Genomic DNA, 71372 nt, shown 5'->3' with positions numbered 1-71372 from the left:
CTCTAGCAAGGACTGATCTCTACATATGGTTCCACAGACCCACTGAGCAGGCACCGCACAGGACAGTGTGCATCCAGAGTGGGGAACAAGTCCCCTGAAACGAAGCCCACAGCAGTCCTCGGTGTGTGTTGTCCCATGGCCTTGCTGTTAGGCAGCTGCTCCAAGCTCCTGGAGAGGCTGTGTTCTATGTAGAGCTTCACAGCCTTGCTCCAGGGTCTGCCAGGATGTATGCCAAAAGAGAGGCCCAGCAGGAGGGTGGAGACATCTCTACAGCAAAACTTACCTAGAAACCTGTGCTGAGCGGCCAGTGATTGAAATGGCCAGTGAGAAATGGCCAGTGGCTGAGTGGTGACAAAGGCCCCTGGGCTACCTTCCTAGTCTGTCTGTGCCACCAAGGGCACAGACCAGTCTCCTCTCTCCTGTACCTGCATGGCTTTGAGCCCTGCCATAAGCCCTGGCTCTGCACCTCAACCCCCCTGGTGTCAGTCTTCCCCCTGCATGGTCACGCAGCACGAGTTATGCACTGATGGTGCATAACTCGTGACTCTGCTAAGCAGCATGCTAGCTTTGTGGAATTATCACCTAGCACCCACATCTGCGCAAATCTGCAAGAAAGACAACAGCTCTGCTCTGTGTGTGTATTGGCGTACTGTGCACTGGGTAAATGACCACACTTTTGGGAGAACAATCTGAGGTCTAACATTTACACTCTTTTATTGTTGATCCCCTTGGGAGGTCAGACCCCCCTATTTCATGGTCACGACAGTCAAGACTGACACTGGTTTTGACATCCATGATTAGCTCTCCCTTCTTTGTGTGCAGCAGATGCATGTCAACAGCACCATTGTTGAGCGATCTGTAAGTTGACCTATAAAGACCTGTGTCCCAAGCTGGGTCTTGAGCAAGAGCCTCCAGAAACGTCTTGGACTGATTGCACGCTGTTGTGGTCCCCTTCCAGGGAATGCCAAGGTGATTAAAGTCAGCAAAGGGACAATAATTCATTCTCTATCTCCCACCACATGTCACCCTTACCAGTCTCTTCTCTGACCCGGACCCGTAAGGGCTCACACAGCTTGTTCATGCCATAGAGGAGCTCCACACATCTGAGCAGCTCCTTCACACTCAAGACAGCTCCCTCCTGATCATTCTGGCTTGTCTCCTCATCCTGTACCCACCCATCACAGTACCCCAATCATGTCAGCTGTCCCTACATGCCTCAGCTGTTCTTCCCTCTAAGTGGCATGAAGGGATGCCCTGGGGGACTCCAGCTCCTCCTCTCTGTGCCCCAGGCTGAGGCCATTGGTGCATGTCTGGGCTGCAGCACCTCAGCTGTGGCCAGTCTGGGCTGAGAGCAGACTGGCAAAAAGAAACCTGCTACCAAGTGCCCAAGGCCTTGTGTGTGCAAAGGCTTTGCTTCAGAGCAGAGACATGCTGAAGAGGGTGGCAGGTGGCAATGTAAAGGAGAAATGAGGTGCCCACCAAGACAGCAAGACAACTTTCGTCAAGGCCAGGAGAGGGTTTTGCTGTCTGCTGTGTCTCTGCAGCCCTGAAGGCCTGAGGTGGAGTGGAAGCCGATCTGAGGAAGGAAGAGGTGATGTTGAAAATGTCCTTGGGTGTGGACATCTTGTGATCCAGGCACACTGAGAAAATCATTGACCTGATCCATGACTGTATGATCAAGCAAATAGTTAAATAATGGGGGGGAGAAGAACCAGCACAGTTTAAGAGGGAATGCCCTCAAGAGGAGACCCTGCTGTGATATGCTTGGTATTCACGCTCTGCCCTGTGTTCACTGGGTAGAGAAGGGACAACTTGGCGTCCCTGCAGTGATGGGATTCCGTCACTGCCCAAAGGCACCGAAGCTGTGTGAGATGCCCTGGGTGGTGCCTGTCACACAACGAGTCTGAGTGGGGATGGGGTTCCTGTACAGGACCTGTGCTGTCCATGTCAGGTGCACGCAGTTGTCCTGGAGATCCCTGGCACCTTCCTATAGTCATAGATGTCTGTAAATGTAAAACAAATGAAGATTCAGCTGCCCTGAATGAGGTTAGGCAATGAAGGGATGCGCAGGAGACAAATGCCGTCATAGTGTTAAGGCCATGTGGACAATACAGCTGATGGAGCACAGAAAGCGAGAGACGTAGCTCTTCCTGTGCCACAGGACTCAATTTGGTCAGGATGATTACATCCACCAGCAGCCCTGAACATAAGGAATAGTTACAGGATCAGTTGTCTTAAATGTGGGCATTTTCTGTCATTTCAGTCTGTCAAAAGCATTTCCCACCAGCCTCCAGGAAGGTGCCCTCAGACACTGCCCTGTCTCTATGAACTGCTCCGTTAGAGCTTGCAGTGACCAGCAAGCATCTTGGTCACCTCTGGAACCAAACCTGTCACCAGGTGTCTGTGTCTGAACATCTTCCTGCCCTCCACCTCGTATAATTAGCAAGGGAGCTGAGACAAGCAGCTTCCATGCAGAAGAATTCTTTGGTGCCCATCTGAACTGAGGCAAGAGGAATCCCACCTCCAGTGTGTTTTATGGTGTGCATGAGAGAGGCCTGAGTCCTCAGGACTTCAAACTCAGAATGAGATGCCTCGAATGACTAGGCTGAATACCTTCCCTCAGCAGGGGCAAAGGAGATTTCTCCCTGTAGCTTTCTGGTTGTCCTGTCTTGTGATGGGGCAAGGAAAGGTGATTTTTGTTTCTAACTCTTTCTCTGAGAGGAGAATTGACGCTGTTGAAACTGAGTGTCTCTCCCCAGCTAAGGGAGGCAACATCAGAGATTGCTTCAGCCTGTTTCACAGCAAGTTGTCCTGCAGACCAAAGGATCCCCAGAGGCGACTGACAAAGAGCTGCCTTGTGCTGGTCCTCTGCTGCTGAGCTGGGCTGGGCTGGGCTCCTCGGAGGCAGGGAGCTGAGAGCAACCAGGCAGCGCTGCAGAGACAGCTGTGCCCAGGAGCAGCTCCTCTGCAAAGCCCAGCAGGGCTGAGGGCACTGCCTGCAGGCAGCGAGGGGAGAGGAGCAAGGCAGAGAGAGGTTAAAGGCAGCATGGGGTGGGAGGATGCCGAAAGCTCACTACAGGAGAAATGCTCACGACCCATGAAATGGTCAGTCCCTGTAGGCAGGGCAGTAAATCGGCAGCTGCTGGAGGGATCTCCAAAAGAGGATTGTCACAGCTTCTCAAGCCTAGAGGAGGAAGTCTGGTTCCAGAGAAGTTTTTTCCCTGCCGTACCATCAGAGGAGCAGGGCATGCTGACTGCTTTCTCTGGTAATTCCTGGTAGGACTTTAAGCCAGGTGTGCAGTCAGTGGTGCCCAGAGCTATCCTTCAGAGCAGGTCCCTTTACTGCAGGAGTCTGTGTGCCGGGGTCAGTGCTCAGCCTTCCCAGGGAGCTCCTGATGGTGCTGTGGGGAGAATCTGTGGGTGGAAGAAGCCATATGCCTCACCAGTGTCCCTCTCTTCTCCCTGAGTGCAGCAGAAATGCTGAAGGTGTCTGAACTCCAAGAAAACTCCCTAGGTAAGCTGGGGGAGCTTTATTAACCCTAAACCTCTCCAACTTTTCTCTGTTATTGCTGTTCCTTAGCACTGAGAGTGCAGAGGCTGGCAAGGTGATTTTCTGTGAGGAACGGTTTCATCTGACCAAGTCGGACACCATGACCGACCCCGGACACCACTGCTCCCATGAGCTCCTTGCTGCATAGCAGGGCAGACTCCTCGAGAGGCAGAGGACAAAGGTTCTGCTCCTTACAGTACCTTCAGCCAGCACCAACCAGACCTTGAACAAGGAAGCTGAAGAATGTTCTCATTGACAATGAATGGAAAATGCTCTGAAGTTTAGCAGGGTTAAAGTTCTAGGAGTATGGCTTTGCATTTCCAATGAGAATTCTCCCCTAACACTTTATTGATTCTTCCTCTAAGGACAGGATCCCATGCCCACAGGAAAAATCTGTCCAACGGCAGATCCATCATCTGCTTCCTCCTCCTGGCATTTGCAGACACCCGGGAGCTGCAGCTCTTGACCTTCTGGCTCTTCCTGGCCATCTACCTGGCTGCCCTCCTCAGCAATGGCCTCATCATCACCGCCATAGCCTGCAACCACCGCCTCCACACCCCCATGTACTTCTTCCTTCTCAACCTCTCTGTCCTCGACCTTACCTATATCTCCACCACTGTCCCCAAATCCATGGCCAATTCCCTCTGGGACAACAGGGACATCTCCTATGCAGGATGCGCTGCCCAGCTCTTTCTGTTTTCCTTCTTGGTAGTAGCAGAGTGTTGTCTTCTGACTGTCATGGCCTATGACTGCTACGTTGCCATCTGCAGACCCCTGCACTACGGGACCCTCCTGGGCAGCAGAGTTTGTGTCCACATGGCAGCAGCTGCCTGGGGCAATGCTTTTATCAATTCTCTCCTGCACAGTGCCAATACATTTTCCATACCCCTCTGCCACGGCAATGCTGTGGACCACTTCTTCTGTGAAATCCCCCAGATTCTCAAGCTCTCCTGCTCACATTCCTACCTCAGGGAAGTTGGGCTTCTTGGGGTTAGTGTTTCTTTAGCTTCAGGGTGTTTTGTTTTCATTGTGCTGTCCTATGTGCAGATCTTCAGGGCTGTGCTGAGGATCCCCTCTGAGCAGGGACAGCACAAATCCTTTTCCACGTGCCTCCCTCACCTGGTCGTGGTCTCCCAGTTTCTCAGCACTGTCATGATTTGCTATCTGAAGCCCTCATCCTTCTCTTCCCCATCCTTGGACATGTTGTTGGCCGTTCTGTACTCGGAGGTTCCATCAATATTGAACCCTCTCATCTATAGCATGAGGAATCAAGAGCTCAAAGATGCACTGAAGAAACTTATTCAGTCAGTAGTCTTTCAGCAACAATAAGCTGCCCATGTCTATTTATAACTGGTTTTCTTTGTATCTGGGAGTCTCTGTGGTCCTGCCACCACCCAGATCACTAGGACACAGGAGATTAAGATCCATTGTGTAGTTATATTATATACAAGTGCTGTGATGAGAGTATCAGGCACTCTTTGGTCACACCTAGATCATCTGCTGTTTGAATGACACACCAGGAGAAGTTCTGAGTGCTCTGGAAACAACTGCCACTGTGTTGTTATCTTGGTCACTAGAGCAGTAGCCTGGAGATGGGGTGGCCAGACACCCCCTGGTCACACTTTGGCCATCCGCTGCCTCATCTCTCTGCCAGAATGACTCAGCACGAATTCTGGCCAGAATGGCGAGTATTGACCAAAGAAAATCATCTCAAGATCCTGTAAACAGATATCCAAAGGTGAGACCCTTTGAGCTCTCTGGGTCCACAGCAGGCTGTGACCCAGTATCTCCCCATGAGCTGGGACATCTCTCAGGGTAGATTTAACAAGGATTAAATGATTGTCCGTCGATGATTTCACAAGGACTCAAAGGCCTGATTTGGCACACTTCACTGACTGTCCTGTGACGAATGCCAGCACATAAATTGGAGTATATCCATGAAAGTCACAAGAAGGGCAGTTTTAACCACAGGTTAACCTCTCGCTCTGCGTGTGGAACTGTGTACGTGATTTGGTTCAGAACCATTTCCCTGTCTGTGTGCAATATGGTTCAGAATTCTTTGTCTGCTCATAAGCGTGATTTAACTTTCATGTGTGTGTACAACCCTAAATCACTATTACAGCTGTGCTTTCATTGGATCACTCTGTTAATTTGGCTGATGATTAAGTGTTGTTAATAATTCTAGAATGTAATCTTGTGATCTACCTCAAAAATATGAATAAATCCTAAATTGCTGCTAAATCAAAGCGGTGTAACAAATTCCTATTCATAACAAACACCTGTGGATTGTTATTCAATCTTTGGTAATTCTGTTTATTTCAGGAATGTCAGCATGCACTCAGCTTTTCCAGAGGCATGAACACCGTCTGTTTGACTCAAAGGTCTTTGCCCATGTGTCTGGCACCACGGTACAGCTGGCCTTCCGTGTCACCTCTCTTTGATAAAAGGGCACATCCTCATTGCTGATGTCCAGAAGCTGGGCTATTCTGAAGCTGAGGTCAGGAACAGGCTGAAGAAATTGACCCCATGAAGCCTTACTTGGGTTCTCCATGGGATGAGGAGGGCATGGGACAATATGGTAAAGAATGGGACCGGAGTGAGCTTTCACTGGTGGCCTCCCTATTCGGCCAATTCCAGCACTGGCCACTCACCACCACAGGTTTTTGGGTGAGTTTTGCTGCGTGGCCATTTCCCTCCTCCTGCTACTGTGCCTCATGCCTGCAGGAAGGGAATGGCCATCCATGCTCAGCCTCTCTCTTTGTCCAGTCGCTGGTAGACCCCAAACAGGGATGTGTTAGAAACACCACATGGGATGCCGATAGAGCTGGGTAGGTTGCAGGACTAAGTGGAGGCTGTCTCCTGTAGGAGGAACAGCAAGGGCACAAAGCACAGAGGGTTGTCTTGGGGATCATGCAAGAGAAACTGTTCCGCTTACTGAATGCACATTTTCCCATACTGTGCCTGAACAGCGGGACTGGGGAACTGTGTGTTGTACAGAGGGCTGGGCTGGAACAGGCCAGGGCAGTGACAGGGATCACAAAGAAGCTCCCATGGAGTGGTCACCTGGAGTTATTGGCTGCAAGACAGGTAAAGAGCAAAGAGAAGAGCTTAAATTGCCGTGTTAGAAACCAAGGCTGAATAAGGGAAATGCAGGGCTCCTGCTGGATGGGGACGGGAAGTTAGTAACAGAAGACAACAATGGGGCTGATGGACTCAATGCCTTCTTTGCCTGAGTCTTTCCTGAAAAGGTCTCCCAGGCCTCTATGCTCACGGAAGGAGCTGAAGGACAAGAGAACCTATTGGCATGAAGCTCAGGAAATGCCAGCAGGATAAATGCCAGTTTCTGCCCCTGCAGGGGATTCACCTCAGCAATGCAATAGGCTGGGGGCTGCGTGGCTGGGGGCAGCCCTCTGGGAAATTTTGTGGTGGTCAGGGAGCTGGACAGGAAGCAGTCATGTGGCCTGGCAGCAAGGGAGGCCACCCAGATCCTGGGTTGCACAACCAGGAGCGTGGCCAGGAGATCCAGGGAAGGGATACTCTGCAATGCTCCATCCAGATTTCAGATCTCCAATTCAGGAGCAATTTTTGCAAGGTGGAGGGCCCTTAGGAGAGCTAGGGACTGGAGAACTTTGCCTTTGAGGAGGGTAGGCTGAGGGAACTGGGCTTGTCCAAAAGACATTGGGTGGAAGGTGAAAGAGGAGAGGTACAGCCAGGACAGAAGGAGAACTTTTTTCCCCACGATCTCAGCCCAGTACTGGAACAGGTCACCCAGAGAGGTCGGGCAGTCACCCTCCTTGGCGCTTTTCAAACCCAGGCTGAATCAAGCCTTGAATAAGTTGGTCTGACTGTGCTTCTGACAGGTTGCACTGCAGACTTCCTGAGGGCCCTTCAACCTCGGTTCCCTTGTGATCCTATGATGCTGAGCCCTGGGCATAGAGGATATTTGTGGGGCATGAATCCTCCTGTGCTGTAAGTGACCATCTAAACCAATATCTAATCGAGTGAAGTGGCAAGAAAGGAAAAGTAGTGCCTTGGGGTCTATGTGGACAACCTTACTCCTCACCTCCCCAAGCCCACCAGTTCCCTCATAAGTCTCCTGGGACTTGCATCACTTCTCCTCACATCAGACTTCTCCACTGAGCTCTGCAGCTGCATGGTACAGCTCCTTTGCACCAGCTGCCACCCGCTTTCCTTCAAGAACTGGGCTGCACACAGGCACAGAAAGGTTTCTCTTCCTTTCCAACAAACAAAAGTGAAACAGGATACAATTTAATCAACTTTAAAACTCTCTCCTCAGCTCTATGCTAAGTCCAAGCAGCATCTAATGTTGTCCATGTTTCACAAGGGATTTCCATGAAAGAACAGTTTTAGACAGAGACATAAGAAAGGAGAGATACAAAGGCAATGAAGGTCTTGACTGTTCATTAGCCTTAAGAAAGATGAGGCAACTGTCTCTCTGCCTGAACCTTGAAGCAGAAACCAGATAGTGGAGAGGCATCTGAGTGACCAAAGAACAAGCACAGGAGGAAACCTGAGTGTAATGGGTAGGGATATGTCCATTGGAGAGTGCTGGTACCCTTTCTCAATAGACTGAAAAAACAGCAAAAATACCCTTAAGAAGCAAACCTAGTTTTTTATTAAGTACTCATCGTACTCTTTTTCTTTACTTACCTCAAAGGCAGCTTAAATTAGCTGTACAAGGCGTGAAGTCTTGAAAATAGTGTAGGAAGAGAAAGGCACATGAGGGCTTTCTGCATTGTAAGGTCTCCCAAGGTGCATTCTGTGCTGAGTCCATGAATCTGAAATTCGAAGAGGATTTTTGCACAAACTTTTCCACAAGTCAAAATGAGAAGAAAAACCCAAGGTACCTTGAAGCCTCAATGTGTTCCACTGAGGGCCATTACTGACACAGGCTCTTCTTGGACATGTTAGAGCAGATAATTGGAAGTCATGATTCCACAGAGGGAAAGGCAAGTTTCAGGCGACCCGTACACTGAGATAACCCTTTGGCTTTTCAATGAAGGAAGATGGCCAAGCCCTGACACCGAGCTCAAAGGAAGGGAGATCCTGTCCCTCACTCGTGGCTCCAGGCTTTTCTTGGAGTTGTGGGGAGTGTGATGACAAGTGAAGGACAATGCTATGACACCTCCTGCTTTCCCCAGGGTGGATGCAAGGAGGCAATTAGGTCCCATTGCCATGAGGACCATTTCTCTCCTTCTAGACCTCGGCTGCAGAGAAACCTGCCAGAGTCAAGGAGACAAAGACCCCGGCTCTCTCATGGCCTTTCAGCCCTGCCAGTGCCATTGGCCATCTCCACTACATGTTGTTCTACACTGTCCCATTCCTGTACCTGTTTCTCTGAAGGCTGCAGACATACAATGCCCTTCCCCAGCTTGTTCTCACCTCACTGTGTCCCTGCCTGTACTAGTGTCTCTCCTTCCTTGCCAGAAGGTCCTTGAAACTTGAAAATCATGGGCTGATCCAAACTGCCTCTAAGTGACCTTTTGCACCACAGCACTGCCCTCAGAATGACATCTCTTTATCCTCAGGTCCTCTCGGGACCTCCAAAGCTGCACTTTCTAATGGCTGTCCATTCTCACACCGTTTCCCACTACCCATCAAAAAGTGCCATCATCTTGGGCAGAAATTTTCAATCTCTCTCGAACTCCTAGTATTTTTCCCTCAGCCTCCACTTTACCACAATAGAAAGCCCAGTTCTGTCAGCCTCTACACACAAGCCCTAACCCTGTCTTGGCAGACTTTCTCTGGCCATGTGACATGCTTCCTCCATGCTCAGGATCGGTGCATCCCTTCGAGAAAGAGTTCTAGCAAAGGAGGCAGGAGACCCACATGGATGAGCAAGGAGCTTCTAGCAGAGCTCAGGTGCGAGAGAAAGGTTTATGGAATGTGGAAAGAGAGACAGGCCACTTGGGAGGAGTACAGGAATGTTGTCAGAGTATGCAGGGATGCAATGAGGAAGGCTAAGGTTCGTCTGGAATTGAATCTGACAAGGGATGTCAAAGACAATAAGACGGGCTTCTTGAAGTACGTCAGCAGCAAACGGAAGACTAGGGACAATGTGGAGCCGTTGCTGAAAGAGGTGGGTGCCCTGGTGACGGAGGATGCGGAGAAGGCAGGGTGACTGAATGCCTTCTTTGCTTCAGTCTTCAGTGCCAAGGCAGGCCCTCAAGAATCCCAGGCCCTGGAGGTAAGAGAAGAAGCCTATAGAGAGGATGACTTTCCCTTGGTCAAGGAGGACTGTGTGAGGAATTGCTTAAGTGATCTGGACACTCAAAAATCCATGGGCCCCGATGGAATGCACCCACAAGTGCTGAGGGAGCTGGCGGATGTCATTGCTGAGTCACTCCCCACCATCTTTGAGAGGTCCTGGAGGAGAGGAGAGATGCCCGAGGACTGGAGAAAGGCCAATGTCACTCCAATCTTCCAAAAGGCAAGAAGGAGGACCCAGGGAACTACAGGCTGGTCAGCCTCACCTCCATCCTGGAAAGATGATGGAGCAGCTCATTCTAGAGGTCATCTTCAAGCAAGTGGAGGAAAAGAAGGTTATCAGGAGTAGTCAGCATGGATTCACCAAGGGGAAATCATGCCTGACCAATCTGATAGCTTTCTACGCTGGCATGACTGGCTGGGTAGATGAGGGGGAGAGCCGTGGATGTTGCCTACCTCGACTTCAGCAAGGTTTTCGACACCGTCTCCCATAACACCCTCCTAGGGAAGCTCAGGAAGTGTGGGCTGGATGAGTGGTTGGTGAGGTGGATTGAGAACTGGTTGAATGGCAGAACTCAGAGGGTTGTCGTCAGCGGCACTGAGTCTTGTTGGAGGCTGGCAACTAGTGGTGGTTCCCAGGGGTCAGTACTCAGGGCAGGTTTGTTCAGCTTATTCATCAATGACCTCTATGAATGAACAAAGCGTACCCTCAGCAAGTTTGCTGATGACATAAAACTTGGAGGAGCGGTGGGTACACCAGCAGGCTGTGCTGCCATTCAGCGAGACCTGGACAGGCTGGAGAGTTAGGCATAGAGAAACCTGATGAACTTCAACAAGGGCAAGTGCAGGGTCCTGCACCTGGGCCGGAACAACCCAATACACCAGTACAGGCTCAGGGCTGACCTGCTGGAGAGCAGCTCTGTGGAGACGGACCTGGATGTCCTGGTGGATGACAAGTTGACCATGAGCCAGCAGTGTGCCCGGGTTGCCAAGAAGGCTGATGGTGTCCTTGGGTGCCTTAAGAAGAGTTGTGGCCAGCAGGTCAAGGGAGGTTCTCCTCCCCCTCTACTCTGCCCAAGTGATGTCCCATTTGCAGTACTATGTCAAGTTCTAGGTTCCCCAGTTCAAGAAAGATGAGCAGCTACTGGAGAGAGTCCAGCACAGGACTACGATGATGACGAGGGGACCAGAGTACCTGTCCTATGAGGAGAGGCTGAAGGAGCTGGGCTTGTTCAGCCTGGAGAAGGCTGCGAGGGGACATTATAAATATCTTAAGGGTGTGTGTCAGCAGGGTGGAGCCGAACTCTTTTCAGTGGTGCCCAGCAACAGGACAAGGGGCAACGGGAACAAATTGAAGCACAGGAAGTTCCGTCTGAACATGAGGAAGAACTTCTTCCCTCTGAGGCAGACGGAGCCCTGGAACAGTTTGCCAGAGGGGTTGTGAATTCTCCTTGTCTGGAGATATTCAAGACCCGCCTAGACGAGGTCCTGTGCAGCCTGCTGTAGGTGACCCTGCTTCGGCAGGGGGGGTTGGACTAGATGATCCCCAGAGGTCCCTTCCAGGCTTTACTGTTCTGTGATTATGATTCTGGGTGTGGATCCAAATTGAGAATAATTGCAAGTTTGGGACTGGGACCTCTTAGGTGATTGAGGACCATTAGCAAAGCTATGAAAGAAGCTGGATGGGTTGTGGGGAACTCACAGGCAATGCCAAATCCTCAGAAGACCATAGCTTTGTGGTTACAGCAACACCACTTCGTACCAAATCCCCACCCTGAAACACAAACACACTCACACACACCATAGACAGAGCCCTGAGATACAGTTGAGAGAAAGGTTCTCCTTTACCAGGCTCTGGTACAGGAGTGGAGGGTCAGGGCTTGGCCATTCTGGTGATAAACAAACACCAAGGGCTTCCATGGCATCAGAGTCACCTCCACGTTGCCTTTGCCACCTGCAGCCAGTGTCTCCAAGTTTTTGCTTCAGCAGCCTCCAGGGACAGGCACCTCGACGGGTTGTTTGCTTCACAGCTTTGTGAGTGATGGCCCTTCGTGGAGTCTCAAACATCCTCAGAAACTTGGGGTTTGCTTCTGCTTTTCACTTCATTGGAGGTTTGTTTCATCTTTCAGTGTCTGCAGTTCAGGAACTCTGTCGCGGAAGATGAACCGGACTCGACATGAAGATCAACATGATCAGGTACAAGCCATTTATTAGTCCCAGATAGCTCACATTTATATTCCCCATTACATACGCGGCGATCTCCCATTGGCAATAATCAAATTAAGTCACACAGCAACCTGATTATGATTGGTGTACATTACTTGTTCACGCGCTGTGCTCGTGGCCTTCTTGCAGGTGGCAGGTTCCTGTTCAGAATCCGGGAGTTGTTTTTCTCTGCATTTTATTTCCTTGTTTCCACCGTTTTTCCTCTAGATGCCCTTGCGGCCTTATGCTAAGGCTCTGCGGCCTTATGCTAAGGCTTCATGGCCTCATAGAGAAATGCTGGATTGCTCACATGTCCCCAGTTCTTTAACGCTTCATCCTCCGCGAATCCCCCTTCTTTGTTTTGAGCAATCCAGGCCTGGTTGAGGACCTTAAGCATCAATTTCTTTATGCAGCTTAAAGCACAACCTACAATTCCTAAACACACAATAATTGTTACCAAAATAACAATACCTTGTTTAACTAATTCCTTTATCCACCCTGACAGACCCCAAGAAGACAGCCAACTGTCAAACGGTGATGTATTGTACGTAATATGCTCTGTTCTTTCCGGCAAGACAGCTAGCTGTTGGTGAATACTCTGAGAATGATCAGACAGATTCATGCAACACATCCCCTCAAACTCTTGGCACCCATGACCTTGCGCAAGAAATCAGAAATCAATAGCCGCTCAATTTTGTAAGACTGCATGGCGAACGCTATCTACATCCATTAATAACTGCGTTAATATCTCTGAAGTGGTATTAGACTGCTTCAAGCTCCAACAAGCTAATTTTTTAAGAATATTCCAATTCCTGGCGGCAGCGCCTCCAGGGAGGAAAAAGGATAACGCTACTGTTCCAGCTACAGATCCTAGCTGTACATTATTATCACACCCTGGATTAAAATGTCTAAGACTTCGCTTACTACGAGTTTTATTGAGACTCAAGAAATCTCTGATACGTGGGGTGAACAATGTTAGCTTTCCTATGTAGCACGGACCTCCTACCGGGTGAACGGGAATCCCTCCCCACGCACGATCTCCACAGATGAGGAAATATCCTGATGGCAACAGGAATCCCCCTGAGGTGTTAACCGAAAACCTTCCCATGTTGTTTAGCGAAAAATACCAATGCCTTGAATTCCCACTTACATTTTGATAACCTGTAGTATACTGCCTTTCACCTTGGCTATGCAACCAAAGACGCCACGGATTTCCAAACTCAATCACTCCTGTGCCATTCCACGGCAACCACTGCGACTGCTGATGCAAATCGCTGCAATTTGGCTGGTTAGACACATTTGCCCATTGAGCGGGTGCCATGGAGCCTAGCAGCTCTAGCTCTTGCAGAGGAAGTGAACTAGAGTGATTTAAATGTGTCACAATCCACTGCTGTAAAAAGGCACTCTGCATCACTGGCACATCACTACTTCACGCACACTCACCTTTCTCTGACCCACTTTGCCTGGATTTGTTATACAACTCGTTCAAATCATTTATACTCTCATTCACAAAGTCCCCATTCATGATAGGATAGCCAATCAGGCATGTGCGAAAAGGATCTCCTGGAGTAGCTAAAGAAAGACAAAAATCCATCTGACCTGTTTGATTGGCCCAGGTTACCCACATATTCTGTCTCACATCAATGCGATGAATGGCTCCTGCATTCTCAACAAATAGGCAAAGGCATATCGTTATCCCTAGCGCCATGGCTGCTGGCATCCTCGTCTCTTTCACTGATCACACCAGCGTTGTACACGTGCTACTCTACACCACCACTGTTTCCCACAGACATAACAATTACATAAAATCCATGGATTACACGCCTCACAATAGTTACACTTAATTGTTCCAGTATGTGCTTCCACACCAGCGTCCATTAATCTTCCTTTTCTGAATCCTGGACATCTGCGCCGCTGTTATCTCTATCGGGACCTTTCCATGGACGGACCCACCGAGCAGGAACCCACCTTACTCCGTTTTCTGTAAGCAAGCACATACAACCTCTACCAGTTAATTTCACTTCGGCTGGTCCTTCCCATTGTCCTGTTTGCAAATTCTTGAACGGGACCAACACCTTTTCCTGCTTATGTTCCCCTTCCATCAACGCTCTGTGATGTATTAATGCTGGAGGTTCCTTTCTGTCCCCTGTCAAACGTAAAAAATTCAAGACGTACAATACTTTGTTCAGTCGTTCCTGTGGCATACTCCCAGTTTCCCCCCTTTTTTGTTTATGCAATAATTGTTTCAATGTGTGGTGTGCTCTTTCTATCATGGCTTGTCCTGTGGGACATATGTGGGATACGTGTGGTATGGTGGATGCCCCAGAGTACACAAAACTGAGCAAATTTTGTTGAGGTGTATGCCGGACCACTGTCTGCTTTTATCTCTGTGGGAATCCCTAGCACCGCAAAACTAGCATACAGATGCTTTGTTACATGCTGTGTGGTCTCTCCTGACTGTGCAGTTGCCCAAATGGCAATGGAAAATGTGTCAATCACTACAAGTACGTACTTTTGACGCCCAAACTCTGGTACATGAGTGACATCCATTTGCCATAGCTGTAAGGATCGTAGTCCTTTGGGGTTGACACCCACTCCGAGACCTGGACTTATATTTTGGCAGTCTGGACAAGACTTCACAATTCCTTGAGCATCATGCAAGGGAAAGTGAAATTGTCTCATTAATACCTTCGCGGACTGATGGAAAAATTCACGGGAGTTGCGCACCTGAGCAAAGCTATCTGTGGGTGGACCCATCCATGTCGGCATAACAAGCTGATCTGCACGTCGGTTTCCTTCTGCAAGGCCCCCTGTCATCAAATGGCTACGAATATGGGTTATTAAATACGGCACTGTTCTATTATTTAGCATAAATAACAACTGCTGTAACATTCTATACAAATGTCTATTGGATACTTCTTTGAGCATAGCGCGCTCTAAACGCGTCACTACTCCTACTACATACAAAGAATCAGAAACAATATTGACTGGCTGCATATTCCACTGTGCAAGAGCCCAAACAACCGCTTTGAGCTCTAACGTTTGTAACGAATCCTGCAAGTCTCCTTCGATTACCTGATGGTGCCGTATACCTGGAGGTCTCTCCCAGGTACACGCCGCCTTCTTGGAGCTTTTCCCTGCATCAGTAAATACTGTTATCCCTTCCAATGGTATATTGGACTGTATTGGCCATTCCTCGAAAATCATCCCTGACAACAATGGCATTAATTTGTGAGAAGGGTAATTATCGTCAACTGTCCCTGGGAAATTACTAATAAGAATCTGAAATTCTATAGACGTCCTTATCAGCCACTCCATATATTCCTGCATCAGAGGTACCAGGATGGTTTGTGGTTCACATCCTGCAATTTCTACACATCGGTTTCTCCCTCGGATTATCAACTGACTGAGCAGTTCCATCCGTGTGGTCACCATCTTTTTTGGCCTGATAGAAAGAAAAATCCATTCAAGAATCCTTAACGGATTTTCTCCAGGCACCCACTGCATTAATATAGCAAACGGATGTTGATGCGTATGAGCAGAGTTGATTAACATCAACGTTAAAGGCTGTTCTGACCTTATTCTGGATGCATGAGAACTAATGATTTTGTTCTGAATAACCTCTAAGGCTTGCTTTTGTCGGGGTCCCATGGTTCTTCTATCGTCGGCTCTCGATGTAGTGCCGAGAAGCTCAACCAAGGGTGCTAAATCATCGCTGGTTATGCCACATAATGCTCTGACCCATTGAATGTCACCCACCAATTTCTGCACATCATTCAATGTCTTAATTTCGGGATTTACCTGTATTTTTTGGGCTTTAATCGTACCTTGTAAAATTATCCACCCCAGATAATTCCAGGGCTCCTGTTTCTGTGTTTTTTCTGGAGCAATTTTTAATCCTCTGTACTCTACCTCTCTAACAATTTCTTGAAGCACGAATTCCCTGTTCATATCTTTTCCTGCAATTAAGATATCATCCATATAATGATATATTAACAACTGTGGCATCTTTTTACGAATTGGTTGCAAAGCCCATGCTACAAAAATTTGGCACATGGTTGGTGAATTTTTCATACCCTGAGGTAGGACTATCCAATGAAATCTACGGGCAGGTTCTGCCTTGTTTATTGATGGTACAGAAAAAGCAAACCTTTCAGCATCTTCGGGGTGCAAAGGAATAGTAAAAAAACAATCCTTCAAATCTATAACTAGGACTGTCCATTTCTCTGGGATCAAGACCAGTGATGGCAGACCTGGCTGTAGCGCCCCCATGTCTTCCATGACATTGTTAACTGCTCTCGAATCATGTAGTAGATGCCATTCCCCACTCTTTTTCGGAATAGTAAATATTAGTGTGTTCCAAGGGCTAGTAGATGGCTGAATATGTCCAGCTTGTAACTGTTCTTCTACCAGCTCATTGACTTTTTGCAGCCGTTCGGCAGTAAGTGGCCATTGATCAACCCAAACTGGGTTATTCGTTTTCCATTTTATCTTCAAAACCGGCTGCTGTTCAATGGCCGCCCCGAAAAGGCTGGGTAACGATAGTAGTATGCAATTGACCGAGTACATCTCTTCCTATTAACATGATTGGATTTGCATAATATAAGGTCGTGTTGACACTACCGCACCGTCTGAAAAATGAAAAGCCACGAGATCCCGACTAATGCGTGTGGATTGTGCCCCTCCGACACCGTACACTCCCGTGAATGATTCAACCGTTGGCCAATGTGAAGGCCAATGCCGAGCAGATATGATAGTTACATCTGCTCCAGTATCAATCATCATTTTTAATTTTATCATCTCCTGGTGTTTTGATTTCACCATAACTTCAATTTCTGGCTTGTTTTTCATGATGTCTAATGCTAGGTATACATACGGTTGTCCTGAGGACCCAAAGCCCTCATCTCCACGGTGGTGTGGTGTGGCATGTGGTACACAAGCTCGAAACGGTACCAGCTGGGCAATCCTGCTGCCGGCGGGAATGGACAACGGAGGAGCCAAGGTATACACCATTACCTTTACCACTCCAGTAAAATCAGCGTCGATGACCCCTGGTAAAACAAAAATGCCTTGTTTAGATGTTGACAATCGTCCTAATAATAGGGCACTCAGCCCGTGGCCTAAAGGCCCTTTTACACTGGTGTCAATACACACCACTTCCGTTGTTACCAGGGTTTTATCTACTGCTGTTTCCACGTCCACTCTGGCACTCCCACAAGTGGCGGCCCAGAGGAAGTCGAGGGCTCTGGTGCCACTGTCCATGCCCCCTGCACTTGTGTCGTAGCGCGCGGGACCCTCGCGCTCCCCCCCCGGTTTTCCGACTTACGACATTCGGAGGTGTTACGATTATCTCTACAACAAGTGACACACCACTTGTTTGGGGGGCGCGATCCTGAGTCCCCCAACCCTTGGGATGATCTTGTCTGCATCTTACATTGCGCCTTAGAATGCCCTATTTTCCCGCATTTAAAATACCGCTTTTCCGAATTTCTCTTTTCCCGATTTTCGTGTAGCAATGGTGCAATAGCCCCTTGTACCGCTGCAGCAACACACGCAGTGTACTTGGTCTGTTGGGTTCATTCCATCAACTCAACCATGTCCGCTACTTGCGCAGATTGCGGCAACGAGCCTAGTATTTGTTTACTCCTTTCATTGGCATTGTCAAAAGCTAGTAACTGAAACATTTCGGTCTTCATATCCCCTGTTAGGTCCGGGTGCGTCTCGATAGCTTTGTAAAGTCGGTCAACAAACTGCGTAAACTGCTCATTTTGTCCCTGCTTAATATGTGCAAAAGCATGAGGTTGACCCGGCTCCTGCACGGAAAAAATTGCTTGCAATGCAAGATGCTGCGACAACTGTATCACCTGCGGTATAAAACCTAATTGCATATCTCCATCCGCAAAAGGACCCTGTCCAGTAAGCGTTTGTGGTTGGATGCCATACAATGGATCATTTTGATCCCGAGGCTGTGCAGCCTCTTGATCACACAGTCACGACCACGCCCTGTGGAATAAAAGTTGTTGTGAGGGAGTTAGCACAATCTCAGCAATTTCTAAAATATCCATAGGAAGTAACTGATCAGCAGTAAAAATATACTTTAGCATTTGTTGGGTTACCGGTGATCTTAACCCATTCTGCATTACGGAAGTCTTAACTTTCTCCAATAACTTCCAATCAAATGCCTCCCATTTCGACCCCCCGCCCACTTGTGTCACCACCGGGTACGCTGCAACCAACGTGATGATTTGTCCCTCCACCACCGCATCTCGAAAGACTCCTTTCCATCGCTCTCCAGGATGCATCTCTCCAGCAGGTGGCAGCACAGGATTAAGTAAGTGGCTGGGTAAGGGTGCAGCAGGCGGCAACTGTAAGGGTGGTGCTGGCGGTAACAATGGAACCGGGGGGGGGTGGCAGCTCAGGATTCCAGTCCGACCGGAATGGATTCCCCTTCGTCGGCTCTGCCTGCACCGATGGTCCAAGCGCTTCACCAGTCCCCGGCGAAGGTGACCGCAACGACAAATCTTTTAACTGCTGGCTGATCTCCTTCAATACCTGTTTAAGCAAACCGTCCTCCCCCGCCCCCGACTCCTATTCCCCATCTGGGGACCCTGGTCGGGTCGGCGATAGTTGTGGGTATATTTTTTCAGGCGGAATTTCCTTCCTAGCCCTTTCAGCTAAGTCCCCATCACGTGTCTCTGCCACCGTTGTTTCTTTGACCGCCCATAGAGGTGGCATCCGTATGCTATTCTCAAACAAATTCCGCGCTTCGTTGGAAAGCATCATAGCATTTCCCGACACTGGCAGCGTTGCAGGGGTCAGGGCAACAAAAGCAGACATGGCGGCAGCTCTTTCGCTTTTCATCTCTCTCAAAGTCTCTTTTACTAACCGCCACAGCGTAGAATAACAGCCTGCGGTCTTATCCTCGCTACTGAACTCGTCCCATAGGCTTTGTCCTATGGCTTCCCAGGTGGGTAACTCAAACGTGGCTCCAACCCCGGAGATTAAGTTACGCTCTCGTGCCCACATCAGTAGCTCTTTCAGTACTTTTGCATCGTAAGAGACCGCTCTCTTAGAAAGCATATGATGGAGGAGCTTCACCACTGCACTTTCTTCCTTTGTCAGTGTGGACCCCATCTCCTCCCCAGCCGCTCACCTGTTCCTGGTGAGATCCCCACGGGGATAACCGTCCCACCTCAATCAGCACGCGTGTCTTCTTCCCAGTCCGATGGGCACTTCGAACCAAAGCCGCCGGGGCAGCAGCTGCTTTTGCAGGCTTCTCCGCCTTTGGTCGCCTCCTTCTACCTCCAGACGGATTCCATCGTCTGAAGTCTTCGGGGCACACAAGGGTCCCTGTTCGGGCGCCAGATGTCACGGAGGAATCCCACCTCTTGTGGGTTTGTGTTGTACATGAGAGGGAGCTGAGTCCTCTTCTAACCCCAGGACTTCAAACCCAGGATGAGATGTCTCGAATGACTAGGCTGAATCCCTTCCTTCATTAGGGATAAAGGAGATGCCTCCCTGCCACTTACTGGTTTTCCTGTCTAATGATGGGACAAGCAAAGTGGTTTTTTCTTTCTCACTCTTTGTCTGAGAAGAGAAATGACACTAAAGAAAAGAGGAGTTTCTCCCCAGCGGAGGAATCATCAGTGATGACTTCATCCTGTTTCACAGCCGGTTCCCCTGGAGACAAAAAGACACCTTAAGTGAGCCCAGAGGGAGAAGAATCAGAGACACATTGAGCTTGTCCTCTGCTGCTGAGCTGAGGCTGAGCTTCTGGGACAAATGGACGTCATGGCAAGTGGGCAGCACTGCAGAGAGACAGCTGTGCCCAGGAGCAGCTCCTCTGCAAAGCACAGCAGGGCTGAGGGCACTGCCTGCAGGCAGCGAGGGGAGAGGAGAGAGGCAGAGAGAGGTTAACGGCAGTCTGGGGTTGGAGGATGCTGAGAGCTCACTGGGGGAGAAATTTTTTCAGCCATTGACACGGTAAGTCTCTGCATGAAGGACAATGTCTTTGAATTTTGTGAAAAGATCTACTAAAGCTGGCACACCGCACAACCTAAAGGATGGACCATGAGCAGTATCACAGTTTCTCTTTTGTAGAAGGTGAGGACGTGCTGCAAAGCAGGGACTGCCTGCTGCACCCTCAGAGGGACAGGCCATGACAGCTGCCTTCTCCCAGGGACGGCTGAAGGGTTGGGAAGGTGGATGTGCAGCCCGGGCTGCCCCAAGCTGTCCTTCAGAGCAGGGTCTGTGCACCCCAGGGGCTGTGTGCTGGGGCAGGAACTCTGCTGCCTGCCAGGGTCAGCACTCTGCCTGGCCAAGGAGCTCACCATGACGCTAGAGGGAGAAGCTGTAGGTGGAAGGAACCACCCTTGGCAGGACAGGGTGCTTCTGCTGCATGGGTCAGGGCTGCTCACAGCTCCCTATCACCCCCATGGCATTTCCAAGGGAATTATTCAAGATGGAGCTTTATGAAAGGGAAGCTGACTGTCTGCTGAGGTTTCTCGTCTTTGTGTGCTGCATGGGCAGTGGGAGATTTCCAAAGGAACTTTTCATTTGGAAAGTTGAAGGAGGGATGACTGTAGAGAGGAGAAGCTTTCCTGAGTCTGCATTTTCCCTTTCCAGCTCTGGGGACTACAGGCAGCACCAGCATCCCCTGGCCACTTTCATCAGGGTTTGTGTGAGCTGCCCTTTAGTCCCTGCACACACAGAGAGGCTGCAGGGCAGAGCTGGGCACACAGGGGCTGGGCTGGGGTCTGTGAGCACTGGCAGGGAGGAGATGTGGGTCCAGAGCAAGAGCTCCTGGCAGGGACAGCTCCAGGCAGTCGAGATGGGCAGGAAGGGAGGGAACTGCTCATGGAAACCCTGTTGCAGAGGAGATATGGGCACCTCCTGGCCATGGCCTGCAGTGCAGATGCCTTCCCTGAGCAGCCCCCTTCCTCTCTTCTCTGCCTCTCCCCTTGCCTCTCTCAGCCAAATCCTCACTATATTCTTCCTTGTTTCTCCTCTTTTCTCCTTTGAATTTATCTTTTTGTTGCTGTCACTCTCTGGGGATGGGAGTCTGAGCTGCAGACTCAAACTGTGATCTTGTTTGTCCGTTCATGCAGATGTGACCACGGCAACAAGTGTCCCACCTTCCCTCTAACCTGTGGGGCTGTGGCCAATGCAGCCTGTGGGGCTGGAGACTGAGTCAATTTTCACTCAATGAGATGACATCATTAGGACAATTGGTTAGCTCCTTGGGGTGTCCTTCTAAGCTGTCAGCTGCCCTCCAGGAAGCAAACGTGACCCATAGCAACTCTGTTTTATCTTAGAGCTGCATGGAGAAGTGCAGAGAAGCTACAACCGAGGACATGCTCTTGGGCTGGTGAAATGAGCCATGTGTATTCTTGGCTAGAAGTGGCGTGCTGAGACCCACAGAATGTGTGAGACCTTTAGTGGTCTCTGTTGTCGGTAGTATCTCCATCTCTTCATCAGTCCATCAGTCCATCAGGGTGTAAGCCCAGGGCATTTCAGAAATAGAAGGATGGACAGGCCAGCTGCCATATCTCTGCATTAAACCACAGTCATTCCTCTTGCCTCACAGGACTTGCCCTGTTCACCCTGCAGTCAACAGAAACATGGAGAGTTTCCATCATCTAATGACAACAACCGCAAGGGGAAATCAGGGAAGCTGTGAAAACCCAAAATTTCTAAGTCTGACCTCTGCAGTTTTGATGCTGAAAATTCCTACTGTGACAGGAGGAGGTTCGTCTGACAAAGTTGTACAACGGGTCTGGACCTTGCCCCACCATGCCCATGCACCCACTGTCCGCAGAGCAGAGCTGGCTTTTTAGCAGCCGGAAGGAAGAGGTCCTGCTGCTCCCGGTACACTCAGGAACAACCAACCAGAGCTGCAGCCACAGAGCTGAAGGAAGGGCTCCTGGAAAACGAATGATGAATGTGTGTAACAGGGTGAGGGTCTTGGAGAGAGGCTTTGATTTTGCTCTGAGAAGTCTGCCCTAAATCTTCATTGGTTCTTCCTCTAAGAACAGAATCCCTTGCCCAGATGAAGCAAATGACCAACAGCAGCTCCATCATCCAGTTCCTCCTCCTGGCATTTGCAGACACACGGGAGCTGCAGCTCTTGCACTTCTGGCTCTTCCTGGGCATCTACCTGGCTGCCCTCCTGGGAAATGCCCTCATCATCACTGCCATAGCCTGTGACCACCGCCTCCGCAGCCCCATGTACTTTTTCCTCCTCAACCTCTCTTTTCTTGACCTGGGCTCCGTCTCCACCACTCTCTCCAAAGCCATGGCCAATTCCCTCTGGAATACTAGGGCCATCTCCTATGCAGGGTGTGCTGTCCAGCTCTTTTTCTTTGTCTTCTTGATTGTGGGGGAGTATTGTCTTCTCATCGTCATGGCCTATGACCGTTACATGGCCATCTGCAAACCTCTGCACTATGAACTGATGATGGGCAGCAGAGGTTGTGTCCACATGGCAGCAGCTGCTTGGGGTAGTGCTTTGCTCAATTCTCTCCTGCACACTGTCAATACATTTTCAATTCCTCTCTGCCAAGGCAGTGCCCTGGACCACTTCTTCTGTGAAATACCCCAGATCCTCAAGCTCTCCTGCTCACATTCCTACCTCAGGGAAGTTGGGCTTCTTGGGGTTAGTGTTTCTTTGGCTTTTGGGTGTTTTGGTTTCATTGTCGTGTCCTATGTGCAGATCATCAGGGCTGTGCTGAGGATCCCCTCTGAGCAGGGAGAGCACAAAGCCTTTTCCACATGCCTCCCTCATCTGATTGTTTTGTCTGTTTTTATCAGCACTGGCATGATTTCTTATATGAAGCCCCTCTCCATCTCCTCCCCATACCTGGATCTGGTTTTGTCATTTCTCTACTCGGTGGTTCCTCCAGCAGTGAACCCCCTCATTTACAGCATGAGGAACCAGGAGCTCAAAGATGCATTGAAGCAGCTCATTCTGTTATTAGTCTTTCAGCAGCTATAATGTGCCCATTTCTTTTCACAAGTGATTTCTACTGCTTATGGGGAACCTCCTGTGCTCTGGTCATTTTATCTGTGATAATTCTGTTTCTCCAGGAATGTCTGTATGAACTCCACTTCTCCAGAGTCATAAATTGAGCCTGTCTAACCCTGAGGTCTTTACACATGTGTCTGTCACAAGGTTACAGCTGGCCTCCAGTGTAAAATCTCTCTAATAAAAGTGGATTTCCTCAGTGGCATTGGCTAGAGGTTGGGCTTTCCTTGCATGGCTGAGGTCAGGAGCAGGCTGAAGAAATTGACCCTGTGAGTACAGTTTTCTGTGCTGGGGTTCTCCATGGAATGGGGGGAGGAAGACATGGGGTGATGTATTAGGGAATGGGACTCCAGTGAACTTTCACTGGTGGCCTCGCTTTTTGGCCTCTTCCAGCACTGACCTCTCACCACAGGTTTATGTGTGAGCTTTGTTGCATGGCCACTTCCCTCTTCCTGCTGGGCTCAGTGACTGCACAGGTGGAAAGGCAAGCCCTGCTCCACTTCTCTCCTTGTCCAAACCCTGGCAAAACCCAGAGTGAGGACATCTGCGAAACCCCACATGGGGTGTGGATAAGACTGCCTAGTTATCAGGACTTATGGGAGGTTGTCTCAGGTACGAGAAACTGAAGGGGGACAGGGCACAAAGGAATGTCTTGGGGATCACCTACGAGAAACTGTTCCTCACACCACATACACCCTTTCCAGTGCTGAGCTGGAACAGTGGGTCCATCTGTGGGACAGTGTGGCTGGGCTGGGCACAGGCCGGGGCACTGGCAGCGGTCACAAAGGAACTGCCATGGGGTGACCACCTGGATTTGGTGGCTGCAAGAAAAGTTAAGAGTAAAGAGAAGGGATCCAAAATTCAGATGCCCAGTTTAGGAATGATATTGGCAAGCTGTCGTGGGTTTAGCAAAGGGCTGCAGGACAGCAAGGGACTGGAGCACTTGGCCTGTGAGGAGAGGCTGAGGGAGCTGGGCTTGTCCAGTCTTGAGAAGGGAAGGCTGAGCAGGACATCATCCCAGCCTGCCAGCACCCACAAGAAGGTTATGGAGAACAGAGAGCACGTCTCTTCACCCTATTGCATGGCAGGAGGACAAAAGACCATGGGAGGAAAGTGAACGAAAAATGTTTCAGCCAGGAGAGAAGGACAACATTTTTCCCCAGGAGCTCAACCAAGTGCTGGAACAGGTCACCCATGGAGGCTGGGTAGTCTCTGTCCTTGGGAAGTCTCAAACTCAAACGGAATCAAGCCTTGAACCATTTGGTCTGACCCTGTTTTGGACAGGTTGCACTGCAGACTTCCGGATGTCTCATCCAGGCACTGTTCCTTTAAGATCCTGTTGCGCCCTTTTTGTAACTGGAGCAGAGCAGATGTTTGTGGGGCTTGAATCCTCCTGTGCTGTAAGGGACTGTTTAAACAAACATTTAAAACCATGAAGAGAGGTTGACACCTCAATGTGACTTGCTCTGGGTATCGACTAAAGAGCCCTGGTCAGGGAAGCTTTTAGGGAGTGAGGTTCTGTGCAAGACACCAAAAGATCCTGTTCTAATGCCTGTAGGCCTGTCAGACGTCATTTAAATAGCAATGAAAATGGAAGTAAGAAGAGCTGAAGACAAAGACCCAAAGCAAAGACACATCTCAATGGACTTTTCAGGTTTTTCTAAGACTTTCAAGGATATCCTTTTTTGAGAAGTGTTGTCCAGAATAGGGAATGGATGTAGGACACACGTATCTTCAGCTACATTGACACAGAAACCTGGTGCCAGTGGAGATGATCTAGCAAACCCTCCCCAGCCTCCTCCTGCAGCTTCCAAGGAGCTCTGGTCTCCCACAGGTCCTCTGAGATAGAAGCCAGTCCCAGCACAGCACTCCAGGTACACTGCGGCCCCTAACAGTGGCATTGCCTGTTTATGGTCAGATACCTGATGTCTGTTTTAAAAAGTATACAATTTTATTATTTCTTATATTTTAGAAAAATCTACAAGCACATTTACATCAGCTGAATCACTGGAGTCCTTTCTTAGAAATGGAAATGTCCCTTTGGTCATCTGCACTCAGCTGTCCAAGATTTGTTCTGTCCTATCTTCTGGGGCACCCCCAGCCTACTTGCTCATAGGGCAGCATTAGGAGCCAAAAAGTTCTTGATGCTGCACAAACATTGCTCAGCTGTAACTAAAACATAGATGCATTCCCAGGTGTCTCTTGAGTCCCTGGAGCCATTGCAGTGACAAGGAGAGAGCCCTACCTGACTTAGGGCTGGGGCTGGTATGGGGTAATGGGGTATGGGATGATGTTTCTGGGGCAGTTTCTTCTGTCTGTTTGTCACTGTTTAGAGCAGGGCAGCAATAAATGAGTGGTAGATGCGTGATATTAGCACACACCCCCCCCACCCCCTACTAGGGGAAGGGAAAAAGGAGGAAAAGGGAGAGGGACTTACAAACTGGAAATTAAAATAACTTTACTAATAACACCAAAAATAGAGCAATAACGCAAAATACATAAATTCTATTGAGTTTCCCAGAGTTGTGGGGGCTGATGTTGTTCCAGTGGCTGCTGGGCAGACACTAGGAAGTCCTGTCACACCCAGCCACATCCTGGGAAGCAAGGATTCAGGACACGTAGTGGTTCCTTAGGAAGACAAATGTCTGACTAAGCAATATCATCTCTTTGCATCCCTCCTTTACCTCAGTATCAATGCTGAGCATGATGTCATAACGTACGGAATATCCCATTGTTCAATTCAGGTAAGCTGTCACATCTATGTCACCTCCCAACCACTGGACCACCCTGAGCCAGCCAGCTTTGGGGGGGTTGGAGAGACAGCCTTCATGTGGTCTGAGCACTGCTCAGTAATAGCCAAAACACTGGTGCGTGATCAACACCGTTCCAGCCATGAGTCTGAAGCACAGCAACATGTGCGCTGCTCTGGCAAAAGTGACCCAGTACCAGCCAGACCCAGTACCGTGGTGCTCAGGGGTCTTTTCCAGCCTGTGTTATTCTGTGATTCAATGAATATTTTCCTTGGAGAGCTCTTGGAAGACAGAATCAGAGAATCACAGAATCACAGAATGCTTGGGGATGGAAGGGACCTCTGTGGGTCACCCAGTCCAACCCTCTTGCCGAAGCAGGGTCACCCAGAGCAGGCTGCACAGCACCGCGTCCAGGCGGGTCTTGAATATCTCCAGAGAAGGAGACTCCACAACCTCCCTGGGCAGCCTGTTCCAGTGCTCCGTCACCCTCAGAGGGAAGAAGTTCTTCCTCACGTTCAGACGGAACTTCCTGTGCTTCAGTTTGTGCCCATTGCCCCTTGTGCCCATTGCTGGGCACTACTGAAAAGAACTTGGCGCCATCCTCCTGACACCCACCCTGCAGAAATTATAGGCATTTATTAGGTCCTCTTTCAGCCTTCTCTTCTTCAGGCTGAACAAGCCCAGCTCCCTCAGCCTCTCCTCATAGGAGAGATGCTCCAGTCCCCTCACCATCCTTGTAGCCCTCCGCTGGACTCTCTCCAGTAGCTCCTCATCTTTCTTGAAGTGGGGAGCCCAGAACTGCACACAGTACTCCAGATGAGGCCTCACCAGGGCACTCTAGACGGGAAGGAGAACCTCCCTCATCCTGCTGGCCACACTCCTCCCAATGCACCCCAGAATGCCATTGGCCTTCTTGGCAGCCAGGGCACACTGCTGGCTTATGGGTCCACCAGGTCACCCAGGTCCCTCTCTGCAGAGCTGCTCTCCAGCAGGTCTGCCCCAAGCCTGTACTGATGCATGGGCTTGTTCCTCCCCACGTGCAGGACGCTGCATTTGCCCTTGTTGAACCTCATCGGGTTCCTCTCTGCCCAACTTCCCTGCCTGTCCAGGTCACGCTGAATGGCAGCACAGCCTGCTGGTGCATCTATCACTCCTCCCAGAACAGAAAGAGAAACAAGAAAAAGCACAAAGGAAGCAGTAGAGACATAAAATTCACAAGTACAAATACAGCAGTTCCTCCAAGGAACATTCCTCCACTCAAACCATTAGCAAGGAATCTATTAGATAAATTTAATGAAACAGGCTAAATTTTATCTGCTCAGGTGCTGGGCCCCAAAGAGGGTAATTGTTGGTTATGGTACCATGTGCTCAGTTGCATGTCGGCAACTTACAATCCTGTACAAAGTCAGAGGCTGTGAAGGGGGCTGTGAGATCACTTCTGGCTCTGGAGGTCATTTGTCAACTGCAGTTACGCACCTGAGAAAGGGACCATAAAGTCACTTTTCTCTGAAGCCGCTGACAGGGCAGCCTTTGACTCATAGTGGGGATATGTGCTTTTCAGCTCCCCTCTGCCAGTGTCTGTGACAGGCCAGCAGCAGGCACCTGACTGGCACAGACACTGGGAGATCCCCTCTGCCGAAGGACCCAGGCTCACTGCAGGAAGGGGGCTGGTATTTTGGGTGCCGTGTCTCTTGCGCCCGAGCACATGATGGGACAGCAGTGACCGAGAGGCTTTGTGTAAATGTGGGGTATCTTATTGTATCTATGTGAAATCAATGAAACTGGAGAAATATTTGTGTCTGAGATGCACCCTCAGAGTATAAGAAATGAATGGGAAACGAAACACCTTGCTGGCTGCCCCAGCTCTTGGAAGGCTGGTCTGTGCCTGGAGCAGTCAGAGCTCTTGAGAACCAGAATAGCCAGGGCTTTTGTGCTGGTCTGGCGAGACAGGATGGCATGGAGGGGCTGCAAAGCTCTCAGGATCTCCGGGGAGCAGAGCAGGGGACACAGGGTGCCTCCTTTGCTTTCTGCCATGCATGATCCCTCATCTCTGGGGCTGACTCCTCTCTGTCCCCCAGCAGCTGCTGTGCCCTTGAGAGGGGCTGAGGCTGTGGAGCGACTGCCCAGAGCACCCTGCGGTGGGCACAGCTGTTAGGCCAACCCAGACTGAGCTGTGCTGGGGAGAGGGCATTGTCAGTGGAAAGAGGGCAGGGGAGGTGGGAGAGCTTGGAGGGGAGATGGACTGGACTGGGAGATACCTGGGAGAGAAAAACATCAGTGTATAACTCATGAAGGGTGAAGGGTGAAGACTCACACCAGGCGGTTTGTTGTGCAGAGCCATGGCTGACAGAAGGGCTTGATGACATGTAGGTATAGGAGAAGGAGGCTGGTCTGTGCCCTTGGTGGCATGGATAGACCAGGAAGCTGGCCCAGGGCCTTTGTCACCACTCCGCCGTTGGCCATTTCTCATCGGCCTTTTCCAGACCCTGGTATTTTGGCCCAGACCCTGGCAGACCCTGGAGCAGGGCTGTCTGTGAAGCCCCATATGTGACATGGCCTCTCCAGGACCTTGGAGCAGCTGCCTGACAGGAAGGCCATGAGATCACAAAGCACTAAGAAATGCTGTGGGCACCATGTCAGAGTAACCATTCCTCACTCTGAACACACCCTGTCCTGTGCTGTGCCCTCGCAGCAGGGCCATGGGAACATACTTGAGGCAGTGGGGCTGTGACAATGCAGGAGAGGGCACAGATATGAAGCAGCTGCCAGGGGGTGACAGCAAGGACAGGCACAGACAAGGAATTTATGTACATTGCCTCTGTTGAGCAAGGAAGAAGGAAGGATTCTGTGAAATACTCTGTGATTCAAGAAAAAGGATTCTGTGAAACATTCTGTCCAGATTTCAGATACTCACGTTAAAGATAAAGGCAAGCTGGTGTGGTCTTAGCAAAGGGCCCTCAGGACAGCCAGGCACTGGACCGCTTTTCCTGTGAGGAGAGGCTGAGGGAGCTGGGCTTGTCCAGACTCGAGAAGGGAAGGCCGAAGGGGACCTCATCCGAGCCTGCCAGTACCAATGAAGACATCATGGAGAATGCAGTCAGTCTCTTCATCCCGATGCATGGCAGGAGGACAAAAGACAATGGGAGAAAGGTGAAATGGGAGAGGTTCAACCAAAAAATAAAGACAACTTTTTCCCTGAGGAGCTCAGCCAAGTGCTGGAACAGCTCACACAGAGAGGTTGGGCAGTCTCTGTCCTTGGGACTGTGTAAGGCAAAACAGGCAGGATGCAGAAACAACAACAAAACCACACATGAAATGTAAAGAGTAGATTTATTTTCATTATCTCACAAAGCAGGGGATCTCTGATACAGCACCTGGGCAGAGGCACCGAAGCCAAGCAGGAGTGCAGACACCACAGAGCTTAGTCCCTGCTAGACAAAGAGTGCCAGCTACTGAACTTGTTTCTTTCACATTGGTATATCAGGGATTCACTCAGACAGAACTTTCCACTGTGCCTGGATCCTTCCTGCAGCAGGGCAGGAATCTCAAGCATGTTCGACAGATTGCCTTGGAGTAAATCACAGGCCTATGTTATCTAAACACAGATGTCGTACTTCTTCAGCACACAAGACTAATCATTGTTTAGTATGCTACATGTGTTTTCCGACACCCCAGCTGCAAGTCACTTGAGTGTGTTGACAATCCTCCTTGCCAATCTTCCATTGTCATCCCACATGCCGCAGGTGACAATCCAACAGCACACACCGTCTCTCCTGCCTGAAAGATTGTTATGGACGGATGGAGAACAAAGTCATGGGCTAAGTGAACTCAATGCACATTTTAGAGGGATGGCCCATATGGTAAGGAAGACAGGAAAAGAAGAGGTAATTTATGGGGAAGTGTGGGATCTGAGTGTGATGTAGATGGTATAAAATAAGGGGTGGGCACTGTCCTGGTTTCAGCTGTGTCTCACTCATGATATCTTCCCCTTGACCATCCTTGTACCCTCCCATGCAAACAGCCCATCTCTCTTTACCTTTCCTCCCTGTTCCTAGTTTGGCTTCCTTTGCACCTTCATTCGGCATTTCCAAGCTTGTCACCATGGCAGTTCCTCCCTTGGTCAGCAATTCCATTGAACAGGTACCTCCTTCTTCTACCATTAGTGTCCCGCAATTCCTCATGCTGCTGTCTTGTCAGAGACACCACAGATCTCGTATGCACACATCAAAAGCTGTCAAAACAGAGCTTCACTCCAGGGGGAACTCTGAGAATCTTTTAGATTTGGCAGTGGAAGCCTGATGAAGCTTGACAAGAAGTTACAAGTCATTCAGTAGGGGAGAATAACTCAAAATACTGTGGGCAGGCTGGGACCTGAACAGCTCAGGAGTGACCCTGAGGAGACGAGCCTGGGCGTTCCAAAGGATGCCATATAATAAGGCCAACAGCATACAGGTCTGCATTAGGAGGAGTGTGGCCAGCCAGACCAGAGAGTTATCACCCCCTTGACTCAGCAGTGGTGTAGCCGCATCTGGACCAGTGTGTCTGTGAGGCATGTGAGGCTCCCCAGTCTGGAAGAACGAGGAGGAACCAGGAAGGTTCTAGAGGAGATCTGCCAGGATGGGTTATACGGCGTGTGTGGAGAGGCTGAGGGACCTGGGCTTCTTTAATCGTGTGGAGGCTGAGGGCACTGAAGTAGTAGCCTGCATCTGCCTGAAGGGTTGTTTCAGAGATGATGGAGCTTTTCTTGGTAGTGAGAAGGCAAGGAAACCTTCACAAAGTGCTGCTTGGAAGGTGCAGACTAGAGGTGAAGAAAAAGAAGACTCACTCAAAGGGTATCCTTGTTGTGTAAGAGGTCACCCAGAGGGACTCTGGATCAGCCCATAGATTTGAATGTCAAGGAAAAGTCAGTGAGGGTGGAGAGACATCAATTAATGTACGGAAATGCTGGGGTGAGCGCTGGGTAGGAAGTAAAGATGTGTGACTACAGGCTGAAGGGAAAGAAGTGCAGGCATGGGACAGTGTAGGACAGCCTGCAGTACAAATTGCAAAGGACTCTGGCAGAGCTGAAAGATTCAACAGGACTGAGGGCTTTGTCCCCTTGGCTATGGCAGCTGCCTCTAACACCGACTCCTACCAGGAGAAACTTACTTTTGAGGCTCTAGACTTTGTTTCATCCTCGCATCTTCTTTGGGAGGCTGGGAGGTATCACAGAATTTACACTTGTCATTGCTCACCCTCACATCCAGCTGTCCCCAAGAAGAGCCCTGAGCCATGTGTGAGGGACAGAATCTGCCTTCCCAGGGCCTGGGGCTCAGCCCTTGGCCTTGCTGCTACATAAAGCAGACCAAGGGTTTTCTCAGCATTGCAGCCACCTGCACAGTGCCTCTGCCTACCTGCAATCGTGGCCTCCAATTGTCTGCTCTAAGGAGTCCCTGGGGAGGCTTTGTCAGTAATGTCCCTCAGTGGGGCCAATCAATGCTTCCAGGTACTTTGAATTTTCCTTCTGCCTTCTTGAGCAGTTTTTTCTGTCTCCTCTCAGTATCTGAGGTTCATGGACTCAGCACCAAATACCCCATGGGGCTCATTAAAATGCAGCAAGTGCTAAGCTAACAAGCTCCTGTAAATTTCTTCAGTTCTTCAAGACTTGTACAGCTAATTGGAGAATTTTCATAGTGTAGACAAGGAGTAAGATATTATACTGTGCCTAATAAAATGTATTTTTTTTATTTTTAGGAATATTTTAAATTGCTTTTCAGCTTACAGCAGAAGTGGTAGAATCATTCTTAAAGTGATCCAGATCCAGGGTGTCTCCTCAGGAGGGCTGGACAGGTAGGAAAAGCAGTCCCTCTTGGTCTGACACTCTATGGATATCTTTGCTCCTCACCTCCCCAACCTCAACATTTCTCTCATCGGCCAGCTGGGACTTGTGTCACTGTTCCTTGCATCAGACTTCTCCACTGATCTCTGCAGCTGGATGTTACAGCTCCATTGCACCGTCTCCCACCTCCTCTCCACAGAGAGCTGCCTGCACACAGGCACAGAAGGAGTTTTCCTATTTGTAAGAAAGGAGTAATTAAAGCACAAAAAAGTTCCATAAATAAAACACACTGTGCCAACATACAGTAATTACAACCTACCTCTAATGAGGCTGCCTTCTTTTAAGGCATAAATTATGAGAAATATTGTAGCTAGGTAGAGGAAAAAAAATAGTTACAAACATAGTTAAAGAGTTGGCTAAGGAGACGATTAGACTACTGAAAGGGAAGCAAACCTTTAACTCCCTGATGTCAAAACAGCAGTCCGGTAGGTGACAGGAATCTGAATGAACAAAGAGTAAAGGGAGGAGAAAACTGGACAATGATGCAAAGGGCCTCTGTCTAGGCAGCCTGCATCTTTAAAAAATTACTTTGGAAATAGTCAAGACAGCTGAAAATATATGAAAAATTAGAGATATTCAATATACTGTTTAACAGGCAGGATAGCACTGGAACAAGCTGCCCAGGGAGGTTGTGGAGTCTCCTTCTCCGGAGATATTCAAGACCCCCCTGGACAAGGTCCTGTGCAGCCTACTCTGGGTGACCCTGCTTCGGCAGGGAGGTTGGACTGGGTGACCCACAGAGGTGCCTTGCAAACCCAACCATTCTGTGATTCAGTTTTGAAGTTATAGGGAGAGATCCATATTTCTTTGGAATATCCCTTTCAAAATTTCATGGCATTGGTCGAGGGCTCTTGTGAGTGAGGACAAGGCAAGGTTGCGCCTGTTGTTGAAAAAGGTCAGAAAGACAACCCAGGGAACCCCAGGCTGTACAAGGTCACTTTGGCATTTCTGTGCACCTACGTAAGAAGAACATGTCTGATAGCGGTCAGCATGGATTGATGATGGGTCAGTCATGCCTCTCAAACGTGCTTGCCGCCATGACGAAGTATCAGCATTTGTGGATGAGTAAAGAACAGTGGATGCCATTTTTGACCCTTCTGACATGGTCTCCCTCAATGTCCTTTTTCCCAGGTTAGGCCATTACTGTCTGTATGAGCTGACAAAGAAATGGATAAAAAAACAGTTGGACCATCAGGCTGAGAGAGCAGTGGTGAAGGAGTCATGTCCTACCTGGAGGTAACTGGGACATACTGGGGCATTGTGGGGCAGTAGAAAAATAGAAAATTCAAAAAGTAGAAAATTCAATGCTTGGAACACACCAGTGTCTTGGCTATTGTTTATCCATGTTTGCCCAGTGTCAAGGCCTGCTCTGTTTCTTATTCTGCTCCTGCCCAGTGAGTAAGTGGGCGGTGGGAAAGAAGCCGAGAGGGGACAATGCCAGGACATCTGATCCAAACTCCCCAGAGGGATATTCCATACCAAAGGACCTCATGCTCAGGAATAAAAGCATGTGACAGAGGAAGAAGGATGTGGACATATTTATTGTCCAATTTATCTGCTGCTTGGAAAGTGACTGGGCATCAGACTGCTTGTGGGAGGTGGTGAAGGATGGTCTTTGTTTCACTCGGTGAGACCTTATTAGTCTCTTTTCTTCACCTATTAATCTGTTATTATCTTGAGCTGAAACTTTTCACACTTTATTTCTCCCTGTGTTCTGCCCTGTCCCACTGGGGAAGGGGAGGAATGAGTGCCTGGCTGCTGGACTAGTGGCCAGATTTAACCCAACACAGCAGGGAAGTTCTTGATAACTGGGAGTGAGTTCAGTGCAGGGCTGCCAAGATGCTCAGGGGCTGAAGCACTTGCCTGGCAGGAGAAACAGAGGGCAAGGGTCTTGTTTAGCCTGGAGAGTGGAAGATCTCAAGAACCTCATAGCAGCCTGTCTGTCCCTATGGGGAATTTTTCATGAAGATGGAGCCATTCTTGTCACCGTGGTGCCTGGGAGGAGGGTAATAAACAGCAGCAAGATGTGGAAATAAGAATGATTCAGAACAGAGAGAAGGAAAATCTTTCCCTCCATGAGGGCATCCAAGCATTGCAGCAGGTCTTCCAGAGATGTTGTGCCATCTCTGTCCCTGGAAGCTTTCCAGCCACCACTAGAGCAAGACTTGAGCAACGTGGTCAGGCTGTACAGATATTCCTGATGTGAATGTGAGGCCAGAGCAGAGACCTCCTCAAGTCCAATTAAAGATACAGGAAACTCAAGTGTTGCTGGGGTTTCTTCCCCTCTTGGTCTTCCCTTGAGCACAGCAGGAAAAATTCTCAGGTTCCCGTGACCATGGAACTAAGTCAGATGTTAGGGTAGTCAGACCAGCTGCAGATTTCCTGTCCTGCTCCAGGCAGCGTTACTTAGATGGCAGGCTGCTTGGCAAGCATCCCCAAACAGTCCCCATCATTTTCTTTGCATCCCCTTTCATTCCCTTTTCACTCTTCCCTCCTCTCCAGTCCTACGCTTTAACAATCCTTGTGACCTCCTATGCTAAAAAAAAGCCAAGTCTTCTTCACCATTTCCCCACTGGGCCTGCGTTTGCTCTCTTTGTACCCTTCTTTCTTAGACGATTGCCACGGTGCTTTCTACCTTGATTGGAAACTCCATGAACATGAGTAATCTTTTCTTATCTTAATTGATGGTTGTATTAGAAGCACCATGGCACAGGATGACCATGAGCACACGTACTTTAAAAGCTGGACACTTGGAGGTTTTGTTCATGGGGACCTTGAGACACGTGTGGATTTCACCAGCAGAAGCCTGAAGATATAAAAGGAAAAGTTGCAGAACAACTCCATGCAGCAGCATGGGAAGGGATCTGACCAGCGAAGCGGTGCCCTGAGGAGATGGGCCTGGGCATCATAATGGCAGATGCCATAGGAGCCAGTGGGCCTCCCATTTCAAAAGGAAAGTGAAGAAAGTGGAGAGGGTCCAGAGGAGGTCTGCCAAGAGTCTGCAGCAATGTGGAAGTCTTGCGGAAGGGAGCTGGAGGCGCCTGAGGTATCAGGTGCCAACAAGAAAATACCCATGAAACACCTCAAGGGAAAAAAGGGGTGCTCTGCTATGAAGGTAACAAGGCCGACAGCTCAGATGAAATGCCTCTATACAAACGCACGCAGCATGGGAAACAAACGGGAGGAGCTGGAAGCAATCGTGCTGCTGGAAATCTACGACCTGATTGCCATCACGGAAACTTGGTGGGATGAATCCCACGACTGGAATGTCTCTCTTGATGGCTACAGACTGTTCAGAAGGGACAGGCGAGGAAGGAGGGCCGCGGGCGTTGCCCTTTACATCAAGAAAACACTACAGAGTGAAGAGCTGTCCCTTAAGAATAACCACGAGCAGGTCGAAAGCTTATGGGTAAGAATCAGAGAGAGAGGCAACAAAGGGAACCTAGTGGTTGGTGTCTACTACAGGCCGCCAGATCAAGAGAAGCTGATAGACAAAGTGTTCTTCCTCCAACTCCAGGAGGCTTCGCGCTCGCAGGCTCTCATCCTACTCGGGGACTTCAACTACCCCGACATCTGCTGGAAAAGCAACATGGCAAGCTGTAGGCAATCCAGCAGGTTCCTAGAATGCGTTGAGGACAACTTCTTAAGCCAGGTAATAAGCACCCCTACCCGAGGGGATGCGATACTAGACCTGGTGGTCACCAATGCGAGTGAGCTCGTTGGGGATGTCAAGATCGGAGGTAGCCTGGGCTGCAGTGACCACGCGCTGGTGGAACTAACGCTACTGAGGGAAATGGGAATAATGAAGAGCATAGTCAGGACCCTAAATTTTAGGAGGGCAAATTTCCAGCTCTTCAAGGAGATAGTCAGAAGGACTCCCTGGGAAACGGTCCTCAGGGACAGGGGAACAGAACAGTGCTGGCAGGTCTTTAAGGATGTATTCCAGAGAGCGCAAGAGCTCTCGATCCCCAAGTGTAAGAAGTCGGGCAGAGAAGGGAAGAGACCAGCATGGCTGAGGCAAGAGATGCTGGTCAAACTAAGGAACAAGAGGGAACTGCACAGGCAGTGGAAGCAGGGACTGGCTTCCTGGGAAGAGTATAGGGAAGCTGCCCGGTTGTGTAGGGATGAGGTCAGGAAGGCCAAGGCACAGCTAGAGCTGAGCTTGGCAAGGGATGCAAAAAATAACAAGAAGGGCTCCTACAGGTATGTCAGCCGGAAAAAGATGGTCAAAGAAAGCGTACCCCCGCTCATGAGCGAGACCGGCGAACTGGCAACAGCAGATGAGGAGAAAGCTGAGGTACTCAACAACTTTTTTGCCTCAGTCTTCACTGGCAACCTCTCTCCTCACCCCTTCTGAGTCGATGAATGGCATGAAGGAGACCAGGAGGGTAAAATCCTTGCAGCTGTAAGTGAAGACCAGGTTCGGGACCTCCCGAAGAACCTAAACGTACAGAAGTCCATGGGACCTGATGAGATGCATCCCACAGTCCTGAGGGAACTGGCTGATGTAGTTGCCAAGCCACTCTCCATGATATTTGAAAAGTCATGGCAGTCAGGGGAAGTCCCCGGTGACTGGAAAAAGGGAAACATTGTGTCCCTTTTCAGAAAGGGTAGAAAGGAAGACCCTGGGAACTACTGACCTGTCAGCCTCACCTCTGTGCCTGGGAAGATCATGGAACAGATCCTCCTAGAAGATATGCTAAGGCACATGGAGGCCAGGGAGGGGATTCGAGACAGCCAGCATGGCTTCACCAAGGGCAAGTCCTGCCTCACCAACCTAGTGGCTTTCTATGATGGTGTAACAACAAGGGTGGACAAGGGAAAACCAATGGATGTCATCCATCTGGATTTTTGTAAAGCCTTTGACACGGTCCCCCACAACATCCTTCTTTATAAATTGGAGAGCCATGGATTTGATGGGTAGACCGTTTGGTGGATAAGGAATTGGTTGGATGGTCACAGCCAAAGGGTAGTGGTCAACGACTCAATGTCTGGATGGAGACCAGTGGCGAGTGGAGTCCCTCAGGGGTCTGTACTGGGACCGGTGTTGTTCAATATATTTATCAATGACATGGGCAGCGACATTGAGTGTACCCTCAGCAAGTTTGCAGATGACAGCAAACTGAGTGGTACGGTCGAGACACCAGAAGGACGGGATGCCATCCAGAGGGACCTGGACAAGCTGGACAGGTGGGCCTGTGTGAACCTCATGAGGTTCAACAAGGCCAAGTGCAAGGTCCTACACCTGGGTCGGGGTAATCCCCGCTATCAATACAGGCTGGGGGATGAAAGGATCGAGAGTAGCTCTGCTGAGAGGGACTTGGGGGTACTGATAGACCAAAGGCTGGACATGAGCCAGCAATGTGCGCTGGCAGCCCAGAGGGCCAACCGTGTCCTGGGCTGCATCAAGAGAAGCGTGGCCAGCAGGTCGAGAGAGGTGATTCTGCCCCTCTCCTCTGCTCTGGTGAGACCTCACCTGGAATACTGCATTCAGCTCTAGTGCCCTCAGCACAAGAAGGACATGGAACTGTTGGAGCGGGTCCAAAGGAGGGCTACAAAAATGATGCGAGGGCTGGAGCACCTCTCCTATGAGGACAGGCTGAGAGAGTTGGGCTTGTTCAGCCTGGAGAAGAGAAGGCTGCGGGGAGACCTGATTGCAGCCTTTCAGTACTTAAAGGGAGCCTATAGGAAAGATGGGGACAATCTTTTTAGTAGAGACAGCAGTGACAGGACGAGGGGTAATGGTTTTAAACTAAAACAGGGTAGGTGTAGGGTAGATATAAGGAAGAAATTCTTTACAGTGAGTGTGGTGAAACACTGGAACGGGTTGCCCAGAGAGGTAGTGGAGGCCCCGTCCCTGGAAACATTCAAGACCAGGTTGGACAGGGCTCTGAGCAACCTGATCTAGTTAGTGGTGTCCCTGCTTGCTGCAGGGGGGTTGGACTAGATGACATCTAGGGGTCCCTTCCAACCCTAAACTTTCTATGATTCTAAGATGGAGTGAGGGGGCCTGAAGTGTGAACTGTGAGGAGAGTGTGAGGGAACTGGGCCTTCCTGGCCTGCTGAAGGGAATGTGCGGATAGGGTCGTGTCTGAGTACATGTTGGGACAGCAGCAGGCACACAGCTTGGGCATGTCTATCCAAGAAGCTGAAAGGCTAGCAGACTTGCGAGATGATGGGGAGGCTGCTTCTCAGTGGTCTGGTGAAAGGCTTCAAGAAGGCTGGTGGGTGGGAGATTTCCCTGGAGGTAGGAAACAGCAGGATATAGCAACACCGTCACGGAGAACAGCTTGGCAGGCGGAGAATGAACTTGAGGCCGAAGAAATGTCATGCAAAGGGTAGTGCTGTGGTGCAAGAAGTCATCCAGAAGGAGGATGAGACCAGCCCATCTCTTTGTGTTTCAAGGAACAGAAGTTTGAGTGGAGATATGTTCTTTGGAGGAACTCTGTATTTATGCTTCCGCATTTTATATCTCTAATTTTGCCTTTTTTTTTTAATTCCTTTTTCTGTGCAGTGTCAGGACCCGGAGAGCATCCATAGGCCTTCATGGCCCTGACCAGCCATGCCTGGGGCCTCCACCCACACCTCTGTTCCTTGGGCCCAGGAGACCCTTTTAGCCCAGGCCTGAGCTGCAGCCCCAGCTTCATCTTTGCTGTACACGTACTGGTCTCCAAACACAGCTGTAGACACAGCTTTGCCTGTTCATGGACTTTGATGACTTGGGCATTCAGACTCACTTCCCATCTTCATCTTTGTCAGATATACAAGGAAATGACACTGTGGACCTCCAAGTGCCAGACTCCAGCTGACTCACAGAGGCCACAGGCCTTTCTGCTTCCTTTCTTTCCGCCACTTGTTGAGGTTTTGGGAGGAGAGGAACAGGTGACGTTTGTGGGGGCCAAGGATTGGATGTCAGGAGCAGAGTCGTCACATGTGGAGTGATCTGAAGGCTGTCCTAGTTCCAAACTGTTATCTTCAGCTCCTTCCTCAAAGGCCTGAAATCTCCTACAAGAGCCCCTTCCACCTTGGTCTCTTTTAGCAATTAATTTGAGAGTACCCAAGTCAGAGCCTTGCTTTCAGTTCTGTTTACAGCCTAAAGCACCCCATGGTGGGAAGACATCCCAGGAAGCTTGTAGAAGGTGAATGTTCCCAGGAATCTCAGGAGGCCTGGCATACCAATAGCTGTCGTCAGGCAGCTGGCCAAATGCACTGTCTCCATTTGTGTAATCGGGGCTTAGATGCCTGGTTTATGTGTAAACTCTCTCTGTGGATGCTGACATTTGCTGCACAACCTGGTCTGACCTCAGGGCTGGCCTTGCTTTGAGCTGGGCATTGGACTTGAGACCTTCTGAGCTCCGTTCCACTCTGAGTTGTTCTATGATGTAGAGGACCTCACCTCCAGCTTAATCTCTTCTTGTAGAACATGTAGGGAAGCACAGGCTCATAGAAGTGTTGGTGGGGAAGAGACTGTTGGGGGTGTCTCGTCCAGCCTCCAGAATGGCTGTGATGTTTTGGAGCTGAAATGTGAAGAGCTCCAGAGGTAGATATGACAGCAGTCACCTCCTAGTCCATTTTATTTTCCATAAGGCTCAGCTGCAAGCTCCTAAGAGGCACTTTGTGGCTGTTACCTCTATCATATCACTAGCCACTGCAGAGGAGAGCTTGGCTCTGTCATATCTCCAGGTAGCAGTAGGCTTTTACTAGGGCAATCCATGCCTCTCCTTCAGGAGGCCAGATAGACCCAGTTTCCTCGGAATCTCCTCACATTTCATGCTTTAGGCCGCTCCCTCTATTTTGGAAGACCTCCTCTGGACACTGTCACTTTCCTATTGAAATATGAGGCCCACTGGCTCCTATGGCATCTGCCGTCATGATGCCCTGGTCCTCCTTATCAAGGCACTCCTTTGCTAGTCAGATCCCTTCCCATGCTGCTGTTTGGACTTATTCTGCAGCTTTTCCTTCTCAACATTCAGGTTCCTGTTGGCCAAATCCCCAGGTGTCTCAAGGTCCCCATGGTCAGAACCTCCAACCATCCAGCTTGGAAAGTATGTGTACTTATTGTCATCCTGTGCCATGGTGCTAATATGACCATGAATTAGGTAGTTACAGATAAGCAAAGAGTGCCAGTATTCATCAAGTTGCTAAGCGAGGTAGTAAGCACCTTGGCAATCATCTAAGAAATGTGTGTACAAAGTGAGCAAACGCAGGTCCAGTGGGGAAATGGAAAAGAAGACTTGGCTTTTTTTTTTTTTTTTTTTTTGCATAGCAGTGGATAAGGACGGTTAAAGAACAGGATTGGAGAGGTGGGAAGAGTGAAAACACAAATAGAAGGGGAAGCAAAGGAAATGTCTGAGATGAGTGTTTTGAGGATACCTGTCAAGCAGCCTTGCATCTGAGCAATGCTGCCTGGAGCAGGACAAGAAAGCTGCAGCTGTTCTGACTGTACTAACATCTGACTTAGTTCCATGCTTGTGGGGAACCTGAGAACTTTCCCTACTGTCCTCAAGGGAAGACCAAGAGGGGAAAGGAACCCCAGCATCATTTAAGTTTCCCATCTCCTTAATGGCACTTGAGGAGGTCTCTGCTCTTACCTCGTGCTCATGTTAGGACCAGCTTTGGAGCCAGACCACATTGCTCAAGGTGTAATCCAGTGGTGGCTGGAGAGCTGCCAAGAACAGAGATGGCACAACATCTCTAGAAGACCTGCTGCAATGCTTGGATGTCCTCATGGAGAAAAATATTTTTTTCCTTATCTCTGTCCTGATCCTTCCTTATTTCAACATCTCACTATTGTCTATTGTCCTCCTGCCAGGCACCACGCTGACAAGACTGGCTCCATCTTCATGAAAACTTCTCCGTAGGGAATGACAGGTTGCTACAAGGTTCTTGAGACCTTCCACTCTCCTGGCTAAACAAGGCCCTTGCCCTCAGTTTCTCCTGCCAGAAAAGTGCTTCAGCCTCTGAGCAGGCGGGCCTGCACTGAACTCACTCCCAGTTATCAAGAGCTTCCTTGCTGTTGTGTGTTGACTCTGGCCAGTAGCCCACCTGCTACTCACTCTTTCCTCCCCTTCCCCAGTGGGACAGGGAAGAGAACAAGAAGAAATGAAGTGTGAAAAGTTTCTGCTCTAGATAATAATAAGAGTTTAATAGATGAAGAAAAGAGATTAAAAAAAGACCTCACCAAGTGAAACAAAGACCATCCTTCACCAACTCCCACAAGCAGACTGATGCTCTGCCACTTTCCAGCCTTCAAATTCCTTAAATGATAAAATCCTCCACATCCTTTTCCTCTGTCCCAAGCTTTTATTTCTTAGCATGAGTTCATATGGTACGGAATATTCCTGTGGTCAGTTTGGATCAGCTGTCTTGGCTGTGTCCTCTCACAACTTCTTTCCCACTGCCCACTTACTCACTGGAAGGGAGTAAGTGGAAACAGAGCAGGCCTTGACGCTGGTCAGACATGGATGAGCAGTAGCCAAGACACTGGTCTGTTACAAGCATTGAGTTTTCTTGACTCCCACAGGCACAGGAAACACCTACCCTGCAGGATGTCTGGTGGTCTAGTCCAGAAGAGAAGCCGTGCAGGGCTGTCGTTTCTCCCTTAGGACAGTGAGACCCGCAGCCCATGGAAGACCGTTGTGGAGCAGGCTCCTGGCAGGAACTGCTGCCCATGGAGAGAACCGACACAGGAGCAGGTTTTCTGGCAGGACCTGTGGCCTGTGGGGGTGGACCCATGCTGGAGCAGTCCACTCCTGAAGGAATATACCCCAATTGGTTGCTACTAATACATGTGAGAGTTGCTTCCTCTGTACAAAGGATACAGGTCTTACATTGCTTTGGGCCCAGGAGAGTTCCCAGCACTGCCCCACTATGCCCCAGTATGTCCCAGTCACCTCCAGGTAGTGTATGACCCCTTCACCACTGTCCTCTGAGCCTCATCTTCCGACTCGTGTTTTGCCCGTCTGTCTCCCCATCCAGACTGTAATGGCCTATCCTGGGTACAAGGATATGGAGGGAGACCACTTCGAATATCTCGCTGAAGCAGAGAGAAACAACAGACACTGCTCTCCCCTCATTCACAAATGCTGTTATTCCATCATGAAGGCAATCAGGTCAGTGAGGCATGATTGACCCTTGGTAAGTACATGCTGATGATTCTTGGACACAGTCTTCTATTTCAGCTGCCCAGAAATGTCACCCCAGAGGACCCTACTTGAGGGCTCGCTCCTCACCAATGTGACCTTGTACAGCCTGGGGTTCCCTGGGTTGCCGTTTCAACCTCTTTCAACGATGGGCACAACATTGGTCTGTCCTCACTCACAAGAGCCCTCTGCAATCCCATGACCTTTGAAAAGGGATATTGCAAAGAAACTTCGATCTTCCCCTATAAGATGAGTACCACTATTCTGCCTCTTCTGCAGTGTATTTAGTTTCTCTACTCTTTCATATATTCTCACCTGTCCTGAAACAATGACCTTTTCTAACGTCATCTTGTCAAACACAGACTGCCTAGACAAAGGCCATTTCCATTGCTCTCCAATTTCATCTTCCTACTTCTTTTTCGTTCAGATACCTCTCACTTATACCGCTGTTTTGAGCTTCAGGTAGTTGAAAGCTCATCTATATTTCAGTAGTCTAATTGTCTCTTTTGGCACCTCTTTATGTTCACTTCTATCTTCTTTTATCTATTATCTCCAACATTTCTGAGAATTTTATCCCTTACAGAGAAGCAACCTCACTAGAGGCAGCTTCTAGTTAGCATATGGTTACAGAGTGTATTTTGTTCCTTATGAAAATTGGTCATGCTTTAATTTTCCTTCCTTACAAATAGGAAAACTCATTTTGTGTCTGTGAGCAGGCAGTTCTCTAAGGACAGTAGATGGGAGATGGTGCAATGGAGTTGTAGCATCCAGCTGCAGAGATCACTGGAGAAGTCTGATGCAAGGAACAGTGACACAAGCTCCAGGTGGCCGATGAGAGAAACATTGGGGTTGGGGAGGTGAGGAGCAAAGTTGTCGGACCTGAAGGGACTGTTTTTCCTGTCTGCCCAGACATCGTGAGGAGACACACTGGACTACTAGCACTTGGAGAATGCTTCTACCACTTCTTCTGTAAGCTGAAAAGCAATTAAAAATATCCCTTAAACTGAAAAAAAAAAAAAATTTATTAGGTGCAGTAGGACATCTTCCTCCTTAACTACACTATGAAAAAACTCCAATTAGCTGCATAAGTTGCAGACTCAAAGAAAATTACACATTAGCTTGTTAGCGCTTCCTGTATTTTAATGAGCCCCATGGGGTATTTGGTGTTGAGTCCCTGAAGCTCAGATACTGAGAGGGGATAGAAAAAACTGTTCAAGAAGTCAGCAGGAAAACTGAAAGTACCTGGAAGCATTGATTGGCCCCACTGAGGGCCATTACTGACAAAGCCTCCCCAGGGACTCCTTAGAGCAGAGAATTGGAGGCCACGATTGCAGGTAGGCAGAGGCACTGTGCAGGTGGCTGCAATGCTGAGAAAACCCTTGGCCTGCTTTATGTAGCAGCAAGGCCAAGGGCTGAGCCCCAGGCCCTGGGAATCTAGACCCTGTCCCTCACGTGTGGCTCAGGGCTCTTCTTGGGAGTAGTGGGGTGTTAGGGTGCTCTGTCCCACTCAGTGGGTTAAGGACAGGGTTTTATTTATTTCTCTTTGCGATACCCAGAAGTCATAACAATGATCAAGAGGCTTGACTAAAACCGATGCTTTACTTGAAATTCAGTAAGATTACAAAGTATGATTACTTAGTAACTTCATAACATTCATTTGAGCACTGTGGGATTAGAACAGATATTGACTTGGCAAGGCTTACCACAACACTATGTCTGATTTTATGAAACCACAGAACACAGCAGACTGACAAACCTACAACAACATTACCTTTATGTGCCTAGAATGTCAGAGGTAGAGAAAGAGAGGAAAACAAAAGGAAGAAATAAATGAAAAGGTCTCATCACCATTGGATCCAGTGGCAGTCTCTACTGGTGGTCAGTGTCCTCCGGTAGTGGGTGTGTGTCACAAAGACCTGGCCTCCTCTGCTTTTATAGCCTTCATTTACCTGTTTCACAGCTTCCTGAAAGTTTTCAAAAATAAATCTGTGTGCGTGGGGAGGGGTGCCTTGGCGTTTTCACAGCCCCCCCCCCGCAAGACTCGTTGTTGCCATGCACAAGTGCTTAACACTTTGCCTGCCTGACGTCTCAGAGGGAGGTGGGTTTCACAAGCCAGCTGTCGTGAATGACTTCATGGACCCCAATCTTGTGCTCAATCAGAGTCATTTTATTGCTCAAGTGAATACCATATATACTAATACAATAGTTACTGGAGCCAATCATCTTTGGATTTGTGGCTTTGCGAAGTTCACGGTTGCTATTTTCCAGGATCTTTTGCAGCTGGATGTGTGAAAACAGCTGATCTCCTGAGAACAGCAAAGGGAGGCACAGGATGCGCTGCTCCTTCAGGGTCATGAGACAGTGCTGTTCTGTCTCAAGTTGTACGGTTTCCCACAGCCAGCACCCTGCCTCCACAGGGTTTCCCTTGTATTCCACACTCACTTATCAAGTTGACGATGTTCTCAAAGCACAAAGCCTGATTTAGGAGTTTGCTTAATTTGTGCATCTTGGTGTCGGTGTCTCATGATGGATGTTTGTGAGAATTGCTAACTTTGGCCTGGGGCTGTACAGAGGGTGAGCAATGCCCAGTGTAGTAAAATTCCACGAAGCCTCCCAGCCTCCAAAAGAAGGGATGAGGATGAAACAAAGTCCAGAGCCTCAAATAATGTTTCTTCTGGTAGGCCTTGATGGCAGAGGCAACTGCCATAGCCAAGGCGACAAAGCCCTCGGTCCTGTTGAGCCTTTCTGCCCTGCCGCAGTACTTAGCCATCTCCACTGCAGGCTGTCCTACACCATCCCATGCCTGCATCTCTTTACCTTCAGCCTGTAGACACCCATCTTTATTTCCTACCTAACTCTCACCCTGGCATTTCTATGCCTTCCATTGACGTCTCCGTACACTCACTGGCTGTTCCTTGAAACACAAAGCCGTGGGTTGATCCAGGTTCCATCTGAGATGTCACTGAAAGAGTAGCAAGGTCACTCTTGTACCACAATGCTACTCTTTCAGTGACATCTCTTTTTCTGCACATGCCATTGGAACCTTCCAAACAGCATTTTATTGAGCTTTCCTTCTCTTCTGACTACCAAGAAATGCTTCATCATCAGTTAAACTACCCTTCAAGCAGGGGCATGCTACTACTATAGTTGCCTGAGCTTCCACTTCATCAGGCTAAAGCAGCCCAGGTCCCCCAGCCTCTCCACAGAGACCCCAAACCTCACCCTGGCAGATTTCCTCTGCACCCTCTCCAGTTCTTCCCGCTCCTGCAGGCCGCAAAGCCCCACACTCAGACACAGTTGTCCAGATGCAGCCACACCAGTGCTGAGTCAAGGGGGATGGTAACCCCCTTGTTTGGGTGGCCACGCTCATCCTACTGCAGCCCTGTACGTAGCTGCCGTCTTCACTCTTGGTTGGTAGTGTTTGCTCTGTCAAATGGCCTTTGAAATGATACTTCACAGAGTCTATGCACCTTTCTTCATGGGCACATAACAATCCAGAACCTCTAGGTACAAAACTACAACCCAGTAACGTGCCTGCTTCTGGCTGTCAGGTTCTCAGGCAGAAGTGATGTCATAGTCAGCACCCCAGCCATGTGTCTGCTGGTGGCTAGTCACCTAAGAAGATTGGAGACTGAAGTGACCTCTCACTCACCTTCATGATCATGTGTTTCCTACTCATCTATGAGCTTCTCAGACACAGTTGATGTCATAATGATATTGCAACCCGTCAGCCTTCTTGCGGCCTATAAACTGACCAGAGGAAAGCAAACACCATAATCTTCCAAGCCAGCTTCTCAGGCAGACACAACCAAGCCATGGGCCTGCTGCTGTCCCATGAGGTACCCAGGTGGAAGGGCTGTGACAACCCATATGCAAGTCTTCTTCCTGGATGGCCCTACCAGGTACCCAAGGAAAGGGATTCACACAATTCCCTTGACAACCCCAGGCCTTCTGCTGGCCTGTTTGGGGTGCTGGCAGATGTGAGCCAAAAAGCTCATAACCCAGCCATGAGTCAAGGGCTGACCGACCAGCTACTGCAGAGAGAGGTGACCTCACCAGCCCTTTCCCAGCCATGCTCCTGCTGCTGCCTTTTCAACTCTAAAGATAGAAGTGACCTCACAGCCACCTTCACAGCCATGTGCCTCCTGCTGGACTGTGAGAACCTGAGACACAGCTGACCTCACCATAACATTCCTATCCATCTCCTCTTGTGACCTATGAGCTGATCAGACACAGGTCACCTCACAGTCCTCTTTCAACGCCATGTGACTCTTCTGGGGCCTCATGATCCCTGCCCTAGCCCAAGAGGCCAAAGAGCATAAGTTAGGATTAAGAAGGCGTCTGACACCATATATTAAGACAGTTGCCTCAAAGCTCTGTTGCAAAGCTTGCTGCAGGACCTCCTGGCAGGCCAGTAAATCTTGTTTGCAGCCCAGCTGAACCTCCTGGTGGGCCAGCCAAATAGAAATCAGCCACCCGAAACCAGCTTTGAAGGGAGTTGGAGGACAGGTACCTCGTTGTGGAAAATGTGTCTAGGCACCGACCCCCTCCCCGACCTGCTGGAGCCAGGACTGAGAAAAAAGCACATGCACGGGACTGGGGGAAGGTAGGGTATGCGCCATCGCCTAGGGAACAATTTCCCCAAACACATTGGAAAAGGTCGTGTGACCAAACAACAGGGGGACCCTCACCACTGATACAAAAGGAAATTATGGACCAACGGGACGCCACTGGATCCATGGTGGTGACTGTCTCTTGCAATTCTGTCATCCCGACTGCTTGCTAGGTTTCTTTCTTTCTTGTCTTTTCCTCTCTTTCCTGTCACTGGTTCCTCGTGTCTTCATTTTAATAGTTGATCAATAAACCTCTTTAACTGGTGGCATTTGACCTCGTTTGTGTCTTAATCTCACTCTGGGAATAAGAAAGAAACTTTATGTCTCGGGTCTTCCCGGACCGTAAGAGAAGGGTTGAAGGGGAGCGAGTTAGAGCTGAGGAATGAGGGCTTTGGAGAGTTGGATGTTCAGCTGAGGTCTCGGGGATCAGAGCTCACCTTTCAGCGTTGCGGGTTAGGCAAAGGCATCAGGGGAGGGGTTGGTGTTCTTCTGAGGGTGCCTGCTTAGTGTTAAGGCTGTGGGCTATCTTGGTGGTTTAGGGTTTGGTTTAGGGCTGGGGTGAGGGCAACAATTAATGCTCGCAATTAAAGCTAAGGATAGAGGCTAGGGGTTAGGGTCAGCAATAAGGTAAGAGTAAGGGTAAGGAGCTGAGGGTTTGGGATATGTCTTTGATGTAAGGTCTGAGGTCAGTGATAGGCTAAGCTCAGCTAGGTTAGTAACTGTGGATTACTGCCAGGATGAGGAGTAGCATTTAGGGTAGGGTTAAGGATTGAGGTTACTGGTTACTGATAGCGTAAGGGCTAAACATGAATGTTTTCACTGTCTGGGTTTTCACAGCAACATCACCATAACACCTTTCACATTTTCTTTAGTGTTTGTTGGCCAAGCCTCCCTTCCTTCCCACAGATCTAGTGACAGGACAAGAGGCAATGGCCTCAAGTTGTGTCAGGGGAGATTCAGATTGGATATTAGGAAAAATTTCTTTACTGAAAGAGTGGTCAGGCATTGGAACAGGCTGCCCGGTGCAGTGGTGGAGTCACCATCCCTGGAGGTGTTCAAAAATCCTGTAGATGTGACACTTCGGGATATGGTTCAGTAGGCCTGGTGGCTTTGGGTTGACAGTTGGACAATGATCTTAGAGGTCTTTTCCAACCTGAATGGCTCTATGATTGAGGCCATTTCCTCTTGTCCTATCGCTAGTTGCTTGGGAGAAGAGACCAACACCTGCCTCACTACAACCTCCTTTCAGGTAGTTGTGATAAGGTCTCCCCTCAGCCTCCTCTTCTCCAGAGTAAACAACCCCAGTTCCCTCAGCAGAGGTGACCTCTGTGCGAACAACTGAATCAAGCCCAGAATCTAAATTTAAAAAAAATTTGAAACCTATGCAGAAAAAGAACTTTAGAGAGCAGCTGAAAAAAGTCTTGATATCCAGCATTGCTAGGTTATTAATGTTTTTTAATGAAATTTTGCTGATCACTGAGGGGTGCTGAAAGTATCTGGTCCCTCAGAGAACTTTGTACCACAGATGGCATTTTTTCGTGATCACCCAGCCATCTTCCCACCCAAACGCATCATCCACTTTTTCAGCCCAGATATAAATAATTTGCTCTAAGGACACTATATCCCAGAACTTGCAAAAGTCCAGGAACACAACACGCCCTTCTTTCCCCTCCCACATGGGAGAAATCCCTTTCTTGTCCTCCAAGTGCCTGGGGATGCTTGCAAGAGCATTTGCCTCATCACCTTCCCAGGGACTAAGGTGAAGCTGACCAGCCTCTAACTCTCCCAGTCCTCCTTCTTGCCCTTCTTGAAGCTGGGTTTTCTATTTGCCTTTTCTGAGGACCCTGGAACTTCCCTGATCTCTCTGGATTCTCCAAGGTGTTGAAGAGAGGTCTCCCAATGACACCAACTAACTCTGACATCACCTCTCTGCCCCTTCCCACACCAAAAGCCTTCTCCATACTACACACTTCCAGGGGAGTGCCTGGGACACAGCAAACACCTCTTCAAGTCCTCAAGGGCTTTTCAGAAGAACAACAGAAGTAATTTCTTCCATCAGGGCCAAGACTCCGGTGGGATCTCTGTACAGCTCACAGCTTTCCTGGGCATTTTTTCAGCATCTGCCTCTCTGCAACCTTTCTGGTCCTCGGGTTGTGGATGAGGGGATGGTGCAGGAGAGTGAGGATAAAGTAAAAAAAGAGTTTTGTCATACTATTTCAGGAAGGCTGTTCTAGGCATCACACAGACAGGAAAGAGGGTGTCATAGAAAGCAGTGCCACCAGTGAGTTGAGAAGAGGAGCTGGAAAAGGCCTTCTCCCTGCCCACACAGATATGATGCCCACAGAATATAACCACACAAACAGGAAAAAGAGGATGCGTTCTAAAATGCAAGTTAGGAAAGGAAAGAGTATGAGTGTCATGGTGTCATGGCGCGAGAGCTCCAGCAACGAGGTGAAATCATAGAAGAAGCGGTCCTCTCCACTGGGGCCACAGCACTGTATCTGAGTCACCACCAAAACCATTTCTGTAGATGACAGAAATCCCCCTAGATAGAGTGCAGCTGCCCTCTGGAGACAGATGCCCCAGTTCATGGGTCTCGCAGATGGCAGGGTGTGGCACACAGCGTGCTACTGGTCACCAGTAATAAATGCTCTGTACAAGCAATAGGTGCAGGAAACAGTGGTAACACCATGATGAGCAGAGATGGTGCTGTTCCCAACCACAAAGCTGGCCATAGACTGGGTCAGGGTGATGGGTATGCAGGTCTCCAGGGAGAATAAATGTCCTAAAAGAAGCCCGTGGGGATGTGCAAATGCTGGTTTGCCACCACCTGCACAATGATGAGGATTTTCCCAAGCGCAAACACCATTCAGGTCATGAGAGAGAGGAGGGAGAGATTTGTCTAACATTCTGAGTCCCTAGTAGGGGGAAGTTCATGACCACACCATTGCCTTTTCTCCATGGAAGGCTCTACGGTCTGCTTTTCTCCTCTAACATGGCAGGGAACTTACGAGTAAGAACACTGGTTCATTTTTAGCTGCTTGGGGGTCAGACAGACAAATCACTGCAAGCACATTTATTTCCTTTAAAGATGGTATATAGCTCCTTGTTCACACAGTCAGTTGTGAGGTCACACTACTGAGGCAGAAAATAAAATAGAACTGAGGTGTCCACATTTCTTTGTGGCAATGATATTACAAGAAGAAAAAGAAAAAACAAGAAAAATCCCAGCCAACAGCAAGGACAACAAAAACAGCCAAATAAAGACAGACTGGGCCTGTAAGGAGTTACATTATGAGTCATACGTTGAAGATGATAGGCACTCTATACCTTTCGGAAAGCATTCAGTCACCAGTTTCCACACTGCATTCCTGAGCTCCTGGTTCCTCACGCTGTAAATAAGGGGGTTCACTGCTGGAGGCAACACCAAGTACAGCCCAGCCACCACTAGATTCAGGGATGGCAAGGAGATGGAGGGGGGCTTCAGGCAAGCAAATATGGCGGTGATCAAAAACAGAGAGACCACTGCCAGGTGAGGAAGGCACGTGGAAAAGGCTTTGTGCCGTCGCTGCTGAGAGGGGATCTGCAGTACGGCCCTGAAGATCTGCACATAGGACAGCACAATGAAAACAAAACACCCCAAAAAGACAAATGTACTAATCAGAAGCAGCCGAAATTCCCTGAGGTAGGCATCTGAGCAGGAGAGCCTGAGAATCTGGGGAAGTTCACAGAAGAACTGGTCGACAGCATTGCCTTGACAGAGCGGTAGTGAAAATGTATTGGCAGTGTGCAGCACAGCGTAGAGGAAACCACTGCCCCAGGCAGCTGCTGCCATGCGGACACCAGCTCTGCTGCCCAGGAGGGTCCCATAGTGAAGGGGTTTGCAGATGGCAACATAGCGGTCATAGGCCATCACGATGAGTAGAAAATATTCTGCTGAAATGAGAAATACAAACAGAAAGACCTGGGCAGCACATCCTGCGTAAGAGATAGTCCAGGTGTCCCATAGGAAGTTGGCCATGGCTTTGGGCAGAGCGGTGGAGATGGAGCCCACGTCAATGAGGGAGAGGTTGAGGAGGAAGAAGTACATGGGGGTGTGGAGGTGGTGGTTGCAGGCTATGGCGGTTATGATGAGGCCGTTGCTGAGGAGGGCAGCCAGGTAGATGGCCAGGAAGAGGCAGAAATGCCAGAGCTGCATCTCCTGGGTGTCTGCGAATGCCAGGAGGAGGAACTGTGTGATGGAGCTGCTGTTGGACATCTGCTGCCTCTGGGCATGGAGCATTGTCCAAAGAGGAAACAGCAGTGTCAAGTAAGGGGAGAAGTTTCTGGGAACAGTCAAAGCCATTCCCAATACCCCCTCCCTGAGACACACAGTTTTTCTTTTTCTAGGATACCTTCATTTATCTCTGTGGCTGGACTCCCTGTTGGTGCTGGCTGAACATGCTGTGAGGAGCAGGACCTCTGCCCACTGGCTGCTGAGGAGTTTACAGGTTAACAGGCAAGGTGTGGGCAGAGGTCAGTCCTGGTGTTCGACTTTGTCAGCTGAAACTGCTCTTTACTGAAAAGAACTCGGCAGCACCTGCACTCCCAGCGCTAAGGAACCGGGAGAGCAGCAGACAGTTTTAAAGCTCTTGTGTTTTTTGAGCTCTCCTCCTCTCACCTGGGGAGTGTTCTGGGATGTCAGAAACCCTCAGCATTTCTGCTGTGCTCAGGGAGAACAGAGCTACCCAGCTGCCCTGGGCTTGCACCATTCTGAGATGGAGATTGATCGCACTCCCATGTTATCCTGAAAAGCCGTCAGACACTGCTGAGAGGAGAGGGATCCACAGGAGTCCACTAAACATCCCACCCTTTGCCGAGGCCTCAGCATCCCACTTCTAGTCAAGGACACATGTGGTTCATTTCACTGACCCAAGAGCACTTCCTCGGTCGGGCACAGCATCTCTGCACTTCTCCTTTGAGGCATGCAGATTACATAATTCTGTTATGCGAAAGGTTTGCATTGTTGAGGGCAGCTCACAGCTTGGAAGGACACCTCATAAAGATAGCCAAGTGTCCTAATGATGGCATCTGATTAAGGGAAAACCAGCTTGTTCTCTGGGCTCACAGTCTTCACTGCCCACAGCCCTACAGCTTAGACAAAACTGGAACACCTCATTCCCATGGACACACTGCACGGGAGGACCCACAAGATCAGTGTCTGACTCTGCAGCTGAAACTTCTCTCCCCAGAAAGCCTGACTGAGAGAACATGGGTACTACTTCAGTAACACAGACGAGTGGAGCAATAAGGAGAAACACAGTGAGGTTCTACGTGAAAGAGGGAGAGTCAGCCAGGCACTCAGGACACTGCTACAGTTCTCCAGCTGCACACATCCCAGACTCCAACATTGCCAGGCAGTTGCTCTCTGCCCCTGTCCTTCTCAGAGGCAAATGGACATGTGGCTGGAGAGCTTGATAGTCATCCCTCCTTTGACCTTCCCCTTCACATACTCCCTTAGGAAAATATCCTGAGGTGATCTGAATCTGTGAGCAGCCCTGAACCATTCGGTTCTTTCTCAACAGCAGAAGGACCCTGCCCTGTCCTGCCAAGGGTCACTACTTCCACCCACAGCTACTCCTCGCGATGCCGTGCGCTCCCCAGGCAGGCTTAGTGCTGACCCTGGCAGGCAGCAGAGTCCCTGCCCCAGCACACAGCCTGTGGGGTGTACAGACCCTGCTCTGAAGGACAGCTTGGGGAAGCCCAGGCTGCACATCCACCTTCACAACACTGCAGCCGTCCTTGGGAGAAGGCAGCTGTCATGGCCTGTCCCTCTGAGGGTGCAGCAGGCAATCACTCCTTTGCAGCACGTCCTCATCTTCAATAAGACACAAACTGTGATATTCCTCATGGTACATCATGCCGTACGCTTTGGGGTGTTCCAGCTTGAGGAGATCTTTCCACAAAGTGCAGACACATTGTCCTGCATGCAGAGACTTACTGTGTGAAAGGCTGAAAAGATTCCTGCCTGCAGTGAGCTCTCAGCATCCTTCCACTTCACAGTGCTTTTAACCTCTCTCTGCCTCGCTCCTCTCCCCTCGCTGCCTGCAGGCAGTGCCCTCAGCCCTGCTGTGCTTTGTAGAGGAGCTGCTCCTGGGCAAGAGCTCACTGTCTGCAACCCTCCTCACCTGCTGTGATCTCCCTCCATCCCAGGAGCCCAGCCCAGCTCAGCAGCACAGGACCAGCCCAAGGCACCACTTCTCCCTACTCTGGGCTCCCTTGAGATGTCTTTTGGTCTCCAGGACAACTTGCTTTGAAACTAGTCAAAGCAATTACTAATGTTTCCTCCATCAACTACGGAGAGAGAGGAAATCTTTTAATTTCCAAAGTGGTGTTTCTCCTGTCACCAAAAGAGCTAGCTCCAAGGATCATCTTTCCTTGTCCCATCTTTAGGCAGGACAGCCAGTGCAGGACAGGCAGGGATGTCCTTCACCCCTGCTGAGGGAAGGGAATCAGATGAGTCAAATGAGACATCCCATCTTGCGTCTGTAGCCCTGGGACTCAAAGGGGATTCCGCTCCCCCAGTGCCTGCCACAACCCCACAGGAGGTGGGATTCCTCTTGCTTCTTTTCAGGTGGGCATTAAATGCACAACTCCCATGCTAATTAATGGAGATGGAGGCCAGGACGGAGGGGTTCAGGTGCAAATGTCTGGTGGCATGTGAGATACCAGAGGTGGTCTAAGATATGTGCAGGTACAAATGGAGCAGTTTGTCGAGACAGGGCAACATCTGGGGGCATCCTCTTAGAGGCTGCTGGCTATTTCCTTTGGCCAACAGAAATGACAGCTGATGCCCAAAATAAGGGCAACCGAACCTGTCCCTACTCATTATGTTCAGGGTGACCGACACAGGCATTCACCTGAATGATTCAGGTCGTGGGCCATAGGAAGAGCTCAGTCTCTCTCTTCACCTTTGTCTCTATTTACTAGGTCTCTATTGACTACATTGGCAGTTTCGTGTTCTTCCCCTGGTTGCTTTAAAGAATTCAGGGCAGCTCCTCAATTTCATGTTCAAATCCAGGCCCACAGAGCTACCTGAGATGCCAGGGCTTGCAGGGACAGCAGAGGACCTGCTGAAAACCAATTCTCATATTGGGCGGGGTATGTGTGAAAGGTCACCCCAGATGCCATCACAATGAGTGTGATTTGGTGCCTCAGTGACATTGACTGATGCCTTCAGTCAGAGGCATCGGTCATCAGATGTCATCAGAGAGGCAAGGTCTGTCCCTCGCCTATCCAGTAGCTGCAGGCATTGCGCACAGCCATGATGACACAGTCAAGGAACAGAACAATCCTTTTCACAGTGTGCCTGGATACAGCTTGTCCTCAAGGACAGCCTCCTCCAGGCCCAGCTAAAATCCTTATTATTTAAGCATTAATCCTTAACTGAATTGAAACTGAAAAGGTAATGCAACGGGCACCAAAATGAGCTGTGCTACATTAGGAACAGTTAAAGAAGAAAGAGAGAGAGAGGGTGGGACCACTGCTGAATTTAATAAGAGGAGGTCTAGATAGATCTCACATAGTCTATGACCGCTTTGCCTCAGTTACTGCCAGCAAGGTCTCCCAGGACTTTAAGCTTTGAGGCAGGAGTCTGGAGAACAGACAGCGGTGGATGGGGATCAGGCCAGTGGTTACTTTTGCAGACTACAGCCTTACCAGTCCGTGGGAGCAGAGGCACTGCATCTATGTATGCCTCGAGAGTTTTTTACCGGGAGGTGCTTGTCAGTTAGGATGCCAATTAAGAAAGATACTCTGATTCTGTGAGGTAATGTGCTGTTAGGATGAAGATTGTAAGGAGAGAATAGTATAGGCAGTCTTTCTTCCTTTTAGGTGGTTGTACGCCTGGGTGATGTGGCATCAACAGGTACCCCCACCCACACGCAGCATGCCTTGCAGACCCCCTCCATAGAAAAGATTGTCTCATTTCAGTCATTCAACCTCTTCTTGTATTTCTTTGCAAGGTAACTGCTCTATTCATCGTCTCTAAACCCAACAGAAAGGATGTTCTCATGAGAACTTCTTGCTACACCGTTAGATAGAGACAAGGCCACTCAGGTGGTGGAATGGTCAGTACCGAGTGGGAGCTGCCTGCAGGCTCCACTGTGACAATGAGCTGCTGAGGTTGTCCTGCTGCTGAGCGATCTATGCAGCACAGCACGAACTGCTCAATCTACAGTGGTCTTCTGGTCAGGAGCAGAGCTCAGCTTTCCCTGTGAGCAGCCTGCGCTCTACCTTGGTGCGACAGCTGAGATGTTGCAACCCGAATGTGCATGGCCAGGAGGAGCTGGAGCACGGGCAGGAGGAGCTGAAGCCCAATGACTTGTCACAGCACTACCAAGTTTTTGGATTACTTGAGATGTGGTGGGACAATTATCTGAGCTAGGGTGATGCAACAGAAAGATACAGGCTCAGCCGCAGGAAGTAACAGAGAGGATGACTACCAGGGGGATGCTCTGTGTGTGAGGGATCAGCTTGGATATATGGAGCTCCTCTAGAAGCTGAGTAACGTGTTTGGTTAGCTTTTGTGTGTGAGGTTGAGAGGAGAAGTCAGCAAGAGTGACATTGTGTTGGAAGTTACAAACTACTTGATCAGGGTGAGGAAGCAGAAGAAGTCTTCTGTGTGCAACCCGAGGAAGTCTCAGGTCAATGAGCAGGTTCCCATGGGGGACAGTAACTGCCCTGGCATTCCTCAGCCAGGCAAGTAAACAGGGTGCCAGCAGTCGGGAGGATCTTGGGACAACTTGTTAACACAGCTGCCAAGTGGGCTGAGAAGGGTGATGCTCACCAGGACCTGGCCCCGGCCAACAAGGAAGAGCTGACTGGGGATGTGATCATCAGCGTGTGCCTTGGTTGTAGTGACCAGAGAATGGTGAGGTCCCAGGTGCCAGGAGTGAGGAAGGCCAGCAGTGGAGTACAGACGGGTGAAGTCCAGAGAAGAAGACTTTGACATACCTGGGAGACTGATACCGGTGGTGTGGTGGGAAGCAGCTCTGCAGGGGGAAGGAGCTCAGGAAATCTGATAAGGCTTACAGCCTCCTCGGAGGACAAGAATGCTCTATCTGAACACCCATGAAGAGAAGCATTCTTCTCAGGAGGATGAGGACGTGAGCTGTTTGAGTTCCAGAGCAGAAAGGCAGAACACAGGAGTTGGAAACAGGGGAAGATGCAAAGGAGGAATTTAGAAACCTCGTCCGTGGATGTGAGAATGACGACAAAGCCAAAGCTCCCGTAGTCTTGATACTTGCAGAGGATGGTAAGGGCTGCAAGATGAGCTGATACTGCTTCATTAAAAGAATGTAGAGGTGTAATGTGAGCCTGCTGCTGAGCTTCATTAGAGTAGGAGCAGGTAGGGCTGAGGTACTCAATGGCTTCTTTGACTCTGTGTTCTCCCAGGCCTTTGTGGCTGGAGGCAGGACCCTGGAGGAGAAAAACCTGCAGTGGATGGTTAGACTTCATGCCACTGATTGCCACTCTCTAGGCCTGCAAGTTTTCAGTCCACCTCTCTTTCTTCTCATCCAGTCCAGATTTTAACAGCTTCTATATGACGATATCATAGGGGGACAGTGCTGAAAGATTTTCTGAAATACAGGCAAATCACCACTCCTCTCTCTTCATCTACCAAGCCAGTCATGTCATTGGAGAAGGTTATAAGGTCAGCTAAAAATGACTTCCCCTTCGTGAAGCCAGACTGCTTCTGATGACTCTCTTGTCCTTCCTGTACCTGGAAATGGTTGACAGGATTAGCTGCTCCTTCACCTTAGTGGAGGCTGAGGTGAGGCTGACCAACCTGTCTTTCCCTGAGTCCTCCTTTAATTCCTTCTTGAAAATAGGAGTCATTTTGTTTTACTTGGGTGTGACTTGGGCCTCTTGACACCCCTGTGCTCCGGGCCTCACTTGGGGTCTGGCACTTGGAGGCCCATAGTGATATGCCATTGTGCACCTAAAGTCTTCATTTGGGGGTTGATTCAGTTGCCCACACAGAGGTGGGCACTGCCTCCAAGACACCCTGAGGTAGCTGAAGACCCCACGTGGGACTGGGAAATGTGACCCAGGTCCTATAGGAGCATACGTGGAGGAGGAGCTGGAGGCCAGGCAGGGAAGCCCAAGGCATCTCCGTTAAGAGAGCTGATTTTTTTCTCTTGACTAGAAAGGGAAGCCTGGGCAATTGAGTGCAAGGTGTCCAACACCAGATGAGATAACTCTGTTCTCTGCCTTCCCCTACTTTGGAGACACATGTAGTTTACCCTGCAGAAAATAAAGAAATGAGTGGTGGTAGATGCTGCAGGGTACACTTGGTAAAGTCCCTGTAACCTCAAAATATTGGGATTAGTGCAGATTTGGCTGTGCAAAAGAGAGCACTTCTCCTTTCTTCGCCCTATGAATCGAGGGAGCTAGTGACTTTAGTGGGCAGCTTGTTGTGTGCAAAGAAGAAATATCGACAGAGTCTGGGACAGGGGACAGTGTTCGGGGGGATCTTGGGGTCTGTGCTTGACACAGAAGGTGTTTTCTGTTGGTCTAAGGTTATCTGTTGTGGAAAGTGCACTTCAGTAGGGGTAAAGCGGATTTAATATAAAGCAGAGGAATGATTTTTTTTTTTCTTTAAATCATGCCTTTTTCTTTTTATTTGTTGACCATTAAGAAAAAGCCTTCTGTGTCTACACGCAGCTCGTTCTCCAAGTAAAACAGGTGGGAGTTTGTGCCAACAGGCTGAGACGTGTATCTACAGCCTTAAGGGGAGGAAGCTGAGATTGGAACAAGGCTTCTTGAAGTCCCAGGTGTTTGATGAGGGAGATGGTGGGGTTGGGGGAAGGGACAAAGACTACTTGATTGTCGTAAACAAAGGGCCTTTATTTTCATATATATTCAGACTGCTTTAGGAGAAGCTCAGGATTATTATGAGGTGGAGATTGCTGACACCAAGTAACGTGTAAAGAATCCAAAAAAAGGGGGGAAAATCTTTTCTTATTGTTGTTTTTTCACTTTGACTTTCGCTCCTGAAAGCTCTTTAGTTAACCACAGAAAAATTGAGAACTTTAAGCGAAGTTCTTCCCAGAGAACAAGTCTCTAGAGAAGTAAAATTCATCAGCAGACGTTCAAGTTTCTAAGGATGTCGGCATGCCCCACTGAGGACCATCATTGCAAAGGGATCGTGGAGGGAATTACAAGAAGATGTGACCATCCCTGATGCATCCCCCAGGGTGAAGCAAGAAGTCAGAGGCACCGGTTACAGGTGGAAAATCAGATGTGGAGTGTGGCTGTGGAAGGCCTTGATGTCTTTTGCAAAGCAGGACAGCCAAGCCCTGATCCCCATCCCCTGGGAATGGGGGTCTGTTGCCTCACAGCCTGTTCGTGGCTCTTCTTTGGAGCAGTGTGATGTGGGGTGTGGAATGTTCAGTGCAGGAGAGCAATGGGAAACCTCCCAGGCTCTGTAGGGGTGAGTGAGGAGTCAACAATGCCCTCGGGTTGTAAGGCACTGGTCTCTTCTCATGGGCCTCAGTGGAAGGGAGAGCAGCCATAGCCAAACTGAAGAAGACCTCATTTGTGTTGTCAGGGGGTGGTCCCAGCCACACCAAGGCCCTTGGTCATCCCCACCACAGGCTGTGTTACACTGTCCTATGCCTGTGCTTGTTTCCTTGCAGACTTTAGCTACTGCCCCATTTCCCCACCTCACTCTGACCCTCAGATCTCCCAAGCTTTACTGATGTCCCTCTGTCCTCATTCACTGTTGCTTCAAACAAAAAGCTGTGTTTACCTGGGGGTATGCCAATGTCTCTTGGTTTCCCAGCAACTGCTTTTTTCCAACACCCTGTTAATGCTTCTCTAGCACGCAAGATGTCACAGCCACAGACTTGCTTGGATCTGCTATTGCTCTCCGCATCCCAGCACTGGAATGCACGTCCTCCTTCTGCTGCCTCGAATTCGAAACTCAAGCTATTCCACAATAATTCAGGTCTTCTTCCTGCCTTTAGCACAATCACAGAATAGTAGGGGTTGGAAGGGACCTCTGTGGGACATCTAGTCCAACCCCCCTGCCGAAGCAAGGACACCCAGAGATGGCTGCACAGGACCACGTCCAGGAGGGTCTTGAATATCTCCAGAGAAGGAGACTCCACAACCTCCCTGGGCAGCCTGTTCCAGTGCTCCGTCACCCTCAGAGGGAAGAAGTTCTTCCTCATGTTCAGATGCAACTTCCTGTGCCTCAGTTTGTGCCCGTTGCCCCTAGTCCTGTCGCTGGGCACCACTGAAAAGAGTCTGGTCCCATCCTCCTGACACCTACCCTGCAGATATTTAGTGGCATTTCTAATGTCCCCTCTCAACCTTCTCTTCTTCAGGCTGAACAAGCCCAGCTCCCTCAGCCTCTCCTTGCAGGAGAGATGTTCCAGTCCCCTCACCATCCTCTTAGCCCTCCGCTGGACTCTCTCCATTAGCAGGGGAGGAGAACGTCCCTTGACCTGCTGGTCACACTCTTCTTAATGCACCCCAGGATCCCATTGGCCTTCTTGGCAGCCAGGGCACACTGCTGGCTCATGCTCAACTTGTTGTCCATCAAGACACCCATGTCCCTCTCCACAGAGCTGCCTTGCAGCAGGTCAGCTCCTACTCTGTACTGATGTAAGTCTGCTGAGAAGATATGCTTAGACATGGCCATTGGATCTGGAGTGGTAGCAACTCCTGAATGATGAGGGAGATGAAATAAGAGACACAGTATTGGTAATAGAAGTAAGTCACAAAATACACCTAAAGACTGAAAAAAAGCTGAGAAGTGTTGACATATTTCTTGCTTTAGATCTTTGTTTTCAGTTAATCTTGCAGAAATTTTCATTGTCATTAAATGACATCTGAAAAACCTAAAGGTATTAAAAATAGATCATTTGGTGTCTTGCAAAGAGCCCTATGTGTCCCAAAACTTCTTTGCCTGGCACTTCTCAGTCTTTGCCCAGAGCAAGTCACACTCTGGTGTCAGCCTCTCTACCCCTGTTTAGATGTTGGTGTAAATGGTCCCTTACAGCACAGAAGGACTCAAGTCCCACAGACCTCTGCTCTGCTCCTGTTAGAAACAGGGCCCATAGTCGCAGGAATTGAAGACAACTGCAGCTGGATGGGACATAAGGAAATCTTCAATGCAACCTGTCTGAAAATTGGTCAGACCAAGTAGTTCAATGCTTGCTTCAGTCCAAGTTTGAAACTCCTAGGGACAGAGACTGCCCAGCTTCTCTGGGTGACCTGTTCCTGCACTTGGATGAGCTCCTGGGGAAAAATCTTGTCCTTCTGTCCTGGCTGAACCTCTCCTCTTTCACCTTCCTCCCACTGAATTTTGTCTTCTCACCATGAATCTTGTTGAAGAGATGGGTCTGTATTCTCCATGATCTCCTTGTAAGTACTGGCAGGCTGGGATGATGTCAGCCTCAGCCATCCCTTCTCTGGGCTTGACAAGCCCAGCTCCCTCAGCCTCTCCTAACAGGCAATGCTCTCCAGTCCATGGCTGTCCTGGGGAACCTTTGCTAAACCCACTCCAGCTCGTCAGTACTATTCCTGGAGATGTGAAATCTGAATCTCTTCCCTTTGCTCTTGACTCCTTGCAGCCACAAATTCCAGGTGGTCACCCCGTGGCAAGTGGTGCTTAGTGGCCCCTGTCAGTTCCCTGGCCTGTCCCAGCCCAGCCCTGCTGTCCCACACATGGTCCGATGGCTGCAGTGTTCAGGTGCAGCATGGGGAAGGGTGTATTTGGTGTGAGGAGCAGCTTGCCTCTCATAATCTGCAGTACATCTCTTTGTACCCTGTTCCCCTTCTGTTCCTCCTACTTGAAACAGCCTCCCACAGGCTGTGGAACCTATCCAGCCCTATCTGCATCCCAGGTGGGGTTTAGCAGACATCCCTGCTCTGAAGTCTGCCAGGGTCTGTACAAGGAGAGAGGTCGAGAAGGGCTGGTTGTTCCCCCTGTGCAGGCACTGAACCCAGCGGGAGGAGCAAAGAGGCTGTGCAGAAAAGCTCACACATAAACCTTTGGTGAGTGGCTGGTGCTGGATAGGGCTGAACAGGGAGGACACCAGTGAAAGCTCACTCTAGTCCTATTCCCTAACATATCACCCCATATACTCCTCCCCTCAGTGCATGGAGAACCCCAGCACAGCAGCACAGCCTCATGGGGAGAATATTTTCAGCTTTTTCCTGACCTCAGCTTTGGGAAGAGAGCAAAGCCTGGAGACACTGGCATTTAGAAAATCCTGGTTTATTACAGAGACATGGCATGGGAGGGCACCTTTTCCACTGTGCCAGACACATATGCAAAGGTAACTCTGTCAGACAAGCTGGGTTCACGGTTCTTGAGAAGCAGAATTGTCACAGGTAAAATGTCCAAAGCACAGGAGGTTCCCTAGATATGTTGGAAACCACTTGTGAAGAGATGTGGCACCTTATTGCTGTTGAAATACTACAGATTGAATTTGCTTCTTCAGGGCGTCTTTGAGCTCCTGGTTCCTCATGCTGTAAACGAAGGGGTTCATTGCTGGAGGAACCACTGAGTACAGCACTGTAATCACCAGATCAAGCAATGGGGAAGAGATGGAGGGAGGCTTCAGGTAGGCAAACACTGCAGTGCTGAAAAACAGGGAGACCACAGCCAGGTGAGGGAGGCACTTGGAAAAGGCTTTGTACCGTCCCTGTGCAGAGGGGATCCTCAGCACGGCCCTGAAGATCTGCACATAGGACAGCACAATGAAAACAAAACACCCAAAAGATAAAGAAACACTAAACCCAAGAAGCCCAACTTCTCTGAGGTAGGAGTGTGAGCAGGAGAGCTTGAGGATCTGGGGGATTTCACAGAAGAACTGATCCACAGCATTGCCGTGGCAGAGAGGAATTGAAAATGTATTGACAGTGTGCAGCAGAGAATTGAGAAAGCCACTGCTCCAGGCAGCTACTGCCATGTGGACACAAGCTCTGCTGCCCAGGAGGGTCCTGTAGTGCAGGGGTTTGCAGATGGCAATGTATCGGTCATAGGCCATGATGGTCAGAAGACAATGCTCTGCTACTACTAAGAAGGAAACCAAAAAGAGCTGGGCAGCACATCCTGCATAGGAGATGGTCCTGGTGTCCCAGAGCAAATTGGCCATGGCTTTGGGGACAGTCATAGAGATGGATGCCAGGTCAAGGAGGGAGAGGTTGAGGAGGAAAAAGTACATGGGAGTTTGGAGGTGGTTGTCACAGGCTACAGAGGTGATGATGAGGGTCTTTCCAAGGAGGGCAGCCAGGTAGATGCCCAGGAAGAGCCAGAAGTGCAAGAGCTGCAGCTCCAGTGTGTCTGCGAATGCCAGGAGGAGGAACTGGGTGATGGAGCTGCTGTTGGACAGGTGTTTCCTTTGGGCATGGGATCCTGTCATTAGAGGAAGAATCAATAAAGTGTTAGAGGAGAATTGTCATTGGAAATGCAAAGCCATACTCCTAGAACTTTAATACTGCTGAACTTCTGAGCATTTTCCATTCATTTTCAATGAGAACTTCCTTCAGCTTCCTTGTTCGAGGTCTGGTTGGTGCTGGCTGAAGGTACTGTAAGGAGCAGGACCTCTGTCCTCCGCCTTTTGAGGAGTCTGCCCTGCTATGCAGCAAGGAGCTCATGGGAGTAGTGGTGTCAGGGGTCTATCCTGGTGTCTGACTTGGTCAGATGAAACCGCTCCTCACAGAAAATCACCTTGTCAGCCTCTGCACTCTCAGTGCTAGGAACGGCAATAACAGAGAAAAGTTGGAGAAGTTTGGGGTTCATAAAGCTCCCCCAGCTTACCTGGGGAGTTTTCTTGGAGTTCAGACACCTTCAGCATTTCTGCTGCACTCAGGGAGAAGAGAGGGACACTGGTGAGGCATATGAAATTGCTTCTGGCTTAATGCAGAGTGAGGGCAGCTGGTCTGTCCCTCTGACTTCTTCTGACCTGCCCTGGGCTTGTTCTTTGTGAGATGGAAGGTGATCACACTGCTGCATTACCCTGAAAAATAACCAGACGTTACTGAAAACAGAGGGATTCAGTGCAGACTGCTAAATGTCTCACTCTTTCTAAAGGTCTCAGCACCTCACTTCTAGCCAAGGACACTCATGGCTCCTTTCACCAACCCAACAGCATTTCCTCCATTGTAGCATCTCTGTGCTTCTCCGTGGGGCTTTTAGATAATAAAAGGTTGTGAGGAGAGAAGTTCACTTTGTAGAGGGCAGCTCAGAGCTTGGAAGTACACCTCAAGGAGACAGCCAAGTGTCCTAACAATAGCATCTGATGAAGTGAAAAGCAGCTGATCCTCCAGCCCCACAGACTGCATTGACCACAGCCCCACAGGGGAGATGAAAGTTGGGGCACTTGTTCCCACGGACACGCCTGCAGGAAAGGACCCACAAGATCAGTCTGTGACCCTACAGCTGAAACTCCAGCTCCCTAACGAAGCTGACGACAACAATGAAACAACAATAGGAATAACACAGACAAGAGGAGAAACAAGCAAATATCCAGCAATAGGGTGTCTGAGAAAAGCCAGGGCAGAGGCAGCCACGCCCTCAGCACAGCGTTACCCATACCCAGCTGGGCACGTCCCCTCCCAGACACCAACATTGCCGGGCAGTTGAGCTCTGAGCCCCTGTCATCTGCAGCAGAGAAATGGAGATGTGGCTGGAGAGCTGCCCCCTGGCTCTGCTGGAGCTCTGCTGCAGAGGAGGTGGTTCATGGTTTGGAGACCTCAGCCCTGAGGGCAGAGGCTGTGCTGGGTGGGAGAGAAGGCAAGGGGGCTTACTCAGAGGAAGGGCTCTGCACTGGAGGGGATGATGCAGAGTTTTATGATTTCTCCCTCCCATCATATCTGGTTTTCTGTTCTGCTCCTTCCCTGATGATATATCTGCTGCCTGGAAATTTTCCTCCTGAAAGATGTTTCACTCTCCCATGTCTTTTCCATTACAGCACTCACAGACCCCATCCCAACCCCTGTGCACTCACCCTGGCCCTACAGAAACCTGCCTGTTTGCAGGGCACTGCCTGGGTGTGTGTTCCTGTTTGCAGGTGGAAAATGAAAGGTCAGGCTAAGCCTGGTAGGTCCAGGAAAGGTGATGCTGGTGCTGTCCATAGGCAGAGGAATGGCTGAGGGTGCTTTAGGAGGCTCCTATCAGAGTTACTGATCACTGGCTCAGGAATCTCAGTGACTGCTTCAAGGCTGAAAGCTCCTGTTCCATTTATCCCTTTTACACCGCCCTCCCTCTTCCAAAAGGGAAACTGATAACACAAATTGAGGAAGTTTTTGTTATCTTTACAGTAATCCTGCGCATGGAGCATCTCCCCTACGAGGAGAGGTTGAGGGAACTGGGCTTGTTCAGCCTGAAGAAGAGAAGGCTGCGAGGGGACCTTATAAATGCCTACAAATATCTGAAGGGTGGGTGTCAGGAGGATGGGGCCAAGCTCTTTTCAGTGGTGCCCAGTGACAGGACAAGGGGCAATGGGCACAAACTGAGGCACAGGAAGTTCCGTCTGAACATGAGGAGGAACTTCTTCCCTCTGAGGGTGACGGAGCACTGGAACAGGCTGCCCAGGGAGGTTGTGGAGTCTCCTTCTCTGGAGATATTCAAGACCCGCCTGGACAAGGTCCTGTGCAGCCTGCTGTAGGTGACCCTGCTTCGGCGGGGGGGTTGGACTAGATGACCCACAGAGGTCCCTTCCAACCCCTACTATTCTGTGATTCTGTGATTCTATGACCTTCTTCTTGAGTCAGCCTTAGGAAATATTCTGGGGGTGAACTGGAGCTGTGAGCAGCTGACCCATGCAGCAGTCTCCTGGTAGGAGAAAAACACTGCCCTACTGGGGGTCCCTTCTTCCACCCACAGATTCTCCCCACAGCACGATCTGGAGCTCCCCGGGCAGGCTGAGCACTGACCCCAGCATACAGACTTCTGCAGTAAAGGGACCCTGCTCTGGAGGACCGTCCTGGGCACACTTGGCTACACACCTGGCGTAACATCCTACCAGTAATCTCCGGAGAAGGCAGTCAGCATGCCCTGCTCCTCTGATGGCAGGGCAGGGAAAAACTTCTCTGGAAGGTGTCTTCCCCCTCTAGGCTTGAGAAGCTGTGACAATCCTCCACAAAGATCCTGTAGGCTGTAGGATGTGCCAGCTTTTGGAGATCCCTCCAGCAGCAGCAGATTCACTGCCCTGCTTCCAGGGACTTACCATTTCATGGGTTGTGAAAATTTCTCCCTCAGTGAGCTCTCAGCGTCTTCCCACCCCGCACTGCCTTTAACCTATGTCCACCTCGCACCTCTCCCCTCGCTGCCTGCAGGCAGTGCCCTCAGCCCTGCTGGGCTTTGCAGAGGAGCTGCTCCTGGGCACAGCTGTTTCTCTGCAAGTGCTGCCCACTTGCCAGGAGTTCCCTCCATCCCAGGAGCCCAGCCCAGATCAGCAGCACAGGACCAGCACAAGGCAGCAATATCCTTACCCACTCTGGGCTCCCTCGAGGTGTCTTTTGGTCTCCAGGACAACTTGCTGTGAAACAGGCTGAAGTAATCAGTCCTGTTGCCTCCCTCAGCTGGGGAGAGACACTCAGTTTCAACAGCGTCAATTCTCCTCTCAGAGAAAGAGTTAGAAACAAAAATCACCTTTCCTTGCCCCATCACAAGACAGGACAACCAGAAAGTGACAGGAAGGAATCTCATTTGCCCCTGCTGAGGGAAGGGATTGAGCCTAGTCATTGGAGGCATCTCATCCTGAGTTTGAAGTCCTGAGGACTCAGGTCTCTCTCATGCTCACCACAAAACCCACAGGAGGTGGGACTCCTCTTGCCTCAAATGAGATTGGCACAAAACAGCCTCCTGCATGGCAGATCCTTTTCTCAGCTCCCTTGGTAATTAATGGAGGTGGAGAGCAGGAGGAAGATGTTCAGACGCAGACACTTGGTGACAGGTTTAGTTCCAGAGATGACCAAGATGCTTGCTGGTAACTACAAGCTCTGATGGAGCAGTTTAAAGAGACAGGGCAGCGTCTGAGGGCACCTTCCTGGAGGCTGGTGGGAAAACCTTTTGGCCAACTTCAATGACAGAAAGTGCCCACCTTGAAGACAAATCAACCTTTAAATGTTCCTTATGTCCAGGGCTGCTGATGGATGTAATCATCCTGACCAAATGGAGTCCTGTGGCACAGGGAGAACAAAGTCTCTCCCTTTCTGTTCTCCGTCAGCTGTTTTGTCCACGTGGCCTTAACAGTATGATGGGGTTTGTCTCATATGCATCCCTTCATTGCCTAACCTCATTCAGGGCAGCTGAATCTTCATTTATTTCACATTTACAGACACCTATGACTGTGGAATGTGCCAGGGCTCTCCAGGACAACTGCATGCATCTGACATGGACAGTACAAGTCCCATGCAGGAACCCCATCCTCTTTCAGAGTCATTGTGTGACAGGCACCACCCAGGGCATCTCACACAGATTTCGTGCCTTTGTGCAGTCACTGAGTCCCACCACTGCAGTGATGCAAGGTCTGTCCCTTCTCTACCCAGTGGATGCATGGCAGTGCATGAACACCAAGCACGTCACAGCAGGGTCTCCACTTGAGGGCATTCCCTCTCAAACTCTGCTGGATCTTCTCTCACCCATCATTTAACCATCCCTTTGATGGTACAGTCATGGATCAGGCTGGTAGTGATGTCCTAGCTGACAGGGGAAGTCCCAGAGGACTGGAGGATCGCCATTGTAACACTCATCTACAAGAAGGGCTGGAAGGAATGATCCTGGGAGCTACAGGCTTGTCAGCCTGACCTCAGTGCTGGGCAAAATTATGGAGTGATTCATTGTGAGTGCGCTCACAGGACATGTGAGGGACAACCATGGGATCAGCCCCAGCCAGCATGGATACCTGAAAGGCAGGTTCTGCTTCACCAACTTGATCTCCTTCTATGACCAGGTGACCCGCCTAGTGGACAAGGGAAAGGCTGTGGATATTATTTGCCTGGACTTTCGTAAGGTCTTTGACACTGTTCCCCACAGCATCCTCCTGGAGAAACTAGCTGCCCATGGTTTGGATGGGTGTACTCTCTGCTGGATAAAGAACTGGATGAATGGCTGAGTGCAGAGAGTGTTGGTGAATAGTGCCAAATCCAGGTGGTGGTCAGTCACAAGTGGTGTCCCCCAGGGCTCAGTTTTGGGTCCAGCCTTGTTTAACATCATTATCAATGATCTGGATGAGAAGACAGAGCTCTCCCTCAGTAAGATTGCAGATGACACCAAGCTGGGTGGGAGTGTCGATCTGCTCAAGGGTAGGAAAGATATGCAGAGGCATGTGGACAGGCTGGATCATGGGTTGAGGCCAACTGTATGAGGTTCAACAAGACCAAGTGCCGCGTCCTGCACTTGGGTCACAACAACCCCATGCAACGCTACAGGCTTGGGGAGGAGTGGCTGGAGAGCTGCCCAGTGGAAAAGGACCTTGGGGTGTTGGTCGGCAGTTGGCTGACCACGAGCCAGCAGTGTGCCCAGGTGGCCAAGAAGGCCAATGGCATCCTGGCTTGTGTCAGGAATAGTGTGGCCAGCAGGAGTAGGGAGGGGATCGTGGCCCTCTGCTCGGCACTGGTGAGGCTGCACCTCGAGTGCTGTGTTCAGTTTTGGGCCCCTCACTACAAGAAGGACATTGAGGTGCTGGAGCGTGTCCAGAGAAGAGCAACAAGGCTGGTGAGGGGTCTAGAGAAGAAGTCTTACGAGGAGCGACTGAGGGAGCTGGGCCTGTTTAGTCTGGAGAAGAGGAGGCTGAGGGGCGACCTTCTTGCTCTCTACAACTACCTGAAAGGCGGTTGTAGTGAGGTGGGTGTTGGTCTCTTCTCCCAGGTACCTAGTTACAGGATGAGAGGCAATGGTCTCAAGTTGCATCAGGGGAGGTTTAGGTTAGATATTAGGAAAAGTTTCTTTCCTGAAAGAGTGGTCAGGCGTTGGAATAGGCTGCACAGAGAGGTGATTGAGTCACCATCCCTGGACATGTTCAAAAAATATGTGAATATTGCACTTTGGGACATGGTTTAGTAGGCATGGTGGTGTTGGGTTGATGGTTGGACCTGATGATCTTAGAGGTCTATTACAACCTATGATTCTATGATTTTCATGGTGTGCCTGGATCACAGGATGTCCACACCCAAGGACATTTTCAACATCATCTCTTCCTTCCTGACATCAGCTTCACCTCCACCACAGGCCCCCAGGGCTGCAGAGACATAGCAGACAGCATACCCCTCTCCTGGCCTTGCCCAAAGCAGGGTTTGCTCTCTTTGTGGGCACCTCATTTCTCCTTTACATTGCCACCTGTCGTCCCCTCCAGCATGTCTCAGCTCTGAAGCAAAGCCTTTGCACACACAAGGCCTTGGGCGCTTGGTAACAGGTTTCTTTCTGTAAGTCTGCTCTCCGCCCCGATAGGCCACAGCTGAGGTGCTGCAGCCCAGACATGCACCAGTGGCCTCAGCCTGGGGCACAGGGAGGAGGAGCTGGAGGCCCCAAGCTATCTCTTCATCCCACCTGGAGTGAAGAACGACTGAGGCATGCTGAGACAGCTGACATGATTGGGGTGCTGTGATGGGTGGATACAGATGAGAAGGAGAGACAGGCCAGAAAGATCAGGAGGGAGGTGTCCTCAGTGTGAAGGAGCTGCTTAGATGTGTGGAGCTTCTCTATGGGATGAACTATTTGGGTAAGCCCTTATGGATCAGGTTCAGAGGAGAAACTGGTAAAGGTGACATTGTGGTGGGAGATAAAGAATGAATTAATGTCCCTTTGCTGACTTTAATCACCTTGGCATTTCCTGGAAGGGGACCGCAACAGCATGAAAATTGTCCTGGAGGTCTCTGGAGGGTCTTGGTCAAGACCCAGCTTGGGACACTGGTCTTTACAGCTCAGCTGTGAGATTGATCAACAATGGTGATGTTGATATGCATCTACAACTCACAAAGAAGGGAGAGTTAATCATGGAGGTTAAAACCTGTGTCAGCCTTGACTGCCATGACCATGAAATAATGGAGTCTCACCTCCCAAGGGGAATGACAATAAAAGAGAGTAGATGTTAGACCTCAAATTGTTCTCCCAAAAGTGTGGTCATTTACCCAGTGCACAGTACGCCAATACACACACAGAGCAGAGGTGTTGTCTTTCTTGCAGATTTGTGTAGATGTTGGTGCTAGGTGATAATTCCACAAAGCTAGCACAATGTTTAGCAGAGTCACAAGTTCTATATACTCTTACCAAAACAAAGCAATTACTCATTGCATTCTGACTGGTTCACCACGTTACACGCTTGTCATAGAAGTTTACTCCTTCCTTGCTTAACTATGCATACTCGCAAGCTGGGGAGGTGCAGACTTTTTGGTTCTGAATTGAGTCGGTGGTTGCAATCTCCCCCTGCCGCCTTTACCTTTTTCCTAGTTTTCCTCAGTCTTTGTTAACTTCATGCTTCTTTGGCAATCGTCCAGCTTTCAGTGCCTTCTGGGCTGGATGTTCCCCTTTTATCAGTCTGTTAGCTCCTCTTCAAGGACACAATAGTTAGTAAGGCATGCATTGATTATACAAAGTAGTCAAGCCTAAAATTAAACAATGTCAGAAGGACAGAAGCATTTCTGCCCTGTGTCATAACAATGTGAGCATCACTATGCTCAGAATATCACTGCCCGATATGAAGATAAGCAGACTTTGGCCTAGTCCTGCAACTTTTAATGAGGGAGCCCACGCGAGCAGTACACAAAGGCAGCACAGCTCAAGACATCTGGCCTTTGAAGATGGTGTCTTTCAAGCAGGAGGCTGTGCATGTCAATAGTCAGGAAAACAAGCAGAGCTATTGGGAGAGAAACTTGGGGAAACGGGAAACTCATGTGGGAGCTCTATGTAAAAAAAGAAGGATACAAGAGTTGGATGCAAGGGTGGAAACAGAGGAGGAATTCAGAAATGTGCTTGGGTTTAGAAAAGCCAGCGCTCCGCTGGAGTTGACACTTGCAAGGGAGTTCAAGGCCACAGCAACGGGCTGGTACTCCTTTAGCACAGTTAAAGCAGAAACAAAGATGGTGTGTGGCCACTGCTGAATTCAGCAAGAGCGGAGGTAGATATGTCTGAGATTGTATGTGTCCTCTTTGCCTCAGTCTTCTTCAGCAAGATCTCCCCATTCCAGGTGCCTAAGAGGAAGAACTCTAAGCGAAACCCAGCAATGGATGGAGATTAAGTCACGGGTCCCTTGGATAAGGTCAACTCTTAATAGTGCATTGGACCACAGAATCACAGAATCACAGAATGGTAGGGGTTGGAAGGGACCTCTGTGGGACATCTAGTCCAACCCCCCTGCCCAAACAGGGTCACCTACAGCAGGCTGCACAGGACCACGTCCAGGTGGGTCTTGAATATCTCCAGAGAAGGAGACTCCACAGCCTCCCTGGGCAGCCTGTTCCAGTGCTCTGTCACCCTCAGAGGGAAGAAGTTCTTCCTCATGTTCAGACGGAACTTCCTCTGCTTTAGTTGGTGCCCATTGCCCCTAGTCCTGTCACTGGGCACCACTGAAAAGAGTTTGTCCCCATCCTCCTGACACTCACCTTCCAGATATTTATAAGCATTTATTAGGTCCCCTTTCAGCCTTCTCTTCTTCAGGCTGAACAAGCCCAGCTCCCTCAGCCTCTCCTTGCAGGAGAGATGTTCCAGTCCCCTCATCGTCTTTGTAGTCCTCTGCTGGACTCTCTCCAGTAGTTCCTCATCTTTCTTGAATTGGGGAGCCCAGAACTGCACACCGTACTCCAGATGAGGCCTCACCAGGGCACTGTAGAGGGGAAGGAGATCCTCCCTCGACTTGCTGGCCACACTCTTTTTAATGCATCCCAGGATGCCATTGGCCTTCTTGGCAGCCAGGGCACACTGCTGGCTCATGGTTAACCTGTCGTCCACCAGGACACTCACGTCCGTCTCCGCAGAACTGCGCTCCAGCAGGTGCACCCCAAGCCTGTACTGGTGCATGAGGTTGTTCCTCCCCAGGTGCAGGACCCTGCATTTGCCCTTGTTGAACCTCATTAGGTTCCTCTCTGCCCAACTTTCCAGCCTATCTAGGTCTCGCTGAACGGCAGCACAGACTGCTGGTGTATCTACCACACCTCCCAGTTTGGTGTCGTCAGCAAACTTGTTGAGGGTACATTCTAACTCTTCATCCAGGTAGTTGATAAAGAAGTTAAATAAAACTGGGCCCAGTACTGACCCCTGAGGGACACCACTTGTTACCGGCCTCCAACTAGACTCAGCGCCGCTGATGACAACCCTCTGAGTTCTGCCATTCAGCCAGTTCTCAATCCAGCTTTTGCCAACTTGCCCTGCACTTTTTGTCCACGAGCTCCTCAGCTCTCACAGTGTGGATGTGCTCCTGGCAGGCAGGAGGGAAACTAGAGAGCCTTATCCAGCTGGGAAACCTCTCAAGGGTAGACCCAGCTCCTCTGCAGATATTCATTCAGTCAAGTACCTGGACCCAGAGTCCCGTGGTATCCCCATTGCTAGCACCCAGATGCTGATATTAGCAGCCCTGCTGCAGTTGGTGCTATACACACCCTGTGTCCTGCTCATCAGCTTGAAGTTCACTACCATTCGCACATGTCCACTATGAAGGGAGAAGTCAGTGCAGGGCAGCGTACTCAAGAGAAACCTGGCAAAAATTCAACCAGACCCTTTTATATCCTTTCCCTATGTTTTCCCATTTTAAACCCCAACAACAACTTGCTTGCTGATTGTCTTTTCCTTTAAAATCAAAAGGAATCTTCATGAGCAAAATCACCAAGACCTGGTCTGAGTGTCTTAATCTCATCATTACAAGCCATATGCAGACTGCATGCTGCAGGCATCCTAGTCAAGGGAAGGTTGAAAGGGAAATTGGATGAAGACCACTGCATTGGCTCTGTGGGTCTATGGAAGAGATGTTTCCAAAGAGGGTGTGGAG

The 71372-nt window shown here is 49.7% G+C and overlaps 1 protein-coding gene across 1 annotated transcript; it reads right to left on the bottom strand.

Moving 5' to 3' along the window:
* Positions 1–60845: 60845 nt before the first annotated feature.
* On the bottom strand, positions 60846–67967 carry LOC142363055 (olfactory receptor 14C36-like). Its single transcript, XM_075434996.1, has 2 exons — positions 67943–67967; positions 60846–61804 (listed from the first exon to the last, which is right to left on the bottom strand). The coding sequence occupies exons 1-2, from the start codon at positions 67965–67967 to the stop codon at positions 60846–60848; spliced, it is 984 nt and encodes a 327-aa protein (XP_075291111.1).
* Between the last annotated feature and the right edge of the window lie 3405 nt (positions 67968–71372).

This window comes from Opisthocomus hoazin, chromosome 13 (genome assembly GCF_030867145.1).
Source record: "Opisthocomus hoazin isolate bOpiHoa1 chromosome 13, bOpiHoa1.hap1, whole genome shotgun sequence".
Taxonomy (NCBI): Eukaryota; Metazoa; Chordata; class Aves; order Opisthocomiformes; family Opisthocomidae; genus Opisthocomus; species Opisthocomus hoazin.
The sequence above is the reverse complement of the archived record's forward strand: the minus strand, read 5'-3'. Positions and strand labels throughout refer to the sequence as shown.

Coding starts and splice junctions, on each gene's coding strand:
- LOC142363055 (XM_075434996.1), bottom strand. CDS start 67,967: ATGCCTCAGTCGTTCTTCACTCCAG. Junction 61,805..67,942: donor TCAGTCGTTCTTCACTCCAG/GTGGGATGAAGA, acceptor CTCTAATGACAG/GATCCCATGCCCAAAGGAAA.